Raw genomic sequence first — 59,925 nt, 5'->3', positions numbered from 1 at the left:
TGTGAGACGGACCGAGCTGTGTGATTGTGAGGGTCCCCACAGCTCCAGTGGTTCATCACGTGGGGGAAAGCAGGTTTTTTATAAACAGCATTAAAAAGGCAAAGCTTCACCCAAACAACCAGGCCGGTCCACTTTAAGCCCTGTGTGCCATTACGCTCAAAGCGCCACAACCCTTCGCTCCATCCAGTCGCACTGTGCAACATTAATTTATTCAAGCAGCCCTAAAATCTCGCGGTGCTACCATTCAGACATCTTGCATTTTATTAAGTCTGGTCCGTGGAAAAAAATCTCCATAAACATACATTGTTATGCGTGTGTGCATGTGTGTGTCCTCCACACAGAAACGGGGTTTCGCTGTGTTTTTGAATCCTGCTCATTTTCGACAGTGCGTTAGCGGATGTGAGGCGCTAGGACCGAGCCTCGCGTGCCAATCCCGCGGACTTTAGACGCTCTCTCACGGGGGCTCTCCACCAGTATTGTGCGTCATCTCCATCGCTGCCGTTCTGCTTTTTTTTTTTTTTTCTTCCTCCGGAGAGGCAAACATGGCAACTCCCGCCGCGGTCAACCCGTCCGGTAAGTCGCTGTCCGGTGCAGACGAAGCAGAACATTTGAGTAGGACCGGGGAGGACAGAAGCAGGGTTTTGTTTAGACCCCTGCTGTCGAGGGCTGAAAGCGGCGACAGGCCGCCGGAGCCTGGCTCGAGCATCCATCCCCCTTCCCCCACTGAACCGCTGACAACACGGCTATTCTCCACAACCTATGCGGCCCAGTGTCCAGACGAGCCGCTGGTTGTGTTTCTGCATGCCCTTCATGCTCCTTTGCTGTGGTGTGTGTGTGCGCCCCTGTTATTCTGTGCGAAGCTAGGCTAACGCGTTGCTTCCCCCACTCTCCGATACAAAAGGTTATTTAGCATATCCCCGCTCCACCGCATCGCCCTCCGTATGTGACGTGTTTACCCCGGACACGTTTGTTGTCCTGCAGTGAAGAAGACTGTGCGATCATCTTCATCGCCTGTTGATTCCTCATTTCATAGAAACGGCTCAACGCTGGATGACTTCGCCCTGCGCTGCTCTCAGGGACGGAGCCAAACGCCAAAGTGCATTGAGAAAAATCCACCGCTGTGATTTGTCTCGTTCCACTGGCTTGAGGTGTGGTCTGGATACAACATAACAAACATGTAACTATTCCCTCTAAGTCATTTTCCAATTCGGCATCCAGCCACTGTCACTCAAGTGGCGAGTGTTTGAATCAACCAAACTTTCCTAATCCATGCTCCTGCTGTAGACCGACTTCTTCACCTCGAGGGAAGCGGTTCAATTGTGTGAAGCAGTTACTCTTAGTTTGGACTGAATTGAAATCGTTAGCCATTGGTGCTTCACAGTTTCTGCTGATTTACTTGAATTGTTATTTATTGTGTAACAAATAATAGTTGGAGCTCTGTGTGCTGTGTGGGTTCCCTGGTGAACAAAGAGAGTGTAAATTGGTGAATGTTTGAATAGAGTCTGGCGTGGTGTGGATGCTAGCGGTGATTCTGCTTCATGGTGATGAAACTGATGCTCATTTTAGGTTTCTTGCCTCCAGATTAGACGAAACTGCAGTAAATCATGTCAATCAAATATTCTGTAACCATCTTTCAATCATTGGTTTGATTCTAATGAGCTTAATGATCACCGTGTTAACAAGTTGACCATTTAAATACCAACTGCCAAGGAAATCCAATTAACAAATTGCAGTTGAGTAATTTTGTACAATAATTGTACAAAATGTTCCTTGTATGTCACTGTCTGTGAGCAAGCCTTCAACTTATTTTTTAGCTGTATTAGCTGACATTGTCATCTAATATCCATCCTATTAGTCAGTGTTTTTGCTAAAAGAAAATTAGACCAAAAGGATCAGTCCAGTTGGGAAAGAGTGGCAAAGTAATTACTCTGGTGCAGAGGACAGAGTCCCTGAGTTCCTGAGACCTCTGAAAACAGGTCAACCATACTCTACCTCACGCGCTGTGCCACTTCATTGGCAATGTAAATGAAAAGGGAATATAAATAAAGAATTCGCTGGTTATTATCACCTCGGCTGCATACAGAGTGTTGAGATGAGGTGTTGTTTGAATGAACAATGAACAGATGGGAAAATAACCCTGTCAGGCAGCAGAAGGGCTCTCTAAGAAGACAGAACAAAACCCCTTCTCTATCTCTTGTTTAAAGATAAGGGGCTCTGTCAGTCTTTGCAGATGAGAGTCTAATAGCTCATGGTAGCAGCACCAAACCTTTCTAGGCCAAGGACAAACGTATTGCTATAATTATTATCCTGTGCATGTAATTCTTGTTTTAATGAAATATAACCCACTCAGATCTTTAGTGGAAGCTTGCAGTGAGAGCTACGTGCAACTCCTCTAACTGGTGATGACACCCAGTTGGAATTAAGTCATGCCTAATGCTGCTGCTGTTGCTGCTGTAGCTAGAGGAGGACAAAGTTAGCTCGCTGATCTGTGATCAGCCTTAATGTTTCCCCTGGAACAGCCCTATGGTCAGGTGGGTTGACCTCAGACCAGATACCAGTGGGTAGTGGAAACGCTGTTGCACTGCAGGATTATCTCCAGCTGGCTGTCACCCAGATCCAATTGGTGTAAGAGCACGTGAAACATGACGAGTGAAATGATCTAATGAGGGTTGCGTGTTTAGAGTGGATAAAGATGATTCAGGTTCATGAACAAACAGAGCAAACTGCAGAACGCAGAGATAACTACAAGTACTAAAAGCCGATAAAAACAGTTCCATCCTAATTTCAATTTTAGTGTTTTTTTTAATCGGTTTGTCAGTCAACAGAAAATATTGACTTGAATAATTAATACCATTCAAAAATACAAAATATTCTCTGATTCTAGCTGTTGTTCTTTTATATCACAGTAAACTGAAAACCTATTAGGCAAAATGTGACATTTAAACATGTCATGGTTTTTCTACTATTTTCTAATGGCATAAAAAAAAGTACTGTGATGTGCTTTGAGTGGTCATCAAGACTAGAAAAGTGCTATATAAATACAGACCATTAAATTCATCTATTATTTAATAAATAATCAGCAGATTAACAGTACAACTCATCAGTTAATGGTTACTTGCAATGGTCTGATTTGTTTCATATTGTGTTTTATTCAAAACTGTTTTTTTTATATTTGAGCATTCTCGATTATTTATTTTAATTCAATGATAAAACATGTTTCTATATTTCTGTAAAATGTTTTATTTAATTGACCAACATGCATCAGTACCAATTTATATATTTTAAAAACTAAAATTGACTGCCACTTGTAGTTTGGATTTAGTTGGTTAAGTATTTAGGAATCATACGAATCATGAAGAAACCAGTGAGAGTGTGTGTGTTTGTGTGTGTGTATTCCTTTTGGAGTATTAATTATCTGTTTTGAATGATCAATGTCCCGAGGCTGTTTGATAGAGCTGGTGGTTAGGGAACGATTGGAGGGAAGAAAGAAAGAATGAGAGAGAATAACCTTGTTTGAGGGAGAGCGGTGATTGAAAAGGAGAAAGTACGCACCATTCACCGTGCTCTGCCAACAGGCTTATTAATGCATTTGACCTCAGGGCTTTTGAGCTCTTGGCTGTTTGAATAATGTATATGTGACAGAGTTAAAACCAGACTTGCAAACGATTTCATGTCACATGAAAGAAAACCTGAAAGCGGTTATAGGCAGCTGGAAGAATGTCGGCTCTGGTGCTCCATGCTACAACTTTAGCATCATCATTAGGGTTGGGTCCTAAATCCCATGCCTAGTAGATTCAGATTTTGATGCCTAAACTATGTAGAGAGGCAAAAATATTACCATACACACCCAGTTGATATAACATTTAACTTAACATAAAAGGAAGCTATTAGCTACCTCAAACTCAAGTCGACACAACAATAAAATGCCGAAAGCTAAATGATCAAAAGTGTGGCTGTGTGTGTATCATGTGAAAGGATTCTGTCACCAGGACATGCAGCAAATATTTTTTAAAATTGAAGGGAGGAACATGGCAATACTAATGAAGCTCCTGGCAACACACAAGATACATTTGAAAGCAGAGGGATGCCCCATGTTTGACTGTTTGCATCTGTGTGGGCGTCTCTGGTCCCTGCGATGGGGAGACAGTTTATGACAAGTTTGGAGTTTGAGTATTTTGCTCAATTAAGCAGTGAAACATTATTGTAGCTGGGTTAGGTTTTATTCACTATATGATTTTGTTATTTATGTATTGTGAACTGACACCGTGAAGGGGTTTGGACCACGTTTTTGGTTCAATTAGTTACAGCTACCTGTAGTACCTGTTAACAGGATGTTTTTTGGTAGTTTTTCCTTACTTTTGCTGAGGGTCAAGGGCTGTGATCCTGGATCTTCAAACGATAAAGCACAAGGAGTCAGAGGAAGAAGTCATGTCCGTAAAATGTATGACATTATAGCAGCATAACTAAGAGCTGAAGGATCCTAGGGATGTCGGGATTAACCGGTTTTATGATAACCGCTGTTTGATAATGTCACAATTTCATAACTGTACACCCTCTCTCTCTCTTTTCCTATTAACCATTATAAATGTAGCCGAGAGTTTATTTCTCCTGCACTGAAAGGTAATAGTATAATAAGGACAAGAAGAATGTGGCTTTAGTTTTTCTAAACTAGTCAATATGTTGCACCAAAACAGAACCACTTCCATTGCTGACACTTCAAAATAAAACTCCCACACAGATACACAGCTTATGACAGGAAACCAACCTTCCACAATAAGGCAACTAAATAAAATAGGTTATATAAATTACTTTTAAATAGATAAACGTTACACTATAAAAAAAACTAGCTGGATAAAGTTGATGATAATTATAAATATTTTAGTTCATAAGCTATATTATCTGTTATCTATTAGCTATATATTGCTTGTTGTGAGACTTTTTTTCTACTTTTTTTTTTGCTAATCGTTAAAAACGTCAAGCCGTGATATTTCCTCGGACAATCGTGGCACCAAAATTTCATACCGTGACAAAGTTGTGTGTCTTTTTCCTTCTATAGTATCAATAATATATCATAGAATATTGTGAAACCGTGATATTTCCTCTGACAATAATCGCGGCGCCAAAATTGAATATCATGACATCCCTGACTGACAACCATGATCAATTTGTTCGCTCTAATCTTGATACAAAATTTCACATTGTGACATCCCTAATGGGTCCCATCAGTCTCGATTATACACAGATGCTCAGCTGAGGGTTCACCTGCAATGCTGTGTTTACAATGATGCACTGCTCCAGCCCAGATGACTCTTTTGTTTTCTTCCCCCTCTCTCTTCTGGGTTTGATGATATTTCTTTTGACTTAAAATCTTGTTTTACCCCAATTGTGCAACTTTCTCTTGATACAGCTTTCACTGAATGTGTAACTGCATTCCATGCATCACTTTTTGGGGTATTTTATGTCCACTGCTGACACTACAAAATATAACAATGGTGAGAGTTCAGTGTGGCGCCGTCTTTAGATTTTCGTTGAATAATTTCTGGCTTCTTAAATGTTATTTACATTTTCTGTGATTTCTGTATTTGCACATGGTACTGCAGTCTCATGCCCTCTTATGATCATTGGCGGGGTCACTGACACATCAATATAAGAACCTGGATGCGAAAAAGTCTGCAGTTAAATGAATCTGCTGTACAGTTTTCTTAAGAGACTATTGGTCGATGAGGCCCATTGTTCTAGTTTAACTGGGTGTTGTCCGCATAGCAGTGAAAAATTGTGTGTCCTGATAATGTTTCCAAATGGAAGCATGTAAGGAACCTGTGATTAACTTTCGTGCGCAAAGATGACTCTTAACTAATTTGCACAAAGTTGAATCGATCAGATAAATAGGATTTAAACCAGCTTAGGGCAGTTCCTGTAATGACAATTAACTGTTCTAGTCTCTGTAGTAAGATGTGATGACTGATAGTGTCCAGAGTGGGTTTTTTGAGAAGGGGGTTTAATTACAGCCAGCTCAGAGCTCTGTGGTACATATTCTGATGATAACAATAGATTGATGTATCCAGTAAAGTAGACCTACTATTTATTCGGGCAGAATTTCTTTAAAGCTGTTATCAGACATACCCTGTAAGTAGGGATGTCACGATATTACATTTTTGTGCCACGATTCTTGTCAGAGGAAATATCACGGTTTCACAATTATTGATACTCTAGAAGGAAAAAAACAAACAACAAAAAATATAGGGCGAATATATAGCTAAAAATATAGCTAATGAATGAAAATATTTATTATTATCATCAACAATATCCAGTTAGTTTTTAAAGTATAACTTTTGGCTATTTAAAAGTATTGTATGTTAGCCATTTTATTTAGTGCCTTATTGTGGAACGTTGATCAGTGAATTTGTGTTTCCTGTCATCATAAGCAGTGTCTCTGTATGGGACTTTTATTGTGAAGGGTCACCAACGAAAGTTTTGTTCTGTTTTGGGAGCGAGGTGTTGACTAGTTGTTTCTTCATGTCCTTATACTATTACTACCTCTAGTATAGGTGAATTAAACTTTCCAATAAATTTAAAATGGTAAATAGGAAGAGAGAGAGAGCGCGACATAAACAAGTTTTTCTCCTCTCGCTGTGAACTCCTCTGATGGAGTTCTTTGTTTGTTGGTGGAAATAAAACCGTTAAGTCAGTTCCCTCTTCTCAACTAACAATTCAGTGGCTTGCCCACACAAAACGTGACTTGCGAGAGATTTCACGGCACGGCGCACACACAAAATACATGACTCACGAGAGGCAGGACACCATAGTTAGATATTGTAGTTTTTACAATTCTTATGGTTATGAAATCGCAACATTTACACTACATTCCGACTCCACAATTTAGTGTTTATTGTTAATTGTTTAATTGATAATTGTTTATTCAATGTTTACACCACTTGCAGAACTGACAATAAAGCAAATTTTGAAAAAAGAAATCGTGGATACCCTAAAATTGTTTAATTGCGACATCCCTACCTGTGAGTTAAGTCTGGAGAATTGGGTCTGGAGTTTACCCAGAGTTTTCATGCACAAGCATGTGTGAAAGGAAAACACACCTGCACAAGCCCAGCAGCTGGGTGCGGCAGACAGAGGCAGGAAGTGACATTTTGTGTCATCTCATCACCACAAACTCCTTTGACATCCTTGTCGGTGTCTTCTTCATATATAACACAGTTTTTCACTGGGAGATATTTGTTCTTTTCATTTTTGCACCTGTGGTGTGTTAGAAGTGTCATCAATGCCCCACACTCATTCACAGTGAATCCAGCAGGTGATCCCCTACTGTCTTCTCATACCTGAATCTCCTAACTTTCTACAGAAGTCATACTAGGCCAGGCGGAGAAAGTCTGCAGATAAACCGGAGCCTCTCACTTCGAAATTTGCATTCACACATGCACCTCCTCTGGAGGAGATACGGAGGATCTGCAGAGTTCAGTGCACTGTTGGGGCCGTTTACTATACAGCTGTGCGATAGAACGTTAAGTGCCTATTATACCTCTCAAGTAAAGTGTACTGGGAGATTGAGTTGTGCTTGGCATGGATGTCTGTAGGAAGAAGTCTATGATGAGCTGACATCCCCAATGTCACAAAAGTCAAAAAAACCCATTGGAAATTCCTGTGTATTTGTGTGCATATGCATGTTTGTGTATATATATATTTAAATAGTTTCTGTGGCCAGTATGTAATTGTCCAGAAAATCTATAATAAACAAAATAATTACAATTCTGATGACAGATACTTAGAGGATACACGACTTTAGCCAAATAATTAACACATGGACTTGTCCGTTTTACGAATGCACCCAAATGCATCCTAGATGTGTCTATAGATCTGATCACTCAGACCACTTTTGGAGTTAGTCAAAGTGGTCACATTCTTTTGTCTTTCTGTGTGAACACCAATAAAGGAATGCCTGGTCAGCTGATGTCCTATGACCTTCTATAGCTTCGTAAAACATATTTTTACTCTTCCGTAAATGTGTTCATTTGTTTATTGCCACCACAACAATATCAAGACTGATCAACACATAATGATTGCTGTCAAATCTTATACCATAGTGGGGCTATGATGTACATGTTTATTTGCATATTGAACAGGAAATTGAGATCTGATAACAATCAAGCGGTCACATGAGACACATTCAGGATATATTAAAATCTAATTGAATCTCCCTACCTTTACTTTTACCTTACTTTTGATTTTTTTTATTGATTTGTTTTCATTGCCATTTATTTTGTGAAGCACTTTGTAACCTCATTTAGATAAATGTTATACAAATACAGTTATTAGGTGTGAACAGACAAACTTTGAGCTACCCACTTGTGATCAGATCCGTCAGAACTGACGTTAATAGAAGGTCTGAACAGGACCCTTCACCATGAATGTAGAGCAGTGAGACTTTCAAATAAGGTGATGTGTAGTTACAAGTGTAACATTTGGACTGACAAAGTGCTCTGTGTGAACAGTTGTGTATAAGAGTGCATATTTGGTCAGTTCACCCACCAGGCAGAGTGACCACACATATTGTCAGATGGAGCCGTCTCTTCATCAGATTATGCTAGTTTCCGTGTGTTACTCATACCCACTTCATGAATGAATGATGGAACACTGCTTCTTGGAAGGCCCTGGGCACCAGTGTGTGTGTGTTTGTGTGTGTTGCTCTGGGAGCAAAGACGGAGGGGGAATGCACACTATCAAATATTAACTATGTTACCTGGTGCACTGGGGCATACCAGAGGGTTTGTTTGGCCAATCCATTGCATCTGGCGGAATGAGCGGAGAGATGAAGAGGAAAACAGTAAAGCAAATTTAATGGATTTGAGGATGAACGAGGGGAGAAATAATGCAGTGGCAGTGACAGAGAAAGAGGGGGAAATATGAGAGGAAGATGGAGGCTGTTCTGGCACGCAGTGCAATTCCTCTCAGCATCAATAACACACAGCACAGGGGCTTTTTATTGAACAGTTGTTTACCTCTGTCATTACTGATTAAAAGTCTCTTAAAGGGCCTGTGCAAGAAAAAGAATGTGTGTGTCCAGAACATTACCAGATAGTTTGGTATCCAGGCAGAGCTGCAGGCCTCACTGTGTACGTCTGAGTAGACAGATTTCTCTACAGTTCTCAACTCTGCTGTGGAAGATAGATCTGGAGACTAAAGTATGACTTCTTGAACCACAAGGTTATTCCTAATGTTCAGAGGGACCAATCTAATCAAATTGTGTTTGTATAAGCTATATTCAAAAATCACAATTTGTCTCAGGGCTTAGCAAGGTGTGACACCCCTCTTTTTTGTTTGTTTGTTTTTAACCTTTAACATTTAGGGTTATATTTTGATGATGTAAGAGCACCAACTACAGCTCATAGAGCAAGTCATGGAAAAAAGGTTGCTGTGCCAGGCGCATGGTGGGTTGAACTTCATTAATCATGAATGTGTTGTGGCCGCAACATTGATCAGAGTGATATCTGCCATTCCCTTGTAAGGCCAGGTGAGTTTGCACCTTGGTGGACTTGGTGTTGTCACTGTGGTGTGATATTCATTCACTTATTTGAAATACCAGGATAATGTTAAAGGTCCAGTGTGTAAGATTTAGGTGAAAGGGATTTATTTGCAGAAATTTAATGTAGAATAATTCTCATTATGTTTTCAGTAGTTTGTTTCATCTAAATTGTATGAATTGTAGTTTTCTTTACCCTAGAAAATATCTTTAAATACTTTATATTTACACTGAGGGGGTCCTCTCTATGGAGGCCGCCATGTTTTTTACATCAGTCCAGACTGAACAAACTAAACACCTTTTGAGTTTTTATGACAACTGAAGTTTACCACAGGTTCTTTTTCATGTTTGGAAGGAGAGGGTGAGGTGAGGGGTGTTCAGCTGCAACATGCAGTTTCAACACTAGATATCACAAAATTCTACACACTGTACCTTTAAGATGTGTGCTTCTTACAAGAACAAAACTTTACAATTTGGGTTGTTTATCTTTTTTGAGACTTTTTGATAAGTGGATACAGGTACAGTAATGAGTTTTAATAATGACAGATGCTTTTCTATTCTGTTTGTTCTTGTGCTAACCCTCTGCCGGTTTCTTTCTTTCTTTGTTTCTGCAGAGATGGGCAGTGAGTTGCCAGGGACAGTAGGGATGCCCGGAGCAGTTGGTGCTGGCCAGGTCAGGATGGGAGGTGCCGTGCCAGGTCGGGGGGGCAAGAGGAGATCAGGAGGGTGAGTATTTTAACTGCTGACCTGTTGTGGAAACTACCCACTACAATTGTATTTACTACAGCAAAGGTTCAAAACATGAAAACAACACTAAAAGTCTCCAGTGGCTAGAGAAGAGTTGTGTCTTTCTTTTTGTCACATTCGCTAGTGACATTTTAAACTGTTGAAGTTATATACAGGTATTCTTACAACCCTATTAAGGTGGTGGAGGGGACTTAATACCATGTATGTCATGCATAGATATTGAGTTTGAGAGAAAACAAACAGTTTTCAATTCATTTTACATCATGTACTGTAGAAAAGTATTTGTTTCATCCTGTTGTGACTAAGACATCCCTCTGTTGTGTTTGATATAACAGCAAACCTGCTTGTTGAGGGTAATCCAAAATCACCAGCTCCCAACTTCTAACTCTTGCTTCTGGGAGCTTTGGTAGACACAACTTTGGTAATGTTAGAAAACAGGTCCAGGTTAATAATTAACAACCCGGTGTTCTTTTATTCAGTAATCTCCCACTGTTTAATGGGGTAACAGTGTTTGTGTCAGATTCGTGTTCTCAGACCTGCTACCATGAGACACAATAGTTGTAAATATGTGAGTTTTCTTGATTCAAGTTAAGTTAATATAGAATGTCTTGTTTTTGTTTAACATAAGAACTTATGAACATGAGTGGTTCCTGTGGTCTTTTAAATTAAAATTAAAACAATGAGTTGAATGAATGAATAGCTGCAGATTAATTTTTCTGAAAAATGTGCTGGATTGTAGATAAATGAAACCCCACCCTCACAGTGTCCCCACTTATTTCTCTGACTGTTGCACAGACTGTAAACTTAACACATGGAATCCTTATCTTTTTCTCCATATCTTTTCTTTTGCACTCTTCCTTCAACTATCTAGTATATGTACACAAGTATTACAAATAACTGGGAGTGCTGCTGCAAGCCACCAGTGACTGCTGTTGTTATTTTCCCTGTCTCCATGTATATTCTGTACGTGAGTTCAGTACCTTGTACATATAATCCTCAGGGGCCCAAGCAATGCATTTAACCCATGCACAGGCATTAGGCCTACACAAACATGAATAAATAATACAGACCTAGATGTAGGCAACATAGAAAATAAACATGGCACAGGGAGCCTGCAGGGACTGCTCATGTCTGCCATTGTTGCTTTATTTATTTAGCTGAGTGTGTTTGTGTGTCTCTGTATGTCTTTCCATGGTTGTGTGGTCAAAGCGTAGTTCTGGCTTTGTGAGGACATGGTAGTCAGTCTTCACATGCTCAAAAAGCAGTTTTAAAGGTACAGTGTGTCGAATTTAGTGATATCTAGTGTTGAAATTGCATGTTGCAGCTGAACACCCCTCACCTCCCCCTCCCCATCCAAAAGTGAAAAAGAACCTGTGGTAGCCTTTAATTGTCATAAAAAGGTGTTTAGTTTGTTCAGTCTGGACTAATGTAAAAAAACATGGCGGCCTCAGTAGAGAGAGGGTCCCCTCAATGTAAATATAAAGTGTTTATATATAAAAGGCCTTTTCTAGGGTAAAGAAAACTATAATTTAGATGAAATGAACTAGTGAAAACATCATGAGGATTATTCTACATTAAATATCTGCCAATAGATCCTTTTCACCTAAATCTTACACACTGGACCTTTAAGGGTAAGACTGAGGTTTAATGATTAAGGAAGGAATCGGATTTCGGTTAGGGTAGGTGTTAGGTGGAGGTATTCATATTGAAGTTGTGATGGTTGTGTGTAGTGTATAGAGTGTCCTCACAATTAATGAGATCAATGTGCGTGTGCGTGTGTGTAAAGGTGGATAATACATACATGGTGTTCGGCTTGAGCTCCCTGAACAAGATTTTGTCAAGTTCGCTTGTTGTCTGGTTTCACAGTTAATTCTGTGAAATCCGACAATGTCTGTCTCTCTCTGTCTCACTAATGTAACCAGGTTCATTCTGTTTTCTCCAGTAAGCTGATTTCTTAATTGTCATTTAAAAGACTAAGCCTGTTTCTGTCATCACACTAGTGGAGAGAGGATTACTGATTTCCTCAGGCAGATCTCTGCCATTTACACAGTGTGTGTTAACTGTGTTTCTCTAATCAGCTTTTCACTTGACAAAACAAACGGCGTTCAAAGTAGCAGCTAGCTAAGATGCAATCCACATTACACAGAGCAGTCCATCCTTGTTTATAAAATAACGCCACCTAAAGCCAAACTGAAAGTGAAACTAACGGAAAGTAGCCAATACAAGTCTGAAAGAGTTTGTATCTACTGCTGCTCATTTCATTTCAGACACATCCCTGATGTGAGAGAGAAGCTCTGACTCTTTCTGTCCTTTCTGAGCTGCTGTGTCCATGCGGTTGAGTCACTCACTTCCCTTCTTTTAGCCGGAACAGTGGTGATATCGCTGCTGCAAAATGTCGCACTACTGTTAAAACATCTTTCATTGTGCAACTCTTAGTATGTTGCAAAGCCAAATAATGCTCTTAATTAGATTCTTGTGCACTGTACTGCAGAACTTTCTTCTGACTTGACTTGTTTCTAACATGAACTGATTTTGGCTTTTATAACCAGAATGACACGATGAACAAATCTTGTGACAGATGACTGATCTCAAACCTGGAGTCACAGTCCTGTGACACCCTCAGTGTAATAGAAGTAGTAACTGTCTCCTTGTTTCTCAGAATGGACTTTGATGATGAAGATGGAGAGGGACCGAGCAAATTTTCAAGGTGAGAACAAAGAAAGCAGATAACACTGACCTGGACTGAGACCATTTGGGTATCTGTCGGTACAATGCAATTTACTGCACTCTGATCCGAAATGGCTTACAATATACATGAATTTGTTTAAAAGAAATATTAACAAATCCCAAAGTTGTGTTTAAGAACCCAGCAGATACCCTCTGTTTGTAGCATTGACACCTCATAACTTTTTCTTTCACTCCATCACAAATACAGTGCATTGTAATGTATTCGTTTTTTAAGGAGAGACTCTTTCACTGCATCTCAACTTTAAGAATGCAGGGTGCAAAGTAAGGGCTTTAGTTGTAAGCTGAGGACACAGCAGTGGATTTGTTTGTTGAGTGGTGACAGTGCGGAGGAGGAGCTGCTCTCTGCTGGACACTTGAGGAACTGCACTCATAATATGCTAATGCCTATTATGCTAAATGTCCATTTTTAGTGTGAAAAAGTGGGAAAACTGAGTGTCTCTTTAAAACCTGAGTTTGCTCAGGTGACCCCCCCTGCGTTGCTGCTTTACTCACTTTACTGTTGTTAAGTTGAGTTTTCTGAAGTCGCCTTGTCCTCTGAGACAAGTTTGCGAGTTAATATAACTGAGATGAAAAAAGTCCACAAACCCAGAATGTGAGAAAAGCCTTGTTTTGTATTCGGACCTCCCTCAGAGTAGAACAGAACAGTTGTATTACTGCATGTGTCACACATGTCATTGACAGCTTGTTTTTTTCTTTAGTTTTGCTCTTGTTTTTATCATCAAACATTGAACCATCAACTGTCATGTATTAATGTGTGACAAGCATTGCATGTGAAGGATACGGATTCTGAAGCCGTTATATGGTGCTTTTCATCTGTGTGTATTCACAGAGTGTTACATTTTGTGTGCTCTCTCTCTTCTGCAGGTATGATGATGATCAGATTCCTGGTGGGGATAAGGAGAGATACGCCAGGTAGGCCGAACCAACTGGGGCCCCAGAGGATTTTCCTTTGAGTCAGGGATCAACAGGCTGTACCCCAAACTTCAAATGTCACATCACTGCTGTGAACCCAACAAAGTGACTTACTGACAAGTCATTGAAAAAAAAAAATCAAAATGAAAGTTCTTAACAGACCACAAAAAGATCTCACTGTAGTTAATTCAACAGGTTTGCAAACATCAGTTGTAAACTTTGATTCAAAGTGAACTGAAAATGAATGACATCACAGATATATAATAATCTCTAACCAATCACATGGTAGTCTATTATGATGAGGCCACTTTTCACGCGAGGCACAGCACGGTTGTTTGAGTCAGCTAAAGTCACCAGTTGATGCTGTTTTGGTCTCGCGTGTCGAGAATTGAGCACAACATAAGAATTGCTGTGAAACCTGCAGCTAAACTTGCGGTGACTTGCCTGATGGAGCTGCTAACAAAGAAAAGTGTGACGGGACCTCTTCCTCTGCCTTCATAATATTAATATTCAACCAGAAAAATATTTTGTGGGCTTTTCATTTATTTCTTTTTGGCAAGAAAATTAGACATCAATAAAAGTAGGATGGTCGGTTTGTAAATTATCAGTGTTTTTTGTGACTACGGAGTGTCTTCAGAAATCCAGAGTACAATGTGTCCAAGAGTCTGTTTTGGCATCATTGTGTATCACTCCTGTTGTGTGAAAGAAAAGTCCCCTCAGTCAGAGAGAAACTTTACTGCTGGCTGACGCATGCAATCTTCCCTGAGAGGAAAACTCAAATCCAGAAATGCAGTGAAATAAAAGATAAACAAAAAATGTCGACAAGCAATTTTATTCAGTAATATATCATCACTTGTTTTTCGATAACATTGATCCCGATTCCAAACAGTGTGCTTTTACTTGTAAAGAACGAGATAAAATGTTAAATCATTCATTTCATGTCAGTTCAGACTCAGACAGATCACAGGTTGCAGTTTAGGGACATTAACAAAACCTGAATCATGGTCAAATTACTGGAGAGGTGCCATACAGAAATAATGATAAGTTGCATCATAGTTCATTTGTTAAAACAAGGTGGGCTGCTCGTTACCTGTCTGAACCCTCTACAAGTGTATAACTACTCCTCTCTGTTTCAGAGAGAACCACAGTGAGATTGAGCGACGCAGACGCAACAAAATGACTCAGTACATCACAGAGTTGTCGGACATGGTCCCCACCTGCAGCGCCTTAGCCCGGAAACCTGACAAGCTTACCATCCTGCGTATGGCTGTCTCTCACATGAAATCCATGAGGGGCACTGGCAACACATCCACTGATGGGGCCTATAAGCCCTCCTTTCTCACTGAACAGGTACTGTACTCACAGAAACACAGAGCTTTATCTGCGTAAAACTGAAATAATATATTCCTTGGCTCTGTTTTTTTGGCACTACACAGAAAAAACAGTTGTATACCCAATCGAACATGTAACAATTAACATATTTCTTTAAATTGATCTACACAAATTAACTGTGGAAGGGCTCAGGTTGGAGGGCCACATTAACACGCTCCTTCAATCCCCTCATAAAGCTGACTATTAATATGGATAAATGCTCATCTAGGTTTGTGAAACCAAGATATGTTAATTTGCACAACTGATAACCAGGGTACTCCATTAACAACCTTATCCATACTAGGGCTGCACGATATATGGAAAACATGCTATATGCGGTATTTAATATCGCGATGACGATATGACTTGCGGTAAATAAACAGAAACAGTCCCTAGCTAAGGACGCAGAGACCACAGACAGCTCCACAGCCGGGAGAGGGTTTACAGCCCGGCCGCAGCGCCACCAAGTCGGATGCAGACACCCAGGGAGCCATGCACAGCTCCACTATGTCCTCTCAGAGTGCTAATTTGGGGTCTGTAATCTACTGTCCTCTGTGTCGCTGTCATTCACACTTTGCAATTTACTAAGTTTGCAAAGTGGGTTGTTTTTACCCAGACTGAGTTTACACGTGCCCGGTCACACAGCGCCATGCGGCCAAATATATTGACAGTTTAGGTTATTGCACCTCTTAACCCCAATCCTCTCACCCTTCCAATGGATTTTGATGCATTTGGCTGAAGTACACAGAATGTTCCTCTTTACATCTGCACTCACCCTGCTGATTTCTTGAGCAATTCCATCAGCTATAGATTCCAGTGGGTGCCAGTTTCATTGATGGCCACCTACGTATGTCCGAGCCAGAACACAAGCAGCACCATGCTTGACTGATTACATGGTGGCTTTGGGTCCAAGATGTTTTATTTTCTTTTTTTTCACAATTTCCTCTTGCTATCATTTTGATTGAGATAGATTTTTGTTTCATCTGTCAGATGAATTTACTTCAAGGTCCATGGTTATGGCTTTTTGTGCACAAAAGCAAAGAGTTAAAAATAAAGTTGAGGGCGGAGGGGTTCCTAAGTTTGTGGAGGACTTATGTTGGAATAATGTTATATTTATCTTTTCTTATCAACACAGTACACCTTATCTCTTTCTTTATTCGTACTCATGTTGTTTCCTATTATGGATGACATTTTAAATTGGATTAGAATAATTGAAAAGTTGTGTCTTGTCACAGCAGTATATTTAACTCACTATTATCTCTGTGGATCAAATGCAAAATGATAAGAAAACATGAAGTGAAGTTGAATAAAAGATTCACAATCAGTCAGGTCGTCATCCTCCTCCCTCTGCTGCTGATGCAAAGCTGCTAGAGAGGAGGGTTACCACAGCCTCAGCCCGGAGCAAAAATCAGACAATTGTGAAGATATATGACATATTAGACATAACTGTGTTTTTGCCATAAAGAAAGCTTTTGCTTTGGCCTTTTCTTCTTTGTTGGTCCAACAAGTGAGGCTGCAGCCTGGAAGACAATAGAGAACACTCTACACATGTTCTCAGGTTTATTCAGTAGTGAAAACAAAGTGTAGGCATAACACATGTAAATCAAGACCTCTCTTTTGCGATGTGTTTACTGCACATCATGATGATGAGGAGATTCTGTTAATCTGCCACCTCTACATCCCACTCAAATTCCAGCTGAGCTTCTGTAATTTTAAGACTGGAGAGAGAAAAAAAGTGTAACTGTCTAAATGCTTATAGCCTGGACTGTTCCCCTGGAAAGATGCAAGATGTTAGTAAATTATGAGACTAAATAGCACCATGTGGTGCAGCTCTCCCAGGAGAACCATCTGTGAATGGGTGACGTCCTCTACTTTGAGGGAGATTGCACTTGTGTTGTATTAAGTTACTTTACAACAAAAGCACAACAGTAAGAGGGGCACACGCTTAATGTAGATCCATATTTATTACAAAGGCTTGGGTTCAGTAGTAAACATTTTAAAACTGGAATTTACTTACTGGTAAGCAGTCAGGTGACCATTTCCCCTCACGGATATTTACTGTTGCATCCTTGGGATTTTCCAAAAAACTGTAACAATGTTGACATTGGGGATGACTCCCTCTTGATCACTACCTTCTAATATACAGTCCATAATCAGTGGACTTGGACAACGGAAGGACATAGTCATGGTCTTGTGTAATTGTGAAATTACTCAAGGGCTGTTGTGTTAACAGTTAACAGTTAACAAGCTCAGTATCTTTCTTTTTTTTAGATATATTAATTGTGAGGTGAAGATAAAAAGGAACGGATGTAGAGCATCATCTGAGACTTTGTCATTAAGGCTCATTGATGAATGTTATACAATGTACAGTTGATTAGAAATAGGCTTTCCCCTACTTTTTAAGTCTGCTTAATTCCAGTTGATTCCTTTCCTCCTATCGTACAGCATCAGTCAACATATCTCTGATGTAATTTGCGTGTGTGTGCGTGCGTGTGTGTGTGCGTACGGGGGGGGGATGAAGACTTAGTGCTGATGAAACTCTCCGCTGCCCGTAGGAACTGAAACATCTTATCCTGGAGGCAGCAGACGGATTCCTGTTTGTCGTCGCCGCAGAGACGGGCCGGGTCATCTATGTGTCGGACTCAGTGACGCCGGTGCTGAACCACCCCCAGTCCGAGTGGTTTGGCAGCACTCTGTATGAGCAGGTCCACCCCGATGATGTGGACAAGCTGAGGGAACAGCTGAGCACCTCGGAGAACTCCATGACAGGTAGAGGAGGTCCTTCCACTTCACAGACAGTCAGCTAGAGGTTTATAAAAGGTCTCATGTCAGTGTGAAGTGTTCACTTCTTCAAACAGAAAAAATACCAAAGCCTGTACTTGAAATTTGACTTTTTTCGTACTGTCTTTTGTCAATTGCAGTATTAAATCACTGTATTTCTAATCCAGCGACATGAAAGCTTTACCAGGTTTAGGCAGAGATTATAATCTCCCTCTTTTTATCTGATTTCTTCAATGTTTAATCTCCATATCTTCTATCGTCACAGTAATTATAGATGCATACAGGTACTGTGTTATAAGGCATTGACATTTAAAATGGAAAATGTCTTTTTAAAATGCTCACTAGAGGGCAACAGTGTCTCGTTAATCCTCAGTGTTCCATGGCACAGTGGAGGCTGCACAGTTTCTCAGTTGAGCCGCTGAGTTTGTATTTGCTTGTGTTTGTTAGAGTTGGCTGAGAGTCATCACATGGCTTTGTGACCCTCCCCCACTGCATATGCACAAACTAACACAACACATGCTATAATTCCAGTGTCCAAATTCTAAAATAGCAAATAAATAAATTACACAACGTTTTACTAGATGTGTCCTGATGAGGTTTATTTGGCCCTAATGCTGATCCAAGGCTTTTAAAATTAGGAATCTGCCAATACTGAGTCCATCCTAAATTCATGGCCATTAAATGTTGATGAAAAAAGTGTTTGTGTGTGATACACTGACACAACAGATGTAGACTTGTTAGTGTCACACGCCTTGTTTTTATCAGCTTCTTCACCCATAAACTCAATTTAGTGTCATGACACTTAGCGATATCTCACTCCTATGCCAATTGTCAAGACATTTCCCATCCCAAGTGTCAGTCAGTTTGTCCGTCTGACCCCAGAGGCCCTGCGCACCTCACTGAACACCCACCATGGCCATATAAACAGCAAAACACAGTCAGTTGAAGATACACATGTGAGCAGGCACCCATACACAAGCACTTTGAAGTGCCAGCAGTTCTCAGGGTCAAGTTTCATTCACTTGAACCAAAGCAACTTGTTTTGGAGGCTCTTTTAGTCTTTTTCTGCTCTTCACTGTTTGAACCGTTGAACCATGTTTTTCCAGCCTGCAGATGTGGCGGGCCTGAAAAACATTCATCAAGTGGAACAAGTGATTGTTTCCCCACATACCAGTTGTTGCTGTCTGTAATTCACTGAAGGAATAACAAGTGATTTACTGTTTTGGAATCTTCTTGAGCTCATTAATATTGCGGAGCTTGTGTTCTAGTGGTTATTTGTCTGTCTGACCAGTACAGTTAGGAAAATAGGTGCTTACTCAAGATTCAAACAAAGACATGAAAATGCTGTCAGACAATATTATACGAGTCAGTTCCATGTTTTTGCTAATATAATGTTCTACCTTCTCCCAAATTCATTTAACTCTATGAATAATTAACCTAGGAAATGGCACTTATTACAAATTCAATTATATATTTATTCAGTCATTAATTCAGTCTGTCCTGACTCTGCTTGCTAACGTTTTCTCTTTCTAGTCTCTCTTGCTCGCCCTGACATGCTGATACACCAACACGACTCAGCTGACGTCTTTTGACGCGCTCCAGTTGAAATGTATTTTTACACTTCTCAGTGTCCATATGATGATGAGTTTGTAACCACCGCCACAACATCAACACTGATCAACATGTAATGACTTTTGTTATATTGGTAAACTCTCTTGTCATGGCTGTGCACATTCATTCAGCCCCTTCTGACTCCACTCACTGTCTTTTCTCTGCCTCTCTCCTGCTGCCCCTACACACACACACACACACACACACACACACACACACACACACACACACACACACACACAAACACAAACACACAAACACAAACAGCTACAAACACCTGCACCAATATATCCTCAGTAGATGGTTTTTGGGCTGGCAGTGGCCGAATGGAAAATTTTAGCAAAACGCCCCTAGTTCTCAATGCATCAGTGAGTATGGTAACGTCACTGTCGGTCTTGCCCTCTCAGCACCTATCTGGTGTATTTCCCCTGCTGAAGCTCATGTCAGTTTATAAGAATCCATCAAATCTCACAATTATTTATTATGCTGTTGATCACATACACTGTCCAAACAGATTGTGCTCTTTGTGCATGTGCCTTAGTCTGTGGAGCTGTTTGTAAATAATAATTGATGTTATCCTGTGCAACAGTTAAATCTGCAGTAAATGTGTAAATATCACCCCTTATGGTAACAGTGATGCACGTATTGCTCTCAGGTGAGGTTTAAATTTCATATATTTCAATTTCAACACAGAGAAGGCTATCACTTATGATGGATCTCAGTCTGCTCTTGTTCTGTGTCATAAGAGAAAATCACACGTTGATTGGTGTTTGCTGGGCCAAATAAATTATAGAAACTGGAGGTAATTTCCTGCAGAGTTGGGAAATGAGCAGCACTGATTTGACTCTCAAAAAAAATCCCAAGTTTCACAACCAGTGATTTCATCAGTGTACTACTTCAGCCCACCTTTTTCTTGCAAGATTTCAATCTGTTCAGATTGCCAACTAAAAGCATGATGTCTGCCAGCCACTTGCAGTTGCACTGTTTGACAAGGCTGTGACCTTTTTCCCCCTCACAAAACAGTCTATTTCATATCTCGGCAAATAAAACCGCCCGAGGTCTGTCCCACAGCACACATCTGAGTGGTAGATTACATCCACTTGTTGTGCATCAGCTTCCAACAGGAGCAGCTGAAACACTCAGTGAAACTCTTGATTGACTGAGATTAATAGTTTTCCCCGTGACACATCACCTCTCCCAGCTGGGCGTCTGTAGCACTTAGAGCTTCCTGACATGTAGCACAATTCATTTTCACCTCCTCTATAGATTTCTTTACTTTACCGCACATCAGGGAAGCCATTCCACTCTTCTCACCTGTCACGGCTGGAGCAACATCGCACAGTTTCTTCTGTAGGTGACCGATGCCATTGATGGCATCTGAGCAGCTCCTTAAACGATATTCGGTTGTTTTGTCAGTGAGGGTTTTTGGAGCAAGGAGCTCTTCTGACATGGAATAACTGTCAACCAAAAAAAACATTGTTATTGTCTTTGTTCAACATCCTTTTCACAATAAACCAAAAGCACATGCTTTCCCCTAACTTGATCCTTCATGTTTCTTGTTGAATCTTAAAGCCATCCAACAGCCATGGTCCTTCGTATGAAAACCATTAAAAAAGACCTTGAAATGTAAATGCAATTGCAACATCGTTCAGAGAAGTTGAGGTTAGTCGTTTTCCTAAAATTGTTTGGTCGTTGGAGACATCATAAACAATTGTGATGTATATTGTAGATGCTGAATAGTTCAAACCGTGACTGTTAAATTGATCAAGTATAAAGTGGGTTTGCTTGTTGTGTTTGTTTCCTGTGTTGATGAGGTAATCTGGTCTGTTTTGTGTTTTCTGTGGTCGTCAGCCTTTCTCTTTCTCCTATCTGCGTCCTCTTCACTGTTGTGTTTGAGTGGGAAGTTGCAGTCCACTTCATGTTTGCGAGATACTCAGAATTCCTTCTCCATCTGGAAAGGATCAGTCCTGTTCTAATGATGATGGATACTGATTGCGCAGGTTATAGCAACAGAACCAAGCTGTAGGGTCTACAGAGTCCTACACGGAACCCCTTTTTCCATGTGATCGAGGAACACAAGTGCCTCAGGGGTCTTCTGTTCCCTTGGGTAATAAGGAAGATTTTGACTGTGACAGATTTCCCAAGAAATCCTGGTTAGGAAATGATGAAGAATTGTTTTTATTAATCATTAGGCTTCACTTCACCTCTATTCTAAAGTACTGATGGTTTCTAAAATGTGACCTATATCAAGACATTGAGACGTCTGAACTGTGTTGTTGAGACCTCAGGCTTCTACTCTCTCCTCTGGCAGCTCTAGAGATCAGCTGTCAGTTTGGACCTTCACCAGAATTTCTCTTTTCATCTCTGCGTCAATGCCAGGAAATAGAATTGGTAGAGAAAATGACTGTGCACTTAGATCACACAAATGGCAGTTTGGGGTTGATGTCTAATAAATGGTGCCCATTAGGGCCTTGTCAAATAATACTGATGGAGCACTTCACCCTGAATTTGTGCTCCCTGGATTTTTTTAATTACGTCTAAATATGTGTGGGTACAGTGAACAGTGGCTCTGCTGCACAAGTAAACTGAACAAATTAATTAGGATTTTAGGAATGAGGGTCTCCATGTGTGACTGTTTGAATTTGGCTGTGCTCTGCAGTGACAAGAACCTGCTGTTGTCCACAGCAAGTTCACAAATGCTGGTCAGTTAAATAACTGTGATATCCACTATGGATATAGTCCAAGACTATATCCATGTAACTCTGTGAGCTCTTTTCTGATAAAAATATTGAGGTGGTGACCTTGGTCACCAGCACATGTAGTGTATATGCTCATGCTGTTAAGTGATTCTAGATTCTATTTCCAGTGTTTTTTATACTTTTTTATTGATGTTTTGAACAATAGTTGACAATGCACTGAATTATTTAGACCAGTGGTTCCCAAACAAAGAGTCAAGAAGCCTGGGTTGGTTGCAAGATAAGTGGGTGTCACAGGTTGGATTTTTAAAAACAATAGAAAGGCATATTTTAGCCATAACAAAAATAAAATATAGCCTTTATCCTTTGTCCTCACATGAACCCTGAGGGAATTTTGACAGTTTAGCGACAGTATCACTTGCAGCACGTCAATTTACAGCACCACAGGAAACGTTGTACTTAGGTGATTTTATGCGAACTAGTCCAAATCAATATCCTGTGTATGCTTCAACCAATCCTGGGGATAATGGAGGTCAGACATCTCTGGCTCCTTTATGTTGGGAGCTGGAAAACAATTTGACTTTATTCTTCCTGCTGAGTCCGAGGAGATCCAGAGCTCCAAGTTCACCCATACACCATATTTTTTCTTCAAGTAAAATTTTTCCCTCATCATGTCAGTGTCATTGACAGTCTCAGACAGTGACAATCAGACAACCTGCCCTGCTCTGAACCAAAGAAATGCTCCACTTGTGATGGACAAGGTTGTAAAACTTCATCCATTATCTGTTATCAGCGGTCAATTTGATTTTTATATTTATTGAGGCACTTTGTATACCTTAAAAAATGATAAAAGCATAGAGATAAACAATGAAAAGAGACACTGACAGTGCGGTCACAATTCATGTCAACACCATACAAACCAATTTTTCTCCTTGCTCCTTCTCCTCGTCGGTGTGACCCACAGCGGTCACATGTATTGCAGCTGTTGTCCTCACTGTTCTAATCTGTCAAAATGATGGATGGCCTTCCCACTTTTCTGTCATTTAAAAAAAAAAAATCTGTCACTGACAGAAAATATTTAGTAAACTTGACCCCTGGTTACACTGCACAGCTTCAGTTTTATCTCTCACCAGATAGTACTTCCTCATTCTTTTGGGCCTGATTACAGGTGAAAAACACCAACAGCTGAGCACCTAAAGCACAACTTTGTCCACCCTCAATGTAAGAAAGTGTCTAGGTTAGAAGAAGTAAGAGACTATTATTACGAGCCTTTACTGCTTTACATGGTGATGTTAGCTGTGTACTTGCAAAGCAACTATTCTCATTTGAGCTGCTGTTTGTGTGTTAACAGGACGGATTCTGGACCTGAAGACAGGAACAGTGAAGAAGGAGGGACAGCAGTCCTCCATGAGGATGTGCATGGGATCCCGACGCTCCTTCATCTGCCGCATGAGGTGCGTGTGTGAGAGTATGACTCTGATTACGTGTGTTTTCACATCTGCAAGTTGACCTGCTGTCTTCAAGATGTCGCCGTGATGTATTTAAAAATGTGCCTTTTCCACAAGACATACTGAGATTTTCAGGTGTGCAATTATTGTTAAACATTTAATTGTAACCGTGTTAAACTAGTTTTAATTTCAGAAGGACTCTTTATTTAACTGATCTAATTTCTGTTTGCAAGTATTACAATCCATTGAAATCTTTGCAAAGCTTACAGAAATAATGAGTATGCTCTAGAGATGTCATTTTTCAGCAGTGTTAATTACGAGTCATTATGATCATAATAGATAACGATCATAATAACTCCGTAAAATGAATTAGACCGGGATAAAATGAAGCTTGTTGAGAATGAATGGAGCCTCTCGTAAAAGGTCACCTCTGCTTTTTAACGCTACATGGGAATCAATTGAGATGCGAGCGAGCAGAAATGGTACAAAGTGTCAAACAGCAGGGGTTCATGTAATCTGACAGGCAATCAGGAATACGTTACATGCAAAGTGACAGCCATTAGACACTCACAAAGACAGCAATGGCAGGTTTCTTTCTCTCAGCTACTGCCTACACGGAACAGTGAGTAGTCCTGCTGAGCCGTTTCTAATTAGCCCCGCAGATGCTCTTACAACACTGATTCATATGTGATTGATTGGGCGGCTCAGGCTATTAATCATAGTAGGCAGACTTATGTGCGGTGAGTCTGAGGCAGAGGAGGAAACTAGATGGGAGATATTCAAACAGGTGAAAAGCAGGGTTGAGCAGAGCACTGGGATCAAAATCAATATTACAATATTAACAGGAATATTTTGTGATAGGAAGATATTATCCAATAATTCTATGAATTTAAATGTTGATTAAATATATATCTGAAACACTGAAATACCAGATGTAGATACTAAATCAGACACATCTTATTGTTCATTAGACACATGAATATTACAGGTCCTAAATATATTAAAGGACCGGCTTTACATTTTTTGCTTCCCTAGGGCCACTGTAGATTCCCCTACAAGCTTGTAAAAGGAGAGGTTAGGTGTGTTTAGATTATTGCAATTTGCAACCTCACCATTGGATGGCACTACATGCTACACACTCATCCTTTAAAGGGATAGTTCACTGAAAAATTAATATTCACTTATTTACTCACCATTATGCCGATGGAAGGTTGAGTGAAGTGTTTTGAGTCCACAAAACACTTCTGGAGTTTTCAGCTTTGCAGCCAAATACAATTGAAGTAAATGGAACCCCTTCTTCAGACAAAACAACAGGTTTTTTGCCTAAATGTCCTGTGATATTGTCCTCTGAGGCACATTCACGTGCACACAGACACACCGGACACCAAACCCACTCTCGCCCAAGGGCACGTGCGGGGTGCGCGTTCTCATCGCCATGTCCACTAGCATAGCCACTTCCATTAGTGGACTTTTGGCTTAAAACACGGTGTAAATGACCTTGTCTCGAGTCAGCTGCAACACAACTGTGTCAGGCCCATTAGTGAGCTGTTGGTCAGCTGGGTTTCTGCAGCACTGCACACAGCTAGAGTGTATATTCACCTTCACCCTTTGTCTCTTTGTGCTCTTGCTGCTGCTCATACAAGAGCCACAACAGCAGGTGCATCTAGAGAGCAGAGACATAAATGGTGCATGTGCCCAAGACATAGCTCTTTGCACTTGAAATAGGTCCTATCATCCACTCCCTGTGGCTTCTAGCTAAGCACAGAGTAGTAGCTTGCTGAGAGCCCTTCAACTAGGCAACAGGCATATTTTTCTTTTGGCCTGTCATCATCTTATTCAGTGAATTAAGGTTGTTATAATTGTTGAATTGAGGAATTAATCGAAATTATTGTTAATGACTGAATGATATTTCAAACTTTCAGATATTAGACTAAAATATTCTAAACATCCCAACAAAGCCCTTTTCTTTTTTAGCAGATATAGTGAATAACATCAACTGAAAAAGCAACAGTACATTTCAGATGTCTCCTAATACATGTGCCATCCTTTGACTCAGCCAGCAGTAACATACTGTATGTGGGTAAATTTCCCGCTGGAAAGTCAAAGGGAAGACCTGTTGAGATTAATAGATGTCACTATGGCAATCATCAAATTACTAAACTGGGCAGCCCAAGAGCTTCCTGATGTATAATAGAGAACAATATCATGACCTTTGCTCCAGCCTCTCTGATGAACTGCACCCCAGGGATGCCTGTCACCTGCCACCACAGCTGGAATGCCATCACTTTCTCCCATGAGAGTTTAACTCCATTCCTGCCATCTGACTGTTTTTAAAGTGGCATTATCTTGAATTGAAAAAGTATCACCAAGTCCTCACAAAGAAATGAGCGCTTTCCGTAGAACAGTATTTCCCACAGAATGAGATTTCGATGTGTTGGTAGCAGATGGGGGAAGGAAGGAGCAAGAGGTGGTTTCTGAACGTTTTCATTGAAAGCATTGATGACAAGTACTGAAATTGATAGATTTCAGATGTGGGTGATGACAAGATTGTTGTTTTGCAGCTTGAACCTGCACAGCTGTACAGTCACTATGCACCTAACGTGTGATATATGATTCATACCTGCTGTTTAAATTTAGACGCTCATGGAGCCATAACCCATTTCACACCACATAAACCTCAGGCCATATGACTTTCTGCACATCAACATATTTCTGCTCCTCAGAGGTTTTGGGTTAGATGACCAATGTCTCCATACACTCATTAATTAGACTAAATAGGCTTGCCATTAATATTCTTATTATCATTACCATCTGTTGGACCAAAGTGTCTGATCCTTTACAAAACCAGTTTCTTAAATGTCGTTGCTTGTGATCTATGACACAGTTTGCCCCACAGCCCTTGTTTCTCATTGGTTGCAAACTACATCAAAGCAGCCTTGACTATTTCACGGGCTTGCACGATCTCGTGTTTAGTTTAACAAAACAACGTACCTTTTCCAATTTCTTTCTGACACGCTGTGGTTGTGTTGGTGCCAGAGAGTGTAGAGTCATCAGGGGCTGCTGCAGCCTTGCTTTGTCTGGATCAGTAACAAAGGCCTGGTACTCGCATGAAAAGCCACACGATGCTGTGTTGTTAAGATTTTGTTGGACTGGCATGCTCCTCTGTTCTGTTGCTATTCCAAGCCCTGCATAATTCAAACAACATGCTGCTGGGACAGTCTGAAAGAGACGTCAAGCAAGAAGTGAAACGTACCCACTTCTGTGACACATACATAAACATTGTCTGAGAGAAACACAGCAGGATCAGCAGGCTAATGTTTCAGGGAAGCCATGATTAGATCCAGGCAGGCTTATGCAATGCGTAGCCACAAGACAGGTCTTTTCCACAGAAAAACACCCGCTGACTGTACCACCAGCCTTAAAGGAAACTCAACTGGAGGGAAAAACTGCCTCTAGTCTGTAACCTGTTTGATTTGGGGTTCATTCCATTAATTCTTTACACTTACAACATGGAGTCAGGCGTCTGTTCTCATGGTACAAAAAAACCCTTCTGCTTTAGCAAGACATTTGTAAAGTGTTCTCACTCACTCATGCATCAGGCACGCTGTCAGTAAAACCCTAATTATAAAATAATGACAAAGCAAGTTCATTAGTTCATTGGTTGCTGTGGTCAGATTTATACTCATCTGTGTGACAGCTGGTGAGTTTTCTGGATGTGTATTAAGGAGCAGACAAAGAGGCAGAAGTGTGTCTCTGTGCTCTTCTTTAAATAACCTCTTTCATCCTTGAAATGTATTCAGACCACATTGTGTTAAACTAATCCTGCTAATGATTATCAAACTCTCTAAGTTGCCAACCTTTTTCTGACATTTTGGGAAAGCAGCCTTGCTCAGAGACATCATAAAGTTGAGATCATGACAGTGTTGCCAAAAATAGATAAAGTATACAATATATTATATATATATATATTCTAATCAGCTGTTTTCAAAAATACAAATCTCATTCATAATTTTGCCAATTTAACTGATACAAATACTAATCACTTATCATTGGGATTATTTTGAAAATGTCACTGTTTTGGGGATGAAATGATTTTAGGACTACAGTTGCTCATGAGCTTGTAACTATAATCTGACATGGTGTGACATTTATGTTTGAGCTGCACCATGCCCCTTTAAAATAAGAAAATAAAATGAAAACGTCCCATTTTTTTGTCCAATGTATCTATGGTGTATTTAAATGAACCTCCCCACAACAAAACATTTGATTATTAGGGTTTTGTTTTACATTGACAACACAATATAACACCAGTTTTGAGAATTTTTTGTGAACAGCAACAGCACCACGACAGAACACGGGCAGCTGTAACTGTCACTGTGTGTGTGACATGTTTTGTAAGAACTGTGGTCAGGTTAGAACATTTTGAAAACATTTAATAAAGAGTTGTTACTGTGACAATAGTTGTATCAGTACATGTTGTATGCTGTTTGACAAGCAGTTGTACAGTATTTGTTCTGCCTCCTGCTGTGATGAGTATCATGTATCTCTGGAGTGTAACGTAATGTTTGTTTGTGTTTGTGTGCAGGTGCGGCAGCGCTCCTCTGGATCACATCTCCCTAAACCGTCTGTCCAACATGAGGAAGAGATACAGGTACAGGAAGTGCTTCTCTAACCATGGTTGTGATCCACTAGAAAGTCTTTCTGCCTGATCATGTTTGTCCTTAGACTTAAGCCCCCTGCTATTTCTTCTCTAATATCGCTTAACGTACAACTGGTGATGGGAATGATTTATATCTAAAGAGGAATAACCATTTATATCATAATATTGCATTTTGCTATTTGCTAGATTCATATTTTTGCATATAAATGCAGCATTATACACAGTGCATAAATAGAACGTTTTGAAAATGAACAGAGCTCAAGTTGAGACTGCTGTGACATTAATGTAAAGGTTTCAGCAGCGAAAGGTTAAATCCACTGTGGGGGATTTAATTATAGCACTGGTATGTGCCAAGACAAATACATCAATGTAATAAACCACAAAAGTCCGTGAGCCACTTTGGATTTGTGAAGATGATTCTTCTCATGGCAGATCAGCTTATAAAGAGGAAAAAGGAGAAAAGAAACCAACTTTGCTAAACCACAATAATCATCAGACCATCAGGCTTTCAAATTTTTAAACTTTCATGCAGGCCAACTGCTTTCATTACCCAATGTTTTTCATCCAGCATGTGAGAGGAATTATGAATTAAATAAGAGTCACAACTTAACATGCTCTGCTGCTGCTTTTTTGACTGTATAAAATAGCCAAAAGAAATTCATCAGTCGATATTGTTATTTAGTGGCAAAGCTCCCTCTCAAATACCAGATGTCAAATATAATGCATGCGTTACAGCTCTTTCTTTATAGTCCTGTCATATTTAAATGGAGCTGTTATGGGAGATACACAGTGTGGGTGTAAACAAACAAATATAATAAGGTTATTTTAATATGCAGAGAAAATACAAAGTAAAGTAACGAGATTGAACATTTTTTTTCGACTCAACACCACCATCCTCTACTGTAGCTCCCTGATCTGTCACATTTACCACAAACTTCTGTCAAAGTCATGACACGATGGAAAATCAGACATGCACTTTCTCAGCGATCTCCGATGTCCATCAGCACATCGGTTTAGAATTGTAACTGAAGGTGCTCCCTCTGCGAATCTTTTCTAATAACCATCAGATTCAGACGTTTTCTCTGGATCAAAGTCATTCAGTCTTAATGCAGGTCTTGAACACCGTGAACAGATGCTACTAGGAGCCAAAGCCTATTGACTATTCATGATAAAGATTTGACAAACTTTTGACAAATGAGCTGGAGGCTGAAAACAAAGAGGTCATCATCACCCTGTCATTAGACATTACAGCCTGTTAACTGGAGCTGGAAGCTGGAGAGTCCAAGTTAGAGACTGTGTCAATGGTGCATGTTAATGAGCCAAGACAAACTTGGGATTTCTGCTTTCTAATTTTTTTTTCACAGAAGCTTCGAAAGGACCACCTCCTACTACTTACAAATACATTTCTCATTTTTTTTATCAGAGACACTTACTTTCCATTCATCTCTTCATTTTTACCATCATTTACAAGCCTCTGATACAAGCCATGTTCACTTCCAATGCAGTCTAAATACAGATACAAATATGTACAAATGAAGTGATTAGCTATTTGTTACAAAACTAATATACAGTCCATAAAAGTGAGCCTTAAAGCCATTACTTGAGCAAGGAGATGAAACCAACTATAATAAAGGAATTGTTGAAAAAACAATAGTGCCTAGTGTCTTATGTTCCTGCAGTGGGGGCGTGATTTGCATTTAATGTTAAAGGCTACTTATAGGCGACTGTAAACACCAATCAATTTCTGCAGTTCCCTCCACTGCTTTTTCTTTGTACCTAACATGTAATTATACTCAAATCAAATAACTGGTACCTCAGGATAAAATGATGCGAGGTGTAGTCCAGTTTCTACACTGAGGCATACAACAATGTGGAGTATGCGTTGTTGCACTGCCGTGTCTCTACAGTAGCCCCGAATCGGCAAATCAAAGCACTTACTCTAGAGAGTAACATTTTTATTTTAGGGCCATCAAAGGTTTTCCAACATGCCTAGAACAGGAGGGGTGAGGCGAGCGGTATATTCAGTTGGTTGCAGTATGAAACTTCACCAATAGATATCACTTAATCCGAGACTGGTCCTTAAACTAGCAGGTGTTCTGAAGCTGCTTTGGTGATGAAAACATAATGTTATAATGTCATTTGAACACAATTCCAGGATTATTAACAACAGCTCTGTTGTGTATTTGACATTTAAAATGAACTTTCACAGTGATCGTTAGAGGGGAAAAAGCCCTAAACGTCTTCTTGCCTGGCTTGGGTCATTGTTTTAGAAAACCTCTGGTCACACTCTGTACACATCAAAACAGCATTGTCAGAGTTTGTTTTGGAAATGTTCCACTTTAAGGGGAGAAGTACACTCCTTTAGTCAGGACAAAGAAAAAGATGTGTTTACAAAGTGAATCAGAGAGTGCTGTTGTTTCTTAAGGTCTTTCACAGCTGTGTCTGAATATGTAACATGCTCCTTTGTCTATTTGTGATGGACAGGAATGGCCTTGGACCGTCAAAAGAAGGAGAAGCTCAGTACTCTGTGGTGCATTGCACTGGCTACATCAAAGCCTGGCCCCCTGCAGGTTTGTACACATCCACAGCTCCATGCTCTTGTCTCTATCCTTGCTTAACCCGAACTTCACTTTGGAGTGAGCGTGGCCTGGTCTCACCTAAAGCAGCTCTGGGCTCTGGATCACGACAACGGTCAACCACAAGTCTTCAACAGCTTGTGTGGCTCTGGTATCCCATCCAGTGGGTGTGAGTGGGTTTGGAAGTGGCTGTAAAAAGCATGTATTGGACAGCTGCTGTGGTCAGCCAAAATACACATTTGTTACTTTGCACAAAAATATTCATTTAAGGTCACCTGCACCCAGTCCAACTGTTTTACTGACCTGCAGACAAACACATACAGTAGATGCTGGGCCCTCGGCCAACTAAAGCCTTGGACCAATGTGTCATTTCTCTACTGCTTCACCACCTAATTACTTTCCTTGCAGACCCTGAACTAACTTCACCACTCAACTAATTAAATTAATAAATTCAAGACTCACATTTAAAGTGTTGGTTGGGTGATATTATAAATTTTTTGCTGTTTGTCAACGAGTCGCATCAAAAGGTCAGAACTAAATGTGAACCGATTCCACTACAAACTATTATGTGTATCTTATTCGTCTTTGCCACAGACCTGCACAACTTTGAAAAAAAGGAATCAGTTCCTTCATTACCATGAACTCCCACACACACTGAAGTTTATTTTCACTCAGTTCCACATCACCCCCAGAAATAAATGTGTATTATCCGTGGCTGAAAATAGTCTCTACCAAATGCTTGTGTTTTTTCTCCTCTAAAAGCTAGAGTTGAAATGATTCAATGTGTCTTTGAACTGCTTTCAAATATTTATAGAAATGTATACCCATGTTTCTGCCGCACCTTTCCGATGTGACGCGACGTATGGTGATCGTATGGTATGGCATCACTCCAGTGTGGGACTTCTCATTGGTCTTTATTGGGATTTATTGTCCAGAATAAATTCATCTAAAATTAGAATTTAAGGAGAATGTGTTTTAGAAGAATAGAAGTATTTCTGAAGGTGTTTCAGTCTTATTAGTAGCTGTTACAGTATCAGCATACGGCCTCAGATGAACTCTCAGACTTCAGTATACACAAACACAGAGAGTGCAGCGTTTGCAGACATTGGAATGTGCTTTCTCAGAACCAGGTGTGTAGTTGGGTGGTGAAGCTGAACAACATCAAGTAAAACACATCGAAATCACCTCTCAAAACTTTTAAGGTCATGCCGGAACATTGTAAGCGAGAACACAAAAACAACACACTCACCATATGTGTTTTGAAATCACTGACACGTGTTTGGCTTCCTTGCACTAAAAATACTCCTCTGGAATATTTTGGACAAAATGCTGCTGGCGGAGACTCATCGGGAGAGACACACGCATGTAACACTTATAAGTCACAGATGGACAACAGAGACGTGGTGCAGACACAGATGTGTTGCACATTGAGCAGCAGTAAGATGCCTGCAGACTGAAAACTGTTAGAGGAGAGGAATGTGTGCACAAGTGAGGACAGGGCCACGTTGTCTGACGAAGGCTCATCTCTTTCAGCTGTCTGGTAAACTGCCATAGATGACTGGTCAGGAATTTCAGCAAAATAAAATAAATATTACAGACATTTTATAACTATTAATAGACTCCTCCCTGTGGCCTTTGGATGGACTGGGGATTTTTTTTTTCTTGATATCTTTGAGATCCAGACAAGGTGTAGAATATGGGGTTTCCAAAGGTCAATGTAGGACTCTGAGAAGGCTAAAAAAGTTTGGCAGAATATTTAGTTAATCGCAAGAAATGAAGATGCCAAAGTGAAACTCAGGAAATAAAGCTTCTCCTTAGGGGTTCCGTGGAACCACATGTACCTTTGAGGGCGGTGGGTGGTGTTAATGGGGTGATATGGTGGTGTAATAAAAACACTCCTTTCTGGTTCTTCTCAGACGTCCTATATGAATGTGTTTATGTTCTTGGGCCTGAAGAGAAAGCACACACCTGTAACTATGTGAATCCACGACAAAGGTAATAGTAAAGTAAAAGCAGTTCTCTACATAATGAGGTAGAAAAGAGACGCAAGATTGTGAGGTGGAATTTTCTAAAACTTGTTGCAGAGTCTGGTCTTTTGGCAGAAAACATTTTTACCTGTTGGAGGCTTGATGCTGAAGACATGATTTATAAATCATTATAAGGGAGCAGTGGCTGTGTCAGCCACTAGATTACCTCTCACTGCTGAAAAGTTCAAGTAGGAAATGGAAAAATAAGTGTCCACGCTTTGTGAGGAATGTTTGTTAAATGGCCTCGCTTTGTTTCACATTTCTCTCTTTCTCTGCCTATCCCTCTGTCTCAGGTATGACTATACCAGAAGAAGACACAGAGGCAGGTCAGACTGGGAAGTACTGCCTAGTGGCCATCGGAAGACTGCAGGTGTGTGTCTATGTGTACTTGTTTTTGTTACCTTTAGGACCTGTTCCAGCATAAAACTTTCCATTGTGTGTGTGTGTCTGTCTGTGCGTGCTCAGAGGAGCAGATGGATTTAACATATTTTCTCTTATTTCCTTCTTTTTCTTGTTACCATCATAAACAAACATCCGCTGTCTGACTCTGGTGCCTTTGTTGTGTGTCACTTCCCACCCCCTCCTCTCCTCATCCCCCATCATGTCTTTATTGTCAACTGTATAAAAAAAAAAGACATAAATTAATGAAAAAATCAGAGGGAAACAGGGAATAAAATGAGTTCAAAAGTTCCTGGTGGAGTTTAGCAGGTCTCATCGTCATAAACACAGACCTGAACCTGGTGAACTTGTGTACAGCTCCGTTTACAAAAACAAGGAAACACAATGTGTCATTGATATCGGTGTTAGGATAAGTTTTGGACATGTTTAGTCATGTTAAAAGACTACTTTGAAAAAGGGAGACTGTGCATGAAGGAGCTGTGAGTATAAGTGAAAGAGAAAGAGAGGGAGAAGTGGTGAGGGAGCTGGCGGGAGAATGAGCTGCAATGACAAAACAAGTCTAGAGAAATTAAACTTCATTTGCAGATTGTTTCACTTTGGTTCTATTCTAAAGCAGAAATAAATTACCATCTAACCCTCAACAGATTCTTGACTGTAGAACAGACGATCTGGAGTTTTCAGCCTCTGCTTAACCCACGTGTCTCCAGTGAATTCCCTGGATATCAAACCTTTCTATTTGAGTAGATGTATCTCATTGCCGTCATTGTGTTTCTAATCTTTCATTGGTCTAATTTGTCTAATCTTCATGGTTCGTCATCGATGTGATGGAACGTGCAAAAACAAAGGTTCAGTTCCATGTTTACGTTCTGAGTTAATTTCTCTGGTTCCAGGAAATGTTTGGTCAGAAAAAAACAAAGAGGTTTTATTGTGTAAAGAGACAGAGTCAGAGAAGCTTGGTCACCTCTCTTAGTCACTTGACCCTTTTTTTTAAGTTGTAGCATTCCCTCGAGAGGGTTTGAAGTGATGCTGCTGTGCGGCCTCTACTCACTTTCCTTTCACTGATAAAGAGCTCGCCTGTGCCTTGCTGACAGTCAGGTTGCGGGAGCAGGAAGCAGCAGAGTTATGGGACCTTCCTACATGTTGGGTGGACTTTGTTCTTAAGAATGTGTCCAGACTGTTCATGTCATTCACACCTTGCTAAGATCTTATCAGAACAGGAGCCAGACCGCCATCACATATGATCTGAAGGATCCAATCATGTTCAGGTTGTAGACAAGTTTTTTTTTTATCTTGACATAAAGAGGCAGTGCTCTTAGGAACAGTCTTTACACAGTATTTACTGTGAGAGATGATCAAACGGAAATGTAATTTTGGGATAAATTAGGTCATCAACAACATGCTCAGCCAACAAGCAGCCTTTAAACAATCACTCATGACAATTCAGCAGCGTATGGTAACTATTAGTGTACAAGTAAAGACACAAAATAAAGTCTACATTGTTATTATTAGGTTTCTCATTATACACAATATGCAGTATACTACAATCTTATCTACCAAGCAAAACAAAAGGACAAAATAAAATACACACACACAAAGGTGTCTTATTATAGTCTTACCATTCAATAGTTTTGTCTCATGATGCTATGGAGTTATTATTTTCCAACTAAGAAGACATTGTCCAACTTCTTGTCACGAAAATCACAGAACGTTAAAAACCTTTTCCCACTTTTTCAATTTCAAATTGAGTTGATTTGCTGTTTTTGATGGCTGTTGCTTTTCCATGATCAAAAGTTTCTTTCTTCTGGTGTGGTAATGAATGGATCACCAATGCTTAACTATCAGTTCCATGCCCAGCATCTCTGATAACAGCAGAATTTTACTATAGTCCCAAAGTGGATGGATCAATGTATCTGTAATTCCACATTTGATACATTTACTTGGTGTATTTCAATACACAATACAATTGTGTTACCTTTGTTTCTTGAACAGTTACTGCTATACATTATTTTTACATTGATTAAATGCACATTTTCATTCACAGCTGTGTCTTGTTGAATTACGGAAATGCATTTTCGAAAACTCCCTGTCAGATTGAGTAGAATAGCTTGTGGAGCCCTGTCAACCACTTGATCCTTGTTTTGTGAGCATTCACACAGACACAAGAGCGTCTGAAGTGATGCTGCTATTATGACTCTACTCACTTTCCCCTCACTGATGAAGAGCTCATGTGTAGCTTGTTGACAGACGTCTCAGAATTCAAAGTCAAACTCATTCAGTTCAAAAGCAAAGTTGGAGGCTCTGTTGTGACCTGGAGATGAACCATGCTCATGTTCCCTGCAGTCATTTCTTGTGGGTTGTGTTACGCTCACATGCTGCTGGTTTAAGATGTGAAAAACACAGTACGTTATTTAGAGGTTTTGGACAGGTACACATGGTATTTCGGGGAAGGAACCATGGACATTTGGTAAACAGCTCCTCCAGCATCAGACACTTCTTATCTGGCTGCTCCCATCAGAGCCACAGAGGTTCAGGAGGGAGATAGCTGGGTTCACTGGTGGATGTAGCCACAGTTTGACAAAACTGAGCATCTGAACACAAGTTCTCTATGAATATATATACAGTTATATATATATATATATATATATATACACTGTATATTTGCCATTAAAACATGTTACTTTTGTTCTCAGTAGTCACTGACATGAATTCGAGCCCACCAGTGTTTGTGACTCTAAACATTTCAGCCAGACTATTGTTTTTAACGTACTTTTATGCGCTATAACGTACTCAATCTGTGAATTCATGATGCATTGATTTCCTAATTTAGCCTTTTTGTTTTCAAATGTACAATTAAGGGGATGTGTTTTCCACTATTAATATACACACATATTTTGTTCAGAAGGCCACAGTAAGTTTCATTGAGTAGTTAGTGTGCCACTGTTACACACAAACACAGGGAACAGTTTTGTCATAGAGTCATGGACTGAGTGTGGTTAGTAGTGAGGTACAGTATTCCATTTTCTCTATGATAGAATGCTGCATCTTAAACATGTGTGTGCCTCCCTCAGGTGACCAGCTCTCCGGTCTCCATGGATATGAACGGCCTGTCGGTGCCCACAGAGTTCCTGTCCCGTCACAACTCAGATGGCGTCATCACTTTCGTTGACCCGCGCTGTATCAACGTCATTGGTTATCAGCCTCAGGTGAATGAAGAAGAAATTCTTAATGGAGATGGAAGGGTTTCCTTCCCTTCTTAAGTTTCATGCAAGGAAAATTCACTTTGTCCTTGAAGCACATTAAAATGCAAAGCGAGTTACCAACATTAATCTTTAAGAGGTATTCTTTAAATTTTTACTTCAGCTGCAGCGCGAACCAGGTTCTCATTTTAAACAGGCTTATATTAGTGAATGTTACATGTTATATACAGGATATTTGATAGTAATTGTTAAGAAGCTCCTATGATTTCTGATTTGCTCCCAGTTGTATTTGCTGTTGATGCAAACCCAACGCATCATCCATGTTTGTTGTCTTGATCATTTCAACCATACGCTGCGGCTCACTCTTCATCTTAGGGCTGGGCGATATGGCCAAAAGTTATATCAAGATAAAGAAATTCAAATCAGTCGATAGTGATAATTATTATAATAAATGTCACTTTGTTGCTCTTGAGTTTAAAAACTGATATTTGCCCCTGAGTCGACATTGTGGTTTTAAATTTGTCTTTACAAACAATTGAAAACACAGAAATATATTTGTGCTATCAGTAAATATTACTGTGTGGACAGTGGGAAGAAGGTGACAGCCTACACTGGTCCTTTATGTTAAACACAGCCCTGTAGCTGCTCACAATGACTCAACAAGAAAGAAGAAGTCACTGCATCAAAATCTGTCCCATTTTCATTTACATTATCATTCACCGAAAGTTTGGAGGAGATGCTTCAACTGTACTTGCATCCATTTATCATTTTATCTTATTAAATGTAACATCATAACACCTGCAATTTGCTCTCACCTTTAGAAATAAAGTTTTGCAGTCAGCGCTTAATCACTTTCTCACCTCCTTTAACTTGCATTTAATAGCTTGATGAATGACTCATTTTATTTCAGAAACGGACACAAAAAAAAGTAAGAGCTGGTAGTCAGTATTTTGTGTTTAATTTATCACAAAGTGACATTCGAAACGTTGCAGCTTCCTCTTTCAGCAACATTAGTTTGTGTCTCCAGTTGTGTCTTGATTCAAAAGTTATTTTTTTCTAAATGTACCAAATGTAACAAACCCATTTATCTGCTGTATTAAAGAAAACATCAGCATGGGACACATGTAGGGACACTGCACTGTACATAGGATACAATGTGTATTTTTGTTTGAGTATTAATTTGATTATTCCATGGACATCCCATTAACTGAATGTTATCTTGTTCTGTAGGATCTGTTAGGAAAAGATATTCTGGAGTTCTGTCATCCTGAGGATCAGAGTCACCTGAGAGAAAGTTTCCAACAGGTAAGACAGAAAATAAGAAAGTTAACAAAGCCAATGCTCATTTATTTGCTGTAAAATTACCTGGGAAAGTTTAAAACCAAGTTACAGAAAGACTAAAGAAAGGTAGGCTTTAGACGAGTAGAGTGTTAGATCCCTTTTAACAACAAAGTTTAAAGCTTGTTCTAGTTCTACGATGTGAGTAGACACTGGTGATGGATAGAGATGGATCCAGTCACTCTCAGGAGCTTGATCGAGGAAATGTCAACACCACCTGGAATGTTTTCCTGCATGCACAGTGGAAACCTCTGCCTCTCATCCAGCTCACTCACACACTCACATGCAGAAACCCACACTCAGTAAGGGTTCATTGAGTCTCTACAGTCATATAGGGCGGACGTAAACAACTTGTCCTCTTTCCTTTCTTTGTCATCATGTTGCTGGGTGCTCCTGATTTAGAGCCATAAAAAATCAGATCTTAAACCTATACTCTTCAGATGGCCCACTAATTCACTGCAGGATTTCCACTGCCGCTGCAAAAATAATCACCACTGCTACTTCAGAATAAGGATAGATGCACAGGTTGCCTTGTCCTCCCTCCGCACTCCTGCTGACCTGTGCTCACTTTGCACTTTAGCAATAAACACCAACACTAATCAGAAGTTATTCAGGACCTGTCTCAACTCAAAGAGATAACTGTATGTTTATTTCATTCACGCACAGTACTTGAAGCAGCTCTGCTCGGAGAAGGAATGTGGATACTGTGACCGATACAGAGAAAATGTATAACATGTACACATACAACAGTTTTAATTATACAGTCATCCCTAACCTCGTGGTGTGGGGTGGGAGATTTCGAAGTTTCTGGCTGATTAGATCTGGATAGCTGCTTTGTTTGATATGGGTAGTTCGATTATTTCATCAGGTTCAGTTCGCTGGTTTTCTTTTCATCTGGTCATCTGGTGTGTTTCTAGCTGGTTTTCTGTTCTGCAGTCAAAGAGACGCCAGTATCTGAGTCGGCCTCTACTGAATTTTCCTTTCGTCCCTTCCCCCCTCATGGGTGGAAAAGTTGTCCATATCTGTGATCGGCTGCTCTGGCCTTCCTCAGCAGCTCATTTCAAAGTCGTTTAAGTTCAATTTCACATGGGGATGATGTGCAGTGCTGTCATTTCTTGGACTGACAGTCAGTAGAGTGATTGGCTGAGAGGGGGAAGATCGCAGTATTTACTACCAGCAGCCTGTCACGCAGTAAATAACACAGCACAAACCATGACTATGTAACTGCACAGTTCAAAACTTAGAAGCAGTTTTATTAATACGGGCCTTCACACAGCTGCTCTGTACACTCTTAAAGTGTCAAATGAAATAAATGTGTCCCCATCTGCTCTTTTTCCAAATTTATTTAGATGAAAAATAAACAAAACTGTATGTTGTGACAGTAGTTTCAGTCTCTGCTTCTGTTTTCACATCTGGACCCAGCTGGAGAATTAAGACACGACAGATACAGTGATGACCGGTGATTTCCTTCCTCTGCAGGTGGTGAAGTTGAAGGGACAAGTTCTGTCAGTGATGTATCGTTTCCGAATGAAGAACAGAGAGTGGATGTTGATCCGAACAAGCAGTTTCACCTTCCAGAACCCATACTCTGACGAGATAGAGTACATCATCTGCACCAACACCAACGTCAAGTAGGTTTCTTGCACGCACGCACACACACACACACACACACACACACACACACAATTGTAAAATTGACCTTGTGGCAGCCAAAGGAACAGAGCGTTCTAGCTTTTGTCTTAAGTAGCAACATATGCTACCACATCAAGGTCTCCCTTCACTGAACCGAAGAACAAACCAGGAAAAACAGACCTGGAATAGTTTTCACCAACATATGTCTGTTCAGAAATGAAGACATGTATTCAGTGACTTGTTGAAATATTTTTAACCACTGTCCAGATTAAAGAGAATAAAAGTTAACAGAAATGCCACGTTTTTTTTATCTGTATTTCTAATGAGAGCATGACAGAAAAGCACAGACTCCTGTTTAATAACCAAATGTAACCATGTAAACGGCTGAAACTGATTTAGACTATCTCCTTGAAGACCGATAAACTAAAGAGCAACCAGCTGCCCTCTGAGGACAGTGATCACTGTGCCTAGATTTTTTTAATGGCACAAAGGAAAAAAATCAAATATCACTACACCACACACACACTGTGTAGAAAACTGCACAGATAGAAGATAAAACCCAGAGCTACATTTTATCATATCATTTTCAATAAACATCACTGAGATGAATTGATAAAACCAAATGAAGGGGCAGCAGTGGCTGAGATAAGGAAACATTACTCTTAAGAAGGTAACATCAGTTTGTTTTGATTGAACTTTTAAAAGACTTTGCTCAGATGATTTAATGAGTTTATTGCTTTTCTTGGGTCATTAATATGAACTCAAGACTTTTCTTTGAGAAACAGTATTTTGATTTTGTAAAAACCATGCAGTACAATAAGTTGAAAAACGTCATACCTCCTCAAGTTATGAACTGAACTAAATGGAAGGAATTAACTTGGTCAGCATTCCTTGCTGTAACCATGTGTTGTCATGAGGCCTGCAGTTGCATTTGTTAAAAGACAAAGGGATGGCATGAGGTGAACAGCACCAGTTGTCATGAGTAGTAGCATTTGTTCATAACATCCTGTGTAATTCTACACACATGTTGTTTTAAGATGTCACTCAGAACAGATATATCTTGAGTTAACCTGATATCCTTGGGTAGGAAATATGGCTGCTGTGATTCTACCTGACATGTCACTTTTCTCACCTCGCTCTGTTCTCTGTATGAACTCTGCTGCCTGAGCCAGCAGGAATAATGCTGTATCTTTCACGATCTTTGAAAAGAAACATGGGATGATATAAGGATGATATCCAAAAAAGTCTTTGTTGATGATGAAGTGAAAGATGCAGAGACTCAGTCTCAGTAAACTCACCTGCCTCTTGTACCTTGTTGGATGTTGGTGCTGAGGCTCAACAGCTCAGCTCTGAAATACACATGTAAACACAAGGCAGCAGTTAGGCTGCATCAACAACACAAGATAAATCCCTGAATATTACAGGGAAGTTAGCTAGAGGTTAGTAATATTGACAAAATATAATATTTACTTTCAGAGAAGATGTAGAAAGTAGTGGTAAGATTATAAGATAGTTGATTTATTATTAGTCGTGTATGGTTTCAGAGAATCAGTTGTCATTAGTCAAGCAAAAATACCAAACATCCATAAAACATGTTTGTACATTGTAAAACTGAACCTGATGGCTCAAAAAAAGAAACTAATTGAATACATCATCTTGGGATAAAAAAATCTTGTCTTGGCATTTTCCACTGTATACATGCCTCACTCTGCCTGCTCTGCACATGCTCTGAACCACTGCAACACACACATACACACACATGTGTCCACACTGCCACTGTGTCTGGTGTCCACCCACTGCGATTGGTCATCAGTGACAATAGTGATCATCCAAGAGTTGTATCAAGAGACAGAGAGAGAGAGCACTGAAGAAATTCTGCCTCATCTTTTAAATTATAGACATAATGTTAATATGAATTATCAAAAATATCATGAATGGGCTTTCTGTTATCACTTTATACTGCACACGGCCTCCACTTTGTGCTGTAATAATATACAGTTTTTTAATTGTTAAAACGATTTGTTAAAACATTCTGATATGGACCAAACATTGATACAACAGTGGAATATGTCCGTTTTTAATGTTGTTTATATGATCACAATATAACTTATGTAAATATAAATCAACAGATGTACACGCCAAAACTGTAGACGAGGCACTGTTGCAGCGGTTCTAGTCAGACAAAATAAAATAATTAGATTTACCTGTTTTCCATTTAGGGTGTTGCATATTGATTTGTAGTAGAAACTGTGGAACAATTTATCAAAGCAGGTTTCTTTGGACGCACTTGTAGGGGTTGTATGTCTCTTTTGCAGAAATCTGGTTGCTGGTTGCATAAAATGTAACCAGCAGATGTGCTGTATGTCGTGTTGGTCCTACAGAGACAACATTACTCCTGTGAGAGACAGATGGAACAGATACCTTCTGCCTTCAGGCGGCTGTAAAGACACTCACTGACAGGGTGAAGGAAAGGCCATCAGTATAGACTACCTACTAACTGTTGTAGATTACGAAACTGATAAGAATCATTCATTTGTCCTGTCTAGCTGTCATTATTGCCAGTCAAGATGAAAAATGTGTCCGCATGATCATATGTCAACTGTTTGTGGGGAGGTTTCTATGTGCGTATGTGCGATTTCACTTCATAGAATAACTGAAATATGGTGGAACCAAAGAGCACTGAGCATCCGACCTGCGGGCAGCAGACCACATAGAATTTGCCTCTCCTTCCACCAGGGTGCATGACCAGTCTCTAAGATCTGATACTGGTACAGTGCAGCAAATAACCTTTGTGCTTCACAGAAAATAGCCCACTGTGTTTGGCACCATGTGCAGCTATTTGTGTCCTGTTCCTCCTGTATGCGCTCTCTGCTGTCATCGTCGGGGAAGGACTGCCGTGAGCTCAACCAATTACCAGTGTAAACATACAGCTAATAGCTTTCAGTCGTGTGTGTGCGTGTGTGTGTGCACGTATGTGTGTGTGCGTGTGTGTTATCACTGCCATGAATCTCTGCCAACAGATCCCTGAGGCTGCGATGGCAGACACACTTTTAACGGTATATGTGTTAGATTTATGAGGTTGCTGTAAAAAAAAAAAAAAAAAAAGAATCTCATTTATTGGAAAACTACGGAGTTGAGAAGCAGATGGCTTTCTCCAGGTCCGCACGGCATGATTAATACTTGTGCGTCTCCTCTTTGCATGCGTGTGCATGTGTGTGCATGTGTGTGCACGTTATGCGATGTATGTTGTGTGTTAGTGGTAGCCGAGTAGGTCATTTCCTTACACTGTTGAACATGCACATTGATGAGCCATCTTTTGAGTAGCTCAGTGTGCACAGTGAACATCTGTGTGTGCTCAGGTGGTGCATGTTTGCGCTCATATCAGTGGCATGGGCGTCCTCTGGTTCTATGCAGTCTGCTTCGCTGTGGGACAGCAGCTAGATGGGACACAATTGCTGAGAAAGTGTTCACAAACAATGTCCATGCCACTGATGAACTTTTTGCTGCTCAGAGTTGTATTTCAGTTTGATACTGGCCAGGGAGACGATGACGTGAAAGAGAAGGGCTAATTTAATTCCATGAGCTCAGTGGATACAGCACTCAATGAATAGTGAAATGCAATAAATAGTGAAAGGTTTTTGCCAAGGATGTAATGATATTAGTGATGGGGTATGAATTTGTTCGAGGAATCATTTAATTATTGCCAAATATGATGTGCATTATAAATTATCTGCAAGATATGGAATTTATGTTTATGTGATCTCAAGAACAAAGTAGATCTATGGATGTGGCAGAGAAATTACAACATAATTGGCAATTTGTGTCATGAATAGTTTATTCCCATCAGCTGAAATAGATACAGTTTTAATCTCTTGTTGTGCATTGTCCTACATTTTTCAGACCTTACATCTGGTCTGCTCAGGCAAACTGTAAAGTAAATCTCTGCAGAGGCTGATTTACAGCTTATTTCCCCTGGATAAGCCGAATGTGAGGAGGCAGTGGAGAGTGAGTGAGTTGAACTTGTAATATCCTGCTGTGGCAGCATGCCCCTAAGCCCTCACTGCTTTTGTCAGATCACATCAATGTATGTGCGAAGAAGTGAAAATCAATATAGGATGAGCATGTTCCCACAGAGCTACATCTCTGCCATTATAGTTAACATTGCTTTTTTTGATTAATAAACTTAGACTCTCTCATGGTTGACAAGAGAAGTGCAATTTTTCTTTTTCATCGATTTTTACAATTTTTTCGGAATATTTTCTACACAGTCAGGTGATGCTGACTTACTATATGTTAAAATTGAGACATGGCATCTAATCAAATATGAACATACAGCATTACAAATGATGCTCTTCAGGTAAAATCTGCCTTATTTCATAAGATCTGGAAATTTGACTAATACTATTTGATTTTTGCCTTGATTTGTACAAATGTGGTTTTATCAAGGCCAAAAATGTATGAGCGTAAAAAAGAGCTGATCAGTAATCTATAGTTTATCATATATCACATTTATCACTTCAAAGATGGACTTTGAGTCATCTTACAAACTCGTCATTGTATACTTGAGAAGAGATAGTGATCCGATTCATTGTGACCAAATTTAACAAGTGTAAATGCAGTTGGTTTGCTTTTTTCTTTTTTTCCTTTGTTGTCATTTTCAACTAAGCAAACTGTGTTATAAATATTAAATCAAAAATCAGCAGTAAGAGATCTTCACCCAGTCATGTAGACTTCATAATCCAAAGCTATCAAACCATCGGGGTATTTCCTCCAGTCTGTTGCTTTTTTTATCTTATGAGTTTTCAGGGTTTACATATGCCTCTATTCTAAGTATAGCACCAACACATGGGTCGGAGATTGACAGCTGGATCAGTACAATGTTGGCAGTAATGCAAGCACTGCACTGGGATTGTATGATAAAGCACGACAGGAGCATGAAGGCGAAGTTGAGCTGCCAGTTGATCTGCCTTTTAACCGATACCTATAGTGGCTGAAAGAATGAGATCATACAATCTGCAGAAATTAGTTTTCTCCGCAGGGAGTGTGGGCCCTTTTTAAACCGGCAATCAGACAAGAACATCCACTGTACATAGCAATTATAAAGTTTCTTTCCTATCTTTAATCAAGAGCGTGTTCTTTATTTCGAGAGCATTATTTATTCATTTCACGTTAAGATTTTGTAATGCTTTCCTTTTTGCATTCTTTCAAATAGTACCTGCTCAAGTGCACATTTGCTCTGCTACTGCTCCAGACTGTTTGTCAGCGCTCAGATATACTGTTGCACTGCCTCATTATGGGCGCGTTCGCTTTGCTTCTTGTAACGTCCCTTTGGGGCAGTCACTGTTTTACCGGGTTCTGCAGATCACTCACCAGCATGGATTGCATTTTTATCACAGAATAAATCGTATTTTTAGCACATCACCCTTATTTGTAAATGCTGCACTTTAGAGTGTTGCTGATCAGAATGGGTAAAAGCCCTTTTGCCTTAAGACATGGTCGAGCAACATTGAGTTAAACCCAGTTCATTTGATCTGAGGATGACAGGAAGAAAAGCTCAGTCATCCAGAGAAGATTTGAATGCCTCCTGCATGCCTCCCTGTGGAGATGATTCATGCCAAACTGTTTTGTACAACTGGGAGGACAGGAGCCTCCCAGTTGTACAAAACAGACCCATAGACGCTCGAGGGATTACACATCCCATCTGGTCTGGGAATGTCTTCAGATAACCTAGGAGATATGGGAGGATGTGGCTGAGTGGCTGGCTATTATTCTCACAACTCGGACAAAAATCAATAGGAAATTAAGAGAATAGACCTACAAATAGATCTGATGCAATTGTGGAGCATGCTGTAGTGCAAACGGTCTATAGCCTAATGCCCTGTCTCTGGATTTGTGTCCATCATTGGGAATAATAGAAGTGCAGCATTAGCATTTGAGCCACATTTATATGAAAAGGACGGAATTTGTCATTTCTATTTGGTCAAATGCCAGAGAATAATTTGATAAAACAGCTTGAGGTAAAGAAGAAGAGCTTTATCCATTTAGACACCACTGTGATGATTACCTAAAGGTTTTCCTTTTTATGTTTGGATGGTTTGACTTGGTGTGAAAGCTGTCAATCAAAGTCTCTTGTAATAATATAAACTGAATCTTGTGAGGCTAAAGCAGATCAACACACATATGATCATAACATGATTTTTTTGTTTTAGTTCAAATATATATTACTATTAAATCAGCATAGAAAACAATATCACCATAACTTCACTGACTAAGTGTTCTGGAGATTTTCGTATCTACAGGAACATTTTATGTTTTATCTTGAACTGATAAATCCAGGGAGGTCAAACATTAACTTAAACCCTCTATTTTTAAATATATCTGCTGATCATGAGAAGTTCCAAGACAGCACCTGGACAGGTGATATATATATATAATGCAAGATGATGTATAACCATGGTTAACAGTATGTATGAGCAGGGATTTTACAATCCTGTGTTAAAAAGTTGTAAAGTAGGGTCTACAACATTTCACACAAATGTCTGATAGGATAAAATAATGAAATTAAATGTTATATCCAAAATATCAAAAGTCAACTTCACTGTGACATCATATCATTCTGCAAAAACACTTCTGAAGGAAGATAGTGACCATAATTCCAGCATCTTCACTCCTTGGTGGTGTCTTATTGTGCAGTGGAGGACTTTGTCACAGTCGGCCGACTTTTAACACATTTATTTACATATTTGTGTATGTCCTCATCTGAAGTTAAACTGTTAAATGCTACAGAACATTCTTTAATGTGCATTCATAATGTTAGTTATCAATTAAAATTTAAAATAAAGGTAGCTTTAATTCAGTGGTGCACAGTAGATGTCAGTTTGTAGACGGAGGTGCTGATGGTGTAACTGGTGTGTCTTGTTTTGCAGGCAGCTACAGCAGCAGCAGCAGGCAGAGCTGGAGGTTCACCAGAGAGATGGACTGACTGCCTACGATCTCTCCCAGGTAACAATTCACTTAGGAACTGCTTCACCTTGCAAATAGCAGGTTAGGAAGATGCCTTCGAATTGTAATGAATATCAGTTGAGGACTGGATAGAATAAATAAATAATCTCCATTTTGTGTGCCTTATCTTCATGAAAAGCATTGTTGTTGAATTTGCCATGCACCATCCATTTATCTATAGTAGCAGTGCATGTAAAGAAATTAATAACAATCACTTTTTTTCTCTTTAATGTGATTTGAGCAAATTATTTTGTTAACACAGATATAATAGAAGAGAGGGTTTCTTACCACAGTGTGTATCAGGTGTGTAACAGTAGGACTCCATAACTGGCTACTTTTTCACTTCCCAGGCTGTAGGAAAAAAATGTAATTGTACTCTAATCAGAGCTTCATTAGGGGTTGGCAAAGCAGAGCAGACCAGAAAACAATCTTTTTGATTATCCTCTTTTTTCTTTTTCCTCTTCCTTGCCCACTTGGCTAAAAAGCTTCCAATTAGCTTAGAAAAGTGGATGGAATGTGTTTTCACTTGTGTGTTTGTCTGTTATTTTTTATGACCTAAAACAAATGATCCCAAACATCTGTCACACCTTTGTCTATTCCACCCCGACCTCGCCCCGACATGTGCTTCCTCCCTCAGGTGCCTGTGGCCAGCGTCAGCAGTGGAGTCCATGAGGCAGGGAAGAACATTGACAAGACAGAGGCTCTGTTCTCCCAGGAGAGGGACCCACGCTTTGCTGAGATGTACACCGGCATCTCTGGCTGTACGACTTACACACACAGAAATACACCAACATCAGCCTCATACGCATGCCCTGATGGTTGCTTTTTTTGCATTGCACTTCTTTCAATCACAAGTGAGCTCTTCCCTGTTATTTCTATCATGCTGATGAGGGTTTGTGTGTATGTGTGTGTACAGCGGGAGATAAGAAAATGATGGTTCCCTCCTCCACAGCTGGAGGACAGCAGCTCTACTCCCAGAGCTCTCCCTTCCAGCAGGGACACTCCGGCAAAAGCTTCAGGTACAGGCCACATATCAATGTGATGGCAGCATGTCTCTCTGGAGAAAAGTGTAGCCTGATGATTCATAATTCACAAGATTTTTTTGGTTTGTGTATGTTTCTGTGCACACAGTTCATCTGTGATCCATGTCCCTGGTGTGAATGACATCCAGCCATCAGGCTCATCCAATCAGAATCTAGCTCAGATTTCCAGGCAGCTCAATCCAGGCCAGGTTGCATGGTCAGGCAACCGACCCCCCTTCTCCGGACAGGTAACGCACACACGCAAGTACTTGCACACAGAGAGTCTGTTGCTGAAGTGAAAGCGTTCTATCAGGAGTAAAGTTAACAATCGTCACAGTTGCCGTGGTTGCCAAACTCATTTTCTCTGCTCCTTGTGTAACCAAGACTCCCATCTCTGGTGCCTGTTGACAGATGGACTTGTTTAATTGCTGGGGGTTCAGCACATTAATTAAATGGCAACACGTTTTTTTTTTTTGTAATTTGTCCAACTCGTGAAATAATGTTGATGCGGTGTCACATCATTTTCATGGTATAAAAAGTGGGGAGGTGTAGAAAGGTTCAAACTTGAAAACATATAATCTGCTCATGTATGAGAAAGGTGTAAATACGTTTTCATGCTTTGTTTTCAGGCAACTTAAAATAGCATGAACACACTGACCTCTGAATCTTGTATTACACTAAACTTGAGCCGCCCGCCGTGTTTACTTACGCCTCTAATATTCTGTATCTGTGCCCTCCAGTCCAGTAAAGCCCAGTCCAGTCCATTTGGCATTGGTTCTGGCCACAGCTACCAGACTGACCCAGCCTCCTACAGTCCTCTGTCATCACCTGCCACTTCCTCCCCTAGTGGCAACGCCTACTCAGGACTGACAAACCGCAGCACAGCTTTTGGTGAGCTCTTGTCTTCTTCTTTTATCCTCATTTATTACTGTGTGATCTCTTGTATTGTACACCCTGTGGCACCGTGTAGTTCAGGACACTGGTTTGTTGTTCTGTCCGCAAAAGCAATCCTATGAATATAGGGACTGAGGAACAACATTTAAGTTGACACATACCTACCTCTCTGTTAGAAGATCTTGCAAGGTGGGGCTTGGCAATAACATTAAAAACAATACGACTATAGTAGAAGGGTTAAGTCACCATGATGACGAGTGTAGATGCAGTAGCCTCTCTCAGGCCAAATATTTAACTTGTTTTTTTGGAACACCTTTAAAGGGATAGTTTACCGAAAAAAATTAATTTTGCTTATTATCTACTCACCATTGTGCCGATGGAGGGGTGGGTGAAGTGTTTGAGTCCACAAATCACTTTTTGAGTTTCGGTGTTGCAGCAGAATCCAAACATAATATATTTCCATACTGTTTGTGTGGAGTCATCCAAGTGTCTGCAAGCCCTGACATTCATATTTCAGTGTCCAGTGTGTAAGATTTAGGTGAAAGGGATCTATTGGCAGAAATTTAATGTAGAATAATCCTCATGATGTTTTCACTAGTTCGTTTCATCTAAATTGTATGAATTGTAGTTTTCTTTACCCCAGAAAAGGCCCTTTATATTTAAATACTTTATATTAACATGGAGGGAGTCCTCTCTACGGAGGCCGCCATGTTTTTTACATTAGTCCAGACTGGACAAACTAAACACCTTTTGAGTTTTTATGACAACTGAAGCTACCACAGGTTCTTTTTCATGTTCGGAAGAGGAGGGTGAGGTGAGGGGTGTTCAGCTGCAACATGCAACTTCAACACTAGATATCACTAAATTCTACACACTGTACCTTTAAAACATGGTGTAAATGACCTCCATCAGTGGTGAGTAGAAAATCTGTAACTTTTCATTTTTTTGTGAACTATCCCTATAATGCTGCAAAACCCAGGGTGGGGTGTCAAACGAAGAACTGCTGCATCTTTGATTTCATGAAAACATGCTTACAAACCAACATAATGGACACAGATGTAGAGCTGAATGGACTCATTTGCCCCTGAAACCACAGGCAATCACTGCTGTCTAGTTGCAGTTAACAATGAGTTTATGTCCAGAAGTTGCAAGATGGGTGTGTGTCTGAAGACTGTTCTCCACTGTACTTTCAAAGTACTGTTGGTGTTCATTCAGTATCAGACATGTACTGGACTTGGAAGTTTAAAAGTATCCTAGAGGAAACACTGCATTATAATGTAACAAAATGCTACATTGAGTCATCATTAAAGTAGAAATGAAAATATGCAGTACATTATAAAATATATCCCAGCTTTAAAGGTTCAGTGTGTTGAGTTTAGTGACATCTAGTGGTGAAGTTGCATGTTTGTCCATTCTGAACTACTGTAAAAAACATGACGGCTTCCGTAGAGAGGACCTGCTTCAGATGTAAATATAAAGTATTTAAATATAACTTATGAAAACATCACTAAGATTATTTTGTATTCAATTTCCGCCAGTAGATCCCTTTCACCTAAATCTTACACACTGGACCTTTAATATTTCGGCATATTTCCAATACAGACCTTGTCAGAGAACATAAACACCTGGAGTAAACCCATGAAGACATGATGAGAGAAACTGAACTCACTCAAGGCTACAACCGACAGGTTCAAACCCAGAACCTCATTGCAGGGAAGTGTCAATGCTAACCACTGCTTCACCGTGCCACTCCACACCCAATGTGATGCTATTATAAGAGTGCTGACTCATAGCCTATAGGCTGTGTGATGTTTTATACGATGTTGTTCTGAGGTCCACAAGGAATGCTGTTTTGGTTCCTTGTATGTCTGTCAAATATGTATGTGTGGGAATTGACCATAATAATCACTCTAAGATCCCACTGAAATAATGATATTAAATATTACTAAATTATCTTAAAACTCCATAAGGTCTGGTGGTGTTTTTCTACTTTCAATTGTATATAGATGAGCAAACATCTGGCAGGAATGAAGCAACCATAAAACATACAGGGCTGAGGCAGCAAAAGAAAACAAAGGGTAGTAAGATGAATTGTTTTAAAGACAGGATTGAATCTTGATGTTAAAGCCTGTCCAAGTTGGTAACTGCTTAAGAGTAAAGTTGTCACAGTGCTTCCTCTCGACAAGTCAGCTTCTCAGATGTACGACCTTTGTTTTGTCATAAACTCACTAGTAATATAAGGTCAAGTCACCACCCTATGACCTTCACAACTAGATGTGAAAAAGTGACATATAACCAGAGAATTGTTTCTTTTACCATCTCTAAAAATGAAGGTGGCATGCTTGCAGAAGGATTTAAATCTGGACCACAGTGATCAACAACTGACCGACTGACCAATATTTCTTTTCCCAGACCACTGGCCTGACTGAAAGCTGGACTGTGGAACACTGACTTTTGAACTTGTGTGTGTTGAGTCAGTGACGGCTCATTAACCAGCTGCTTAGGAGTCTCTCTGTTTGTTGTCCACTTAGCTGTGGGAATAAAGTATGTCTAGTATGCAACTAGTTGATGGCCTTTTAATGGAAACGCATTAGCCAAATGATTTATCTATCTCTTTCTCTCGACTTGCTTATCTATTTATCTTTTATTTGCCATCTCGTCTTCTTTCTCTAAAGCTGTGCATACACTTTACAATTTAAGCCAATTTTTGCCCCAAAGGCGTTATTTGCCTTGCAGTGTACAGGAGGGAGCAAGCAGCAATGAATTACTTCCGAACGCCCGTCGGACACTCTGATGAATTTCTGACATGTCTGCCTTTTTCTTTTTCCCTGCCTTTTCTCCTGACTGCCCATGCGCGAAGTGGCAAACACAATGAAAGCGAACTGAACTAAAGAAGCCGCTTCGATGAGAGATGAAACGTTTCTCTTAATCACATGATGTCGCCTCTATAATGAGCTTTAGTTTGAAACACATTGCACTGACTCTGATTGAGGCCACGCTGTGGTGGAAATGTTTGTAATTGATAGTCAATAAAAACATAGGGCTCTATCCTCGTGTGCCACGGCGCACTGTGCACAGCACAGGTAAATGTCCAGTGCGCAGATAGCGTGACTGTGTGCATTTGGCAAATTGGTGACAGGATGCGCCTGGTGCATCTGGAAACAAGGAGAAATTGAGATTGAGATGTACTTGGTGCGTTAGCGGCGGTGATTAACCAACCATCGCATTAAACTGCCCTTATCTTTCCCTTTAAGGAGAGTGTAGTGTCATTTTGTTGATAACAGCAGTCATTAAGAGAGGGAAGGGAGGGATGGGGACATCACAAGGTAAATCTATGAACTATCTATCCACCGTTTCAATAAATATTTAATTTCATGGAATAAATTTACTTAAAGGGGAGGATAAAAGTTTAAAACTATGTCTGGTTATCCCAACTTTAACACACCCACTACACCTCAATCTCTCCCTGTTTTCAGATGCACCTGTCACTGTTATGCCTGAAGTGCACAGTCACGCTCTTGCCATTTAAAAGCACTTTACACGGTGCACCGCGGTGCACTAGGATAGAGCCCTATGTTTTTATTGCAAACATTTCCACCACAATTTGGGATCAAGCAGAGTCAATGTACGGTGTACGACCTATTCTCTAGTTCCAACGTGTTATTATTTCGTGGCCACGTTATATTTTTTTCCCCCCAAAAAAATTGTGAGCCTTGGCTTCACATCGTAGATGATTTACTTGTTCGGTATGAGTTGGAATGTAACAGCGGCATTTCTAAATTCGTACAGTGTATGCCCAGCTTCAGGCAGTTTTTTGTGTCATATTTTTACTCGCTCGTTCTCCTCTGCCTGTCAGACCATTATGAAGGATGAAGTCAGTTGCAGCCAGTGTCGTTCATTTGTCTGTTGCTGCACATGTTTTCAGCCTTCACTCATGTTTAATAAGCTGTTGTTTTTCATTATCTGCTCTGCTTTCCACTTCATGTATGCACAGCCATCCTCCTCTGTGTTTCGTTAATTACTTTTTCATCTGGATTACCTCTCTTCATCGCAAGCTCAGTCTCTTGTCTGTATCTGCGTGGAGATGCGATTTTTTTTTTACTGGGAAACGGCGAGCAGGTTCCTCTGCAGGGGGAGGCTGACAGTTTATCAATCTGCCTTGCTTATTGTACTTAGTAGACTCTCAAAACAGCCTTGCAGGGAGAGAGTGAATTTGTGTGTGTGCGGGTCTGTTCATTCACATCCTGTGTGTAGCTGCTGTATGAGCAAAAGACAGCTTTTAGATCAAAGTCATGAAGCTGACACTGCTGCTATTATCAGGTTGTGTTGATGTAGAGAATAATAGTTATTAAACTTTGTTTTAAGATTCAGCGTGTAAGACTTAGGTGAAAGGGATCTTTTCACAGAAATTGAACATAAAATAATCCTGTTGATGTGTTTTTGTTCTAAATTGTTGGTTTCTTTACCCTAGAATGGGCCCTTTATACTTATATACTTTATGTTTACATCTGGAGCGGGTCCTCTCTACGGAGGCCGCCATGTTTTTACAGTCGTCCAAGCTGGACAAACTAAACACCTTTTGAGTTTTTATGACAACTGAAGGTTTCCACAGTTTCTCTTTCATGTTTTGAAGGGGAGAGGGAGGTGAGGGGTGTTCAGCTGCAACATGAAGATGTTACTTAATTTTACACACTGTACCTTTGACACCTTTAAGACAATCGCAGGTTTTTAAATCTAAGAGTAATTGATCAAATGTGATCAAACATCTCCTATAGGAAATGTCCTGATCATATTGTTTTACTGTGGGCCCTGATCCAGATCTGAGACCTTTATTCTTGGGTATCTGCCAGTATTGAGTCCAATCTGTCGCATACATTAACACAGCCACAGAGGCTTTGTAGAGCTGATTAAATATGGATCTGCCACGCTGACATAACAGGTGTAGTCACTTGACTTGGCAAACTGTATTTCTCCCAAAATAACTTAATCTACTGCAGGTCCTGGTTCAAAACTATGAAGCTGATCAGCTTCAATAATTGACATTGTTTAAAGTACTGACACGTGTACGGTGATGATACAGTAGAGTGGAGGAACGTCTATCACACACATTAACATTGCTCATAGAATCCTTGTATTTTGCCACCTGGACATCAAAATAGTCACTCACTGCTGCACCCAAATCATTATGTCATATTTACAAAGGAGTAGAGGAGAGCACCAGTACTGCAGTATTTCACTATTTAAGGCATACTATCAAGATAATGATATGCACCCACAATGACAGGTATACAATGTGCTAAGCTACATTCGTTACAAACAGATAAAACATTTGAGACTAAACAATATAAAAAGCATTCATATACAAAAGAGAGAGTGCAGCGGAGTCAGTGTGTGTTGCATTACATTTCCCTCAGGTTCTGGGATCGTAAATAAGCACAATTCTTGGTAGCACTTTAGTTTAGGGAACACAATATTAATCATTAATACATAACTAATAGGGATATCTGTTAGTGCTTAGTAAGGTTTTATTAAGCATCTGCATACATGTGTTAGGTCTTAATTGAACACATTCCTATTTTTGCTTAACAACTGGTTCATTCTTGGTAAATCCTTAGAAGGCTACTAGTTGGCCATGATTGTAAGTTATTAGTGTTTAGTATGGGTCTACTTTAATCCATACTATATATCAGCAACTTAAGCTCAAGACTAACTAGCTGCTTATTAAGGGTTTGTCAAGAATAAATGACCTATTCAGTAAGAATGAGAAATTGTTGAATAAATACCTTATACATATGTAGTGATGCTTAATGCAGATCTAATTGATCATTAACACATACACTAATTACTCATGTATTACATTGTGTTCCCTAAACTAAAGTGTTACCCAATTCTTTTATTCTTTTACATAATCAACCGTTCATAAGGATGAATTTGACCTGGGACAAACGTGATCACTAGAAGTTTCCACAGTAGAATTTAGTCAGGAGGAGGAGCAGCGAGATTTGACAGAGCCGCCTCACAGTGCATTCATTTTTATTTGTCAGCAAGATTATACAAAAAGTGCTGACCTGATGACCAAACTGCGTGGAGTGATGGGGCTAGAGAAAAACCCAGTGAATGTTGGTGCTGATCCAGTTAAAGGGGGAATCTTTTTGTGACATTGCAAGATATAGAGCATTTTCCATCGCTTTCATCACTTTCTCAGATCTGGATGTGGATGTATGAAATCAGATACTTTCCTAACTTTAGGATTGGTTTTGGCGGAGGTGTGCACTCAGCTGAGTTTGATTTAACTCAACCATGGACTGATATCAGGGCTAATAGCACATGAACTGTCTGATATTTTCAACTTTGCGCCAAAGGTAAAAAATCCTCCATCCATCTGCGGTGCACCATGGGTATTAGGGAGGACATGATAGCAACGGCAACAAGTGTTAGATCGTTACATACATATGAGATGAAGAGCAAGGGAAGCCTGCAGGCCTTCTACAGCTGGCACCGCATGAAATAGTTATGTCATCCTTCCGAGAGAGGGATTCAACTAATGGTCGTGTCAGAATGAAAACAACTGCCAGTGCATCTGTCAACATTGGAGAGAAACTTCTAGACCTCTGTTTCATCTGTTTATCTTGGTAGATGTGAACAGCGGCAGTTCAATAGAGCTCAAAAATCATCAGACTACCAGATTCTCAACCTCTGTCAATCTTCACGTTATGTGTTGGTGATGGTTTGTTGCAGTTGTGTACATTTGAATCAAGTATTCTGATTAACCCCAGTAGCAGTCAACATCAAAGTGTCCAACAGCTCAGTGGAAATCCGAGAAACATTCAAAGCCAGGATGTTAATTAACCAGTAAAGAGTCTAATTAATGGTAATTGCTGTTACAAATACTCTACAATTTGTTAGGGTTGCAATGATTATTTATTGAATCATTTGTCTTTTCTTTTTTCAATCATGACATAACATCTTGAATAACAATATTAGATGCTTTCTAATTGACTTAAATCAGTCATCAAAATTGTTTAGTTTGTAATCAGCTAATTGTTTGTCATTAATTAGAATGGCTTTCATTATTTTTCCTCTTTGTTGTTTTTAAAAACGGGCGAGTGAAAGAGTAAAACAAAAAGAGGAGCTTGGCCCAAAATTAAGAATTTAACAAAGGGGAGAGCAGCACAGCATCAGCCAGCTGACAATGGTCCTGTACATTTAGAGAAGAGGATACAGCAACACAGAAAAGATTGACTAAACATCTTTTATTAGATAGAGAAATGATAATAATGAGCTGTCCATGAGGGAAGAATGGTCATGATAATAACAGTTATACAGAGGAGAAGATGAAGATGGTCGACCTGTCTCATACTCTCCAACCAAATGTTTGAATTCAGATTGAAGAGGTCGCCTGTAGTAAATGATGAGCTGGTATTATAACCCAGTGTGTGTTTGTGTGCGTGTTTCCAGATGTGTCGGGGGAAAGCAGTCAGAGCGGAGCCCAGTTCCAGGGTCGTCCCAGCGAGGTCTGGTCCCAGTGGCAGAACCAGCATCACTCCCAGCAGGCGGGGGAACAGCACACACACCCCAACCCCAGTCAGACAGAAGTCTTCCAGGTAACACACAAGCTCAGACACACACTCTGCTGCTCTTGGACTGTGTTGCTGCAGCATGTCCGGCTGCTGGCTGCTGACCAGTGTGCACAGATATGTGATATGTCTGATAAGACCTCCATGTCCTCAGCACACCCCTAAACCTCTGACCCATCCTCCCTGTGTCTCTGCAGGACATGTTACCCATGGCTGGAGATCCCACGCAGGGAACAGCCAACTACAACATTGAGGACTTTGCTGACCTTGGCATGTTCCCACCCTTCTCTGAGTAACCAGTTCCTCTTCTCTCTTTCTCACTCACTTTCTATCACTCCCCTTCTCAGAACTGGACTAATGTTTGCATTCATCTCTCATGCTCTTCCGGTCAAAAGTTCAACAACACTCCCGTTTTTCCAGTTTTTATTGAAATTTCATCAGTTCAAGTCCAGTGAAGAAGCTTCAGTGGAACAAAGGTCTGCAACAAACTGGCCAAGGTAAATGAAAAAGAAAGTTCAGGTCACCAAACAGTGTGGATTTCATCGAAAAACAGACATGAAGACATTGGCTAACACACATATTTTCTTCCAGCAGTGGAAAAAAAATCAAAGCTTTAGATTTGATGCAAACAGTTTGTACAGGTGTTGGTGACTTACAAACCATGTCTGTACAAGTCTGTTACTACAGCCTCTGGTGCAGAGGACCACGCTGATCTAGAAGGTAGTTCTATATATTTCTATCAGAGTGGTTAGAAAAAGAAAAGTAAAGCAAACTGACAGACTGACAGACTGAGCTTGATATAAAATATAAAATAATTATTGTTATTGATAAGAAGAGAAGCAGACAGAGGCTTCACATGATGAAGAGCAGCACGGTCTCCAGGTCATGGAGCTGGTTTGATGAAGTGGACAGAGGATGAAAGTAAAACAAAAAACATTAGTGGAGAAACTGTATTTGTTTCATCTCCATTGCAGAAAGAACATCATGAGTGTGTTCGTCTGCTGGAGATTATATTTAGTGAAATAACATCCCCATGATTCATTCTGTAAAATCAAACCCTCATCATTTTTTTTTTTGTTCTACGCTTTAATTTCATAAAAAAATGGAGGTGTTGTAAAACATTTGACCCGCAGTGTATCTCACTGGGTCACAAACACACACCTGATGTGCAACACGGTGAATGTCTCGGTGCACTTGTCATCTCACACACACACAGCCCACAAACGTTTGCCCCTCCCAAGGCCTACAGTATGTACCTGTGAAAATACACATACCTCATCGCTGTTAGGAGGAGCACTGCTGTCAGATGGAAGGAACGCGAGCGATCATCAGTCTATCAGCTGTTGGTCGGTCGTGACAGTGATGGACATTGTCTGGAGCTTTTATAACAGGCGGTTGAAACTCTGTAGCTCTCGGCAGTCAGCGGCAGCACGAGCAGAAGGAGGTCAGCCAACAGGTTACAGCTGGATGTGTCAGACACTGGTTTTAGATCCTATTAGTGGAGGTTTCAGTAAAACTCCGTGTCCCACAGACATCATTTCTGTCGGCCGCTCGTGTCAGCTCCACGCAGTCGACCGCCATTTATGATTGTACCAACAACACATTTTCAAGATGGAATAATGACAGCTGAGGAAAAAAACTCAGCAGGAAATGTTTTTGAAGCTCTGTCATTTTCATAAATTGCTCCCGAGCTGCTGCATTGAAGTAACTTGTAATGTGATGCAGAGAAATTCACACTTGTTTCTGGTCAAATGCAAAATCTGCATTAAATCTGCCTATTTATTGATTTAATATTTCACTCGCTGATAAAAGGTCAGTTAATATTTAGTCTTGATAAGGATGCGGATGTGCAGCTGACAGGTAACAGAATCCACATGTCATCAGACTGTAAATAGGCTAAAGTTACACCATGGTGATTCATCATTACCTAGCTATGTAGGAATTTAGGTCTGTGCTTTTCCATCAAAGTTTCCCAATTGTATGAGAGTTGTTGCTCAACTGGGTTTGAGAGCATCAGGCCCTGTTTGAAGCTTTCTACACTTCCTGTGAAACATGTGTTCCAGTGTGAGACACAGGTTAACACAGTCACCAGTGCATTAGACCTGCTGGTGTCTGTCACAGCTCACACATGTCAACTCACTCATGTTCTTTGTGATTGCAGAAAAATTGTGTCAGTGTGCTTTCTGTGTGTGCTCGTGCACATATTTTCATGATGACAGAACAAAGTGGAGACTGCTCCTTAAGTCAGCTGACGACCGTAGGAATAGTTCTGCTCCTTGAATCTCAAGTTATGTTTTGGGGCCACCAGTGTCAGTCCAGACAGGATGTCATTTACCTCACACCACAATAGGACCCATACACTCGGAGACGAGTTACCTCCTCTGGTAAAACCTGCAGTGACTGTAGAGAGCATCGGTCGACAACAATAATGATGTAAATGACGTGAAGTAAAATGTCTGAGCGCCGAAGACGTTCACCTCCATCTGCCTGGTGCTGCCTCTCACGCACCATCACTGACTCTGCCAAACAGCAGCAGGTGAGGAGACGCTGCTGCTCTCCACCCGCTGCTGACCTCACTCTCTCCATCAACCTTATGATGTAAACTATATGTAGTGACGCCCAGAGCTCTAAATGCGAGTACCGAAGGATTCTATGTACACACGAAACAAAAAAGAATAAAATAAACTCATTGCAGACAGTTCTTAAGCTAAGGCTTAAAGTGCACTTCATGAAGCTAACTGCTAATCTCACCAGCCTGCTTTAAAAGGGAAAAACCGCCATACCGTCCAAGCAAATCGCAGTATTTACTAGTGTATTTGGTGTTCTTCAGCTCTCGCTACTTGACTTAATTACTTTATAATCTTTTCAACTATTAAGAGACTGAATAATACTTTCTAGTAGGGGAGCTTTTACATGATAGATTGTATAATGTCTCTGACAGATGGATGGAGAACCGTGAACAGACGTCGAATCCTTTTGCTAAAGATCTCAAATTGATGTTTTCTTTTTGTAAATAATGTGATTTTTATGTCGACTCGTGTTACTTTCACACAGTACATGTTCTTTTGTGTAGGTTTTAATGATATTGTGTGCAATGTGACTACATATTTAACTATTGGTATTTAGTTAGTCTGTTCATTGTACATTGAGTTCTAGACCTGTACAAATGGTGTAAATGTGACCCATTATTTTTGTGTAACAAATTGTGCTTGTGACAATAAAATTCTTATTGGTTACGTGGCTTCTGTTCAACGTCTTTACTCTCCCATTTTTCATACTCTACATTACATACAAATCTTTTATTTTGATTATTGTCTTGTTAAAAATCAGACATACAAACTGCTTTCACTGCTATAAAGTATTTAGTTATAAAGCTTAAATCAGGTTAACTCTGTTTTTCAGTTTTTAGTAGTTAATTTGATTCACATAGACAATAACTGTAATAATAATATTGAATATAATAGACATGATTCTTTTACCTGTGACAATATTAACTTGCTGATAACTAATGTTCTTTATGTAAAGTGACCTAATCTCACACATCAAAGTCTCTTAGTACAACCGTATATATGAACTGAAGTATTTTTACTCAGAACCCAGATGAGAACATATCAGATCATCGCTTTTTAAGTTGATATGTAGAACTATAGAGAACATACATTTGCTTACTTACACATCGAAGACTTCTGAAGCAACATTATTATTCATTTGAAATAACTTGGTCTAGTCCAGTGCTCCCTCTCTTTTAGCTCTGG

At 40.1% G+C, this 59,925-nt stretch overlaps 1 protein-coding gene across 4 annotated transcripts; it reads left to right on the top strand.

The window, feature by feature from the left end:
- Positions 1-239: 239 nt before the first annotated feature.
- On the top strand, positions 240-59,406 carry arnt2 (aryl-hydrocarbon receptor nuclear translocator 2). Of its 4 annotated transcripts, none has more exons than XM_020080080.2 (20): positions 247-573; positions 10,147-10,258; positions 12,939-12,986; positions 13,892-13,939; positions 15,076-15,289; positions 17,866-18,079; positions 23,750-23,852; positions 28,432-28,497; positions 30,991-31,076; positions 33,403-33,479; positions 36,577-36,711; positions 37,936-38,010; positions 39,523-39,674; positions 46,602-46,677; positions 47,315-47,438; positions 47,594-47,696; positions 47,809-47,947; positions 48,440-48,590; positions 56,052-56,197; positions 56,368-59,406. In XM_020080080.2, exons 1-20 carry the CDS (start codon positions 543-545, stop codon positions 56,464-56,466), a joined length of 2,199 nt encoding a protein of 732 aa, XP_019935639.1. In that variant the 5' UTR covers positions 247-542; the 3' UTR covers positions 56,467-59,406. The 4 variants fall into 4 exon arrangements, with proteins under 4 accessions (XP_019935645.1, XP_019935639.1, XP_069383026.1 ...); XM_020080083.2 differs by lacking the exon at positions 247-573 and adding an exon at positions 1,153-1,177; XM_020080086.2 differs by lacking the exon at positions 13,892-13,939 and having other exon boundaries at positions 240-573.
- The last annotated feature ends 519 nt before the right edge of the window (positions 59,407-59,925 follow it).

The sequence above is a fragment of the Paralichthys olivaceus genome, chromosome 1 (genome assembly GCF_024713975.1).
Source record: "Paralichthys olivaceus isolate ysfri-2021 chromosome 1, ASM2471397v2, whole genome shotgun sequence".
NCBI classification, from domain to species: domain Eukaryota; kingdom Metazoa; phylum Chordata; class Actinopteri; order Pleuronectiformes; family Paralichthyidae; genus Paralichthys; species Paralichthys olivaceus.
This window is presented reverse-complemented; position numbering and strand designations above follow the sequence as displayed.

Bases quoted from the DNA above. Each gene is read 5' to 3' on its own strand.
- arnt2 (XM_020080080.2), top strand. From the start codon at position 543: ATGGCAACTCCCGCCGCGGTCAACCCGTCCG. The intron at 36,712-37,935 runs GTGAATGAAGAA...CTTGTTCTGTAG, and splicing joins TCATTGGTTATCAGCCTCAG to GATCTGTTAGGAAAAGATAT. The intron at 39,675-46,601 runs GTAGGTTTCTTG...CTTGTTTTGCAG, and splicing joins TGCACCAACACCAACGTCAA to GCAGCTACAGCAGCAGCAGC.